Source organism: Diaphorina citri, unplaced genomic scaffold (genome assembly GCF_000475195.1).
Source record: "Diaphorina citri unplaced genomic scaffold, Diaci psyllid genome assembly version 1.1 scaffold601, whole genome shotgun sequence".
NCBI lineage: Eukaryota > Metazoa > Arthropoda > Insecta > Hemiptera > Psyllidae > Diaphorina > Diaphorina citri.
This window is the reverse complement of record NW_007378035.1, coordinates 50695-118194: the sequence shown is the minus strand read 5'-3', so window position 1 is coordinate 118194 and position 67500 is coordinate 50695. Positions and strand designations below refer to the sequence as shown.

At 38.7% G+C, this 67500-nt stretch overlaps 2 protein-coding genes across 2 annotated transcripts in view; one reads left to right on the top strand and one right to left on the bottom strand.

Annotated features, from left to right (window-relative positions):
• The window catches only part of LOC103510459, a 60522-nt gene extending 46254 nt beyond the window's left edge, over positions 1 to 14268 (bottom strand). The window contains exons 1-3 of the mRNA XM_008475123.2: positions 13798 to 14268; positions 13573 to 13715; positions 12582 to 13467 (exon numbers count right to left, since the gene is read on the bottom strand). Of these exons, the coding sequence (XP_008473345.2) occupies positions 12582 to 13437 (856 nt within the window). The 5' untranslated portion in view covers positions 13438 to 13467; positions 13573 to 13715; positions 13798 to 14268. The remainder of the gene's footprint in view (positions 1 to 12581; positions 13468 to 13572; positions 13716 to 13797) is intronic.
• Positions 14269 to 23318: 9050 nt separating this feature from the next.
• Positions 23319 to 65177, top strand: LOC103510458. Its single transcript, XM_026824494.1, has 3 exons — positions 23319 to 23745; positions 59770 to 59896; positions 65105 to 65177. The coding sequence occupies exons 1-3, from the start codon at positions 23361 to 23363 to the stop codon at positions 65136 to 65138; spliced, it is 546 nt and encodes a 181-aa protein (XP_026680295.1). The 5' UTR covers positions 23319 to 23360; the 3' UTR covers positions 65139 to 65177.
• Positions 65178 to 67500: the final 2323 nt, after the last annotated feature.

Below are 67500 nucleotides of genomic sequence, written 5' to 3'. Positions count from 1 at the left end.
CGTTAATTTTGGTCGCAAAAACTCTCTGTTGAGCAAAAGAAGTGAGAATTACATGTGTGTTTTAACCCAAAATTATCCGAGCATCAAATATTCGAAAATTAGAACAAACTTTTCATTATGGCTATTTTAAGGGCCCACGATGTCTCTTGTTTCTGCGCAGTTTTCGTCAAATAACGTTATAGAATTTAGTTAACGGGACGCTAATTGTTTGCAAAAACTCGCTAATAACAACAAGGTTTGTATTTATGGGTTTAATTGTTTAACACCGTCTGCCTTGTAAGCGCTAGGTCGCACATTCTCGCCAGCGATGAGCTTTATTATTATTATTATTATTATTAGAACAAACTTTTCATTATGGCTATTTTAAGGGCCCACGATGTCTCTTGTTTCTGCGCAGTTTTCGTCAAATAACGTTATAGAATTCAGTTAACGGGACGCTAATTGTTTGCAAAAACTCGCTAATAACAACAAGGTTTGTATTTATGGGTTTAATTGTTTAATACCGTCTGCCTTGTAAGCGCTAGGTCGCACATTCTCGTCAGCGATGAGCTTTATTATTATTTTTTTTTACCTTATCCTAAATAGGTAAGGTTCGTTCTCGGAACGGCTGGCTTTCTCCCACCCTGTACACCTACCTACACCGATAAGCAATATTAGGCTCATTATTAACAGTCCCATTCAGTATTCATATCAGCAATCAGCATATTCAATAAAATGGGCCCGGCATATTTAATAAACTGGCCCGGCTTATAATAAATCCTTTATTGGGCAGGTATCCCTGAACTGGGCACAGTCTCTAAAATTTTAAAATAAAATAAAATTATGGCAGAGTTAACTACCAACCTCAGTGGTGCAGTTGTTAACGCGTTGGACTTTGGATCTGCAGTTTGGTGGTTCGAGAAGGAATCTTTAATCGTGTTAAGCACACATGCTCGTCTCAAATATCGTTCCCCAATTATTACACCTAGATAAATTTTGTGACTTGACTAGGACTCGAACCACCAACCTCCAGATCGAAAGTCCAACGCGTTAACCCCTGCACCACTGAGGTTGATGACTTAGTTATTCACTGTATTGTTTTGTACAAAGCTTATGGTACCTGAGATCAGTCAATGTGATTTCTAAATATTGAGAAATCACATTGACTTAGTTATTCACCCTCTTAATTATTAGAAAACTCAAGAGACTTAAGGGACCTGTCTCAACAAAAGAGCACTTGACTAAAACTGGTCGCACGAAGTTGAGAGACAATGGCTTCCATTAACCTAACTATTTATTATTTAAACATTTCTAACTAATGACAATATCCCGAAACTAGTTGGAAAAAAGAAGTTACTCAAAAAAGTTCAACTCTGTGAGCGCATAAGGGCGCAATTACTGATGGCCGGGGTCCACAAGGCTTAAACTTTTTTTTAAAGAGGTTTGACAGAGGGAACTGTAACTGCTAGGGTCTTAATCGTCCTCAAATCGAAGAGAAGGAAGACAGGATAGGAGAAAGCCAGCCGTTCCGAGGACGAAATATAATACCTTTTCTTTCTTTTTCTTCGCCTTTTCCCGTGTACAGACGGGGTCGGCGTTTTTCGTCAGCCTCTCAATCAGCCCTAGCTAGGGTGATCGCTTTGGGCTGACATTTGGTTTTGGCTACAAATTTTACGAGTGGATGCCCTTCGCACTCAACCTTTGCTATTTCTTTAGCAAGGGAAATTCAGGCTGGTATTCTCCCGGTTTAAAGTCCCCCAGCCAGACTAAGCTGGTCTACTCCCTGTTTAATGTCCCCCAGCCAGACAAAGGACGAATATAATACCATCAGGATAAAATCCGCCCTGGGCGGGAATCGAACCCGCGGCCTGGCGCTTACAAGGCAGACGCGCTACCAACCAAGCTAACTAGCCATCAGTGAAAAATATTTGAAGCATGTTGCTGCAGTGATGCAATCAACGGTCAACATGAGAGAGGGCAGCAACAAAGATTTTGCATTGGATTGATATGATGCTCTTGAAGCATGATACAGTACTACATGTTGCCTTGTCATGCCGATACAGTACTACATGAAACATACTTCAAAACCATTTCAATCGACGCAGCATGCTTCAAAGAGTTTGCATTGGATTGATATGCTCTTGAAGTGTGCTACATGTTGCCTTGAAGCATATTTCATACTGTCTCAGTGTAATAGCGCCTTTCGAAGCTCTCCGAGATACAAAACTTAACAATAAATTATGTTTTGTTAATCATTTATAAATTAAGATAAAAGCTTTACTTTAGAGCGAAAAAAGCGGAAAAGATAAATTATGTTTTGTTAATCATTTATAAATTAAGATAAAAGCTTTACTTTAGAGCGAAAAAAGCGGAAAAGAAGAAGAAGAAGAAGAGTGGGGGGGAGAAGAAAAATCCGGCTCCAGCCCCTTCACTTTCCATCTTGCCCCTTCCATTCTTCATCGAGAATACAATGTGAAACAATAGAGAGAGAAAAAAGACTAAAGAATGAGAGACAAAAGAAAATATAATGATGCGAGAGAGAAGTGGCGGCACTTCAAAAAAGACTAAATATAGAGGGAAAAAAGAGAAAAATTTAGGGGAGGAAGAAAGAAAAGGGAAAATTAGGGGAGCAAGAGGCAGAGGGAGCAGGAAAAAGGGAAAAATTGGACAAAGTGAGGCAAAGGAGAGAGAGCGATAGTAATGATTTGGAGAAGGAATAGGGGGGTAGAAGAGTTGCCTTCTATTATTATTTTAGGAAAGTAAATTTTGCTGAAAGAGAAAAGAGTTACTCTTGTCGAAAGCAACTGAAAAATGATGCCGTAGAGAGAAAAATTTACCTAGCCGAATTGCGCAAGGTGGAGAAAAGGAAGGGAAATTTTAGCCTCTGAATAAGGTCGAGGTGATGGAGAAAAGAGGAATAAAAAATAAAAGGCAGCTTAATCTTCTTGTTTCAAAAAAGAGAAAAGCTCTCCCTTCGGAAAAAGTTCTTCGAGCCCGATGAAAATGGCAAAGGAAATAGACAGCAGTCAAAATGGGGATTCGAAATTATTCTAATCTAGAAAAAAAGTTACACTGAGACTCCTTTAGCTTTCAAAACTTCGAAATGTATTGCCAGTGCTTAATCTACTAAAGTAATAACCAAAAATACCCAGATGGAAAATTAATAGAAGCTAGAGACTTTCAAGTTTCAAGTCACACTCAGACTCACTCCGATGGCTTCTTAGGGACATGTGTGAGTCCCTTGCCGGTATAGCCCTAAATATCGGAACTTTTTTCCGGAATAACGGCCGAACCGTGCCTTCTGGAAACAGAGCCCAATGACATTTTTGATCTACATAATTTATCGAATCTCTGTGCCAAGTCCGACCAACTTTGGCTGAAATCTAAACGCCTGAGAATTGCGAACTCTTTTTGAGCTTTTTCAAAGATTGGGCGGTAAATAGCGGCCGAACCGTACATTTCTCGAGGTCCGGCCCGCGGACACTTTTGATCACTATAAAATATCGAAGGTGTCTGCAAAATTTGAGCGACCTGTGGCTAAAAGTAAAGTCGTGAGAAGCGCTAGTTCATTTTGAGCTTGTTCCCTGTATAGCCCTAAATAGCGGAATTTTGGTCCGGAATAACGGCGGAACTGTACCTACTGGAAAGAGGGCCCAAGGATATTTTTGATCTACAGAATTTATAGAATCTCTGTGCCAAGTTCGAGCGACTTTGGCTGAAATCTAAAGGCCTGCGAATTGCAAACTCTTTTTGAGCTTTTTCAAAGATTTGGCCTTAAATAGTGGCCGAACCGTACATTTCTCGAGGTCTGGTCCGCGGACACTTTTGATCATCATAAAATATCGAAGCTGTCTGCAAATTTTGAGCAACCTTTGGTTTGGTTAAAGGTAAAGTCCTGAGAAGCACTAGTTCCTTTTGAGCCTTTTCCCTGTATACTTGCCGACCATTTTCACGTCGACATTTAAAATTTCCTATTCCATTTGTCGTAGAAAAATTCTAATTCATTTTTGCATGAGACCGGATTCGAACCCATTAAATTCTGAGCCCGAACTAGAACCCCGTAAGGGCATTTTTTCTGAGCGAATTCCAAAGTTTACTTAAATAACCACTAGTTATTTTTGGTTTTTCTGATCTACTTTCGCGGTTCTTCTGTTTACAACCTACCCTTGAACACAATTACATATTACAAGAGTGGTTATTCCGATCTACTTTCGCATTTCTTCAGGGTTCAACCTACCCACTAGGTATTAACACAATTATTGCAAGAAGAATTCCTCGTTTCTTGGGGAAAAGTTTTAGCGCACTATTTCGAGTATTTCGCCGGCTTTGGTTATTATTCGGGGGGGTTCCTTTCTTCTTTGGTGAAACCGAGGAAATTGCGGAAAGATAATTTGAAAGTTGAGTCGAAAGTTTCAGACATATTTTAGGGGTGCAAAAGTTTGGCTTTATGTTCGAGAAATTTTGGGAGTTCGTGTGGGGCTTGAGGGTATTGTTGAGCTCGGTTGAAACCCTCGCGAAAAAACGGGCAACGTGGTGGTAAAGTCTGATGTGGAGTTATTAGTTGAAAAACTTCAATTTATTTGGACTCTTCATTGGTTATTAACTTATAACCATAACACAAATACAAGATACAACATGACACAACAATATCTACCTTATTATTTAACCAACATAGAAGAGAAATGAATTTGTTTAAAAATCCATGCTGAAGGGTAGCTTAACATTAGCATACTCATCAATTACATCATGTACCTAACATTTTTTACAAGAAATTCAACATGATATAAAATATTACAAGAAAATACAAAGGACTAAATTATTGCCTGGGGCAATATCTGCCATTCAATTCTGAAACGTTGCCTTTCAATTTCTCGTAATAAATTAGTGTTAGTGGACCCAGCACCTAAAGGGGAAGCGCGTATTATGTCTCTTTTCGTCCACTAGGGGCACACTACGGAATGGGCATTCTACGACACAGAGTCACTGACCCCTAAATTCTAATTTTGTAGAATTGTAAAAAATGTTCATCACTACCAAATTAGAAAGGCGGTGAAACACTCATCTTTCAGCTTTTAACTGTGGCAACTTTGTCAAATCCACCAATTTTTTTTCTCGTAGCTCGTAGTTCCAATGAAATGTACAACTTTCCAATGTATTATATAAAAAAGGCCCCTATATAGAATCCTCATCAAAGGCCCTATCGAACCCAAAAGAAAATTTCCCTCTCTACAATAGGTACCTTATTTGCACCCTCTTTCTATAATACCTTATTTCCTCCCTTTCCCTCTTCTCCCTATCGACAATTCCTCTTCACTTTTTCCCGTATTCCTGTCGAAAAGGTATTCAAGGAGCAAGGAGAGGATAGAAGGTGCACGGGACAAATTTCCCTCTCTACAATAGGTACCTTATTTGCACCCTCTTTCTATAATACCTTATTTCCTCCCTTTCCCTCTTCTCCCTATCGACAATACCCTCTTTACTTTTTCCCGTATTCCTGTCGAAAAGGTATTCAAGGAGAGGATAGAAGGTGCGCGGGACAAAGACATGTAATTGAAAATGGTTCCTTTGAGAAAAAATAGACTGGCAGGAAGGAAGAATTTTCCCTCACCTCACGGGACAAAGACATGTAATTAAAAATGGTTCCTTTGAGAAAAAATAGACTGGCAGGAAGGAAGAATTTTCCCTCACCTTTTTTTTTCATCAGCACCATTATTTCTGTCCCTTTATTTTCTCATTGATAATTAAAAGCTCCCTCCTATTTCTCTTTTTTCCCTCCCGTTCACACGTATCTTTCCCCTCCCGCATCTTTTTCCCTCCGAATTTTCCAATCTTCCCTTTCTCCTATCTTGATTGAACAAATCCTTTTGAGGGAATTCTCCCTTTTTTGTTTGTGCTCTACCCTATTGGGGGATTGGAAATGTGGTGATGAAAATTAGACAGATACGTACGATAAGAGAAATGAAAGAGGGGGGAAATGACATGAAAAAGAGGGATTTTCCTTGGTAATTATTTGTTTTATGGGATAGATTACTTTGTGTCTTCTGCTTTTCCTGACCGCAAGTGACTTTGCAATACTTTGTACCTATACCTATATTGAGTATGCCTTTAGCTCTAAAGCGTAAAGATAAGAGTATAACTTTGTAATTCTTTGTACGAAACAATTGACTTTACCTTGGTAATTATTTGTTTTATGGGATAGATTACTTTGTGTCTTCTGCTTTTCCTGACCGCAAGTGACTTTGCAATACTTTGTACCTACCTATATTGAGTATGCCTTTAGCTCTAAAGCGTAAAGATAAGAGTATAACTTTGTAATTCTTTGTACCTATTTTGTATGCTTTTAGCTCTAAAGCAGGGGTTCTTAACCTTTTAGAATTGGCGGACCACTATTGATAAACCAAAAATCTCGCGGACCACTTGAGATTATGTATATATGCAATCAATTGTACATTGTACACGCTATGTGACAATGGGTATGTATTAGCTTTAAAATTGAAGGATAAAACGATTTAACTAAAAGAAAAGAAAATTCAAATAATTTGCCACGGCAGTGCACCATCCAGTGCAACCACTAAAGTTGTGTAAATAAAGAAATTTGAAATTTGAATTCTTTGTACGCTCTTAGTGTGAGCGTATGACTTTGTAGTGTAGGGCTCAAAACTAAGGTATAACTTCGCAATACTTTGTAGGTATTTTGTATGCCTTTAGCTTTAGGGTCTATAAATAAAGTATAACTTTGTTTTGTAATTCTTTGTATGCTTTTAGAGTGAGAGTATGAATTTGTACTTTTGTAGATCTAAAAGGGTAAGATGTGCCTAAACCTCTATTTATTATTATTTTGTATTTCTTGGAGAAGCAAGTACATAGATAGCGGGAATTTGGCCCCCATTTTTTTCTTTCCTTTAGCTTTAGGGTCTATAAATAAAGTATAACTTTGTTTTGTAATTCTTTGTATGCTTTTAGAGTGAGAGTATGAATTTGTACTTTCGTAGATCTACAAGGGTAAGATGTGCCTAAACCTCTATTTATTATTATTTTCTATTTATTATTATCGGCCCCCATTTTTTTCTTTACGGCTTTTAAGTCTAATATCTGCCATGTTGTAATAAAAAGATACGCAAAGGAAAGGAAACGAATGTCTAATAAAAACCGAGTTTTTTTTTTCTTTTTCTTCTTCTTGTAAAACACTCGAAAAATTACCGCAGGAAGAAAATAACAATAACCGACCGAAAAAAAAGAGCAGAAAAACAGAAGCCCAAAAAATTCATAAAGGTTTGCACTGTTTTGCGTTATTTCATTCAATTTACCGAAATTTGTTTTTTCTTCACGGCTTTTAAGTCTAATATCTGCCATGTTGTAATAAAAAGATACGCAAAGGAAAGGAAACGAATGTCTAATAAAAACCGAGTTTTTTTTTTCTTTTTCTTCTTCTTGTAAAACACTCGAAAAATTACCGCAGGAAGAAAATAACAATAACCGACCGAAAAAAAAGAGCAGAAAAACAGAAGCCCAAAAAATTCATAAAGGTTTGCACTGTTTTGCGTTATTTCATTCAATTTACCGACAAAACCCTGGCGTTGCATCACATTAAAATTTGGGAAAATTTGCATAATTTTCTTTTTCCCACCACACCGTACCCCCGCCTCTCCAGAAAACCTTTGTTTCCCTCCGTTTCATCTCTTTGGAGGGGGGACGCCCTTTTCCCCCTCTAATTTTCTCCTTTTTTCCCCAACACATTTCTTCCTCTTTCCCCCCTGCCCCTTCTCGATATAATCCAGAAAACCTTTGTTTACTCCTTCATCCTTCCCATTCCTCATCCCACTCATTTTTCCCTCCCTCTTTCCCATCCCACCATACCCTCCTCTCCTTTACATAACCCAGAAAACCTTTGTTTACCCCTTGTCTCCTTCTTCTCTTCCTCCCCTCTCCTCTTTCTTCCCCTCTTCTCTTCTTTCTCCTCCTCTCTCTTCCTTCCCCTCTCCCTCGGTCTCCTCCTCCTCCTCCTTATCCTCTAGTTTTTGGAAAATATAATCCCTTTTCTTAATATTGGGAGCGTTAACTCCCTCCGCCTCGACTTCTTGTTAAAAAAAACACATAGTTATACATGGCCAGTGGTGGATGTGTGTTGAAAGATGGAAATATCCTTGGGACAATATTTCTGTCCCTTTGTTTAATATTATTCTCATTATCAATGAGAAAATAAAGGTACAGAAATAATTTAAATAAAGGGACAGAAGCAATGGAAATAAAGGGATAGAAATAATTTAAATAAAGGGACAGAAATAATTTAAATAAAGGGACATAAGCAATGGAAATAAAGGGACAGAAGCAATGGAAATAAAGGGACAGAAGCAATGGAAATAAAAGGACAGAAATAATTTCTCTTTCCCATCCCACCATACCCTCCTCTCCTTTACATAACCCAGAAAACCTTTGTTTACCCCTTGTCTCCTTCTTCTCTTCCTCCCCCTCTCCTCTTTCTTCCCCTCTTCTTTCTCCTCCTCTCTCTTCCTTCCCCCCGAGTATTTTTTCTGCCATGGTCGATGGTCTCGGCGAGGGTCAATGGTCCATGGTCGCCGCGCCGTTGTGATGGCCGCGTACTTGGGACTTACTTTGCTTTCTATGTCCGTGAAACGGATGACACTTACATGTCTTTTTTTGGAAGGATTGGGGAATAAATACCTTTGGACGCCCAGGAGTAATATCTGAGCATTCTGAGCTCTATCCATGTACTACCTGTATTGTTTGAGTTTACAGACAATTATGTGTTAATATAGTCCAGGCGCTGCTCTGAACTCTTGATGTCCGCGCGCCTCCCAACACGCTTGATTTTGTGTAGTGCGTAGGTACCTATTTAGTGATAATTTTGGAAGTAAAAATTTTGTGTCTGTGTGGAGCATTTTTTTTTTCATAATTTTCTCTATTTGGTGTCCCGGCCACACAAAGGGCTCTCCTATCGCCCCACCTATAGCTTCGCCACTGCTATACATTTCGTTAACTAGTTTAATTAAAAGCTCACTCGCAATTTATAGCATCTTTGGCGCGAAAATAATAAGGGGAGTTACGTTAATAAATGTTCATAGCTTACCCTCTCTCTCTCTCTCTCTTTCTCTTTCTTTCTCTCTCTTTCTCTCTCTCTCTCTCCCTCTTTCTCTCTCACTCTCCTCTTGTTTCTCTCTCCCTCTGTCTCGCCCTCAACCTCATTCTCTTTCGTTTCTCTCTCTGTCTCTTTTGCTCTCCTCCCTTTCTCTCTCTCTCTTTTCCTCTTTGTCTCCTTTTTCTCTCTCACGCTTCTCTCTGTCTCTCCTTCTCTAACTCTCTTCCTCTCTTTACTTTCTCTCTCTCCTTTTCCCTCTCTTTAAACCAGCAGCACGTGTTTCGTGTTTATTCAGACTGTCACCCATTCGTATACTAACCACGCCCCCCCACGCTTAACTTCAGTGATCCATTGGGACCTGGTGTATTCAACGTGCTATAGCTCCTTCCTCGATATATTTTTAGGGCGATAATACAGAGAGGCAACATGAATCATGTTGCAAGGACCCATACTTCAGGGCAACATGTAGCATTGTAGCATACTCCAAGACCATAAACGCCCCCCCACGCTTAACTTCAGTGATCCATTGGGACCTGGTGTATTCAACGTGCTATAGCTCCTTCCTCGATATATTTTTAGGGCGCTATTACAGAGAGGCAACATGAATCATGTTGCAAGGACCCATACTTCAGGGCAACATGTAGCATTGTAGCATACTTCAAGACCATTATCTCTCTCTCTCTCTCTCTCTCTCTCTCTCTCTCTCTCTCTCTCTCTCTCTCTCTCTCTCTCTCACTCAACCTCATTCCCTCCCTCTTTCTCTCTCACTCTCCTCTTGTTTCTCTCTCCCTCTGTCTCGCCCTCAATCTCATTCTCTTTCGTTTCTCTCTCTGTCTCTTTCGCTCTCCTCTCTTTCTCTCCTCCTTTTTCTCCTTTCTTCGAACTCTCTCTCCCATTTTTCCTCCTCTCTCTTCTCTGAGTCCCTCTCTCTCCCTCCCTCTCCTCTCTCTTTTCCATTTTCCCTCCTCCCCTTCTTTCTTTTTTCTATCTCACATTTACCTCACCCAGACTAAGTGGAGCGGAGAAAAACCAGCAGCACGTGTTTGTCCAGACTGTCACCCATTCGGATACTAACCACGCCCCCCCACGCTTAACTTCAGTGATCCATTGGGGCCTGGTGTATTCAACGTGCTATAGCTCCTTGCTCGATATATTTTTAAGGCGCTATTACAGAAAGGCAACATGAATCATGTTGCAAGGACCCATACTTCAGGGCAACATGTAGCATTGTAGCATACTCCAAGACCATATGAATCCAGTACAAAATTTTTGAAGCACGCTTCTTCTACTTCTATGCTGTATTACATACTGCCGCGTATGCCTTGTCGCGCACGCATTGAAGATGCATGCTCGATTCAGATACCTACTTCTACAATTCTACCTATTATACTCCAGTGCAACATGCTCCATGTTGCCTCAGTGTAATAGAACCTTATTACTTGCTCGATACATAGCACGCTTGAAAACCACAGACCACTCCATTTTCTTGACAATGTGGAGCTCTCAAGTGGATGATTTAGGAGCTGACATTATAATAGAGTGCGCCCAGGACTTGTCTCAGCCCAACCGGGCCCGGGGCTAGTGGTATTGGAAAAGAGTAGGGCCATCGGGTCCATACACAGAAAGCCCACTCTGAGGCTTAGGTGTAGGAACCACCGCCCCAAGGGATGAGTTAAGAGCCATCGGCTATAATAAACGTCCTATGTCACCCAGGGGCTAACTCGAATCTAACTTTTTTTTTTACAAAGAGTTTTAATGTTATTGTTTTAGGTTAAAAACAGAGTGGAGCGAATAGAATCGAATAGAGTATCGAGCAGGTAGAGGGAAGGGGCGACTTCAAACCGCATAGAGCTGAGAGCAGAAAGCTCTATGCTCTTTGCTCTTCCACACTGTTTCTAGTCAAACTTTCAAGGTTTTTAGTGACGGGGTTTCGCCCTCCATTTGGCGACAAGCTACCTACTCACAAAGTCCTTATCCAGCCTGAGTACTAGGCAGTTTTATCTAATTTAGGTGGTCGTATTTTATTTTCCTTTTTTGGGGGAAAGAGCTGCTGGTTCTAGGCACCCTTGAGGAGTCCAATGCAAAAGGGACCAGTCTCCCCCCTCCCGTATGCACGGCCCTAGATTGCGGTCATTAAAAATGGGGTCAATAAGAGCTAGAGAAAAAGGTCAAGAAGTGCTGGATATAATTTCCCAACTCTTCAATATTTTGTCGAAGGTATACTGTATTGTTGAGTTTACTGATATTTTTCATAATTTCATTGGTTCTCATATTGAGTGCAAACCACTTGAATACATTGTATTGTGGGAACGTACAGGCCAGAAGAAAAAGGACAAGGAGCAGATGAAGGAAGAGAAGATGGAGGAAAAAAAAAATTAAGCAGAAGAAGGAGGAGAAGAGGAAGAGAAGGTGAAGGAAGAGAAAGTAAAGGAGGGGGAAAGAGGAGAAAAGGAAGACGAAGAGGAGTATAGGACAGAAGAAAAAGGACAAGGAGCAGATGAAGGAAGAGAAGATGGAGGAAGAAAAGATAAAGCAGAAGAAGGAGGAGAAGGTGAAGGAAGAGAAAATAAAGGAGGAAAAAGAACGAGGAGAGGAAGGAGGAGGATAGAACAGAAGAAGGGAAGGAGAAAAAGGAGGAGAAGATGAATATTGAAAGAAATAAAAAAGCAGCGGGAACTATTCATACTATGCAATGACGTACTTGATATTGTTATGACAAATTTACAATGTAACAAACAAATAAATAAAGAAAGTAATATGTAGGAGAAAAAGGTCAAGAAGTGCTGGATATAATTTCCCAACTCTTCAATATTTTGTCGAAGGTATACTGTATTGTTGAGTTTACTGATATTACTGATATTTTTCATAATTTCATTGGTTCTCATATTGAGTGCAAACCACTTGAATACATTGTATTGTGGGAACGTACAGGCCAGAAGAAAAAGGACAAGGAGCAGATGAAGGAAGAGAAGATGGAGAAAGAAAAGATAAAGCAGAAGAAGGAGGAGAAGAGGAAGAGAAGGTGAAGGAAGAGAAAGTAAAGGAGGGGAAAGAGGAGAAAAGGACTATTCATACTATGCAATGACGTACTTGAAAAAAAGGAGGAGAAGATGAATATTGAAAGAAATAAAAAAGCAGCGGGAACTATTCATACTATGCAATGACGTACTTGATATTGTTATGTCAAATTTACAATGTAACAAACAAATAAATAATAGAAAGTAATATGTAATACTTGAATATCTATCAAAAGTATGCTACTGCTTTACAAGAAAATAGGTGGAATATTTATAGGATAGGTTAGGTACCTAGATAGTTTAGGTACAGGGAAATTCTGAAAGAGAGAAGACGATCCCCAAGGTATGTACCTATGTAGGTCCCTATTATGTAGCTGTTAAAATGATCAAATAAAAAAAAAGAGAAGAAAAAGACTAGTATTTCACTTACTAAATGATGAAATGAAGAAAGAGAAGAAACGAAGAATAGTACAATCAAGATAACTTACCAATTGTCGTCACAATGGACAAAGAGTAGAAAAATGTTTTCGCCAAGTTCCATTCAATTGCTATCTCATTGAATTCCAAGATGGCGGCGGCAGGGCTGTCCTCATTTTGCAAGCTCGGGTGGCTGTTTCCATACAATTTTATTTCTTTTGATAACTTTTTCACAATGTCGTATTGAAATTTGTTCATTTCTTTTTCCGCGAGTCGGGTCCAATTTTCCCTATAAAGAATGTTCAAGTTCACTGTTATGTCCCAAATGTTTTCCACCACTTTGTTCCGAATGTTCACATCCAAGAGTTTGTTCAGCACGGTATTGTTTATTTCGTTCTGCTTGTTACTATTGTTCGTTAGAATGCGATTGTTTTCGATGAGGAGAAAGATGAGGGAACCGAAAAATATGTAAATGATGAGCACGAGGAATAGGAACGAATTTTTGCACACGGTACGCACGAGTTTCTTCTTTTGTTCTTTGTATTTGATCTGACGCGTTTCATCGTCTGAATCGTCATCATCAGAATGACAGCAGAAGCAGCCTTGGTCCTCCTCATCAATCTCCTTGTTAATCTCATTGAGGTAATATTGTTGCAGGAGATTGTTCTCGTGTTGTTGCTGCTGCTGTTGCAAGCTTTGTATCTGCTGTGTTGGCAACACTGTTTGGATTTGTATGTTCTGTGTTTTCGGCAACACTGTGGCCGTGGCTGGGTTGGGTCGGAGTGTGCCATTGCCTTGGGGCACCAGCACGTTGTTGGGTGGAATGTTGGCAACATTTTCTCCCACATTGTTACTCTGTTGGTAATTTGGCAATGCTGGCAGAGTGAGGGGTAGGTTGACATCCGTGTTGTTGTCTAATGAACACATGCCGTTCAGATGAGCAATTAGGGAAATGTTCTGTTGGTAATTTGGCAATGCTGGCAGAGTGAGGGGTAGGTTGACATCCGTGTTGTTGTCTAATGAACACATGCCGTTCTGATGAGCTATTAGGGAAATGTTGATGATCTGTCACTACTATTATGTTGTCAAATTATTATAGGGGTTGTGAAATGAGAACAAACCATGTTGGGACATAAACTTTTTCCACTCTTGTTAAAATGTTTATTATGACTCGACCGTAGCTAGTTACATAATTATAAATGTACCTACTCAATGTAAACTTTTTCCACTCTTGTTAAAATGTTTATTATGACTCGACCGTAGCTAGTTACATAATTATAAATGTACCTACTCAATGTTTTTTTATTTTACTTATTTATTATTATTCATATTTTTGAAAGTTCAAGGGTCTGCATTCATATTTAAAATTTACATTTATTATTGTTGTATTCTTATTTTAATTTGATTACCTATTCAATTTTAATAATATCATGGCAGGGGATTGATTAATTATAATTAATCAAATTTATAGACATGGATTTTTTTTATTTTACAAATACTTAGTGCTATATTATCTGTCTGTATAAACAAAATTGAATATAATTATCCAATATTAGCTTACAGAACTGGGTCTTCATTCAAAATGTGGACGAAAAGAGTTGTTTTTATCATCCCCTAAATTAAATTCACCGTTGAAAATCAAACGTCCCCACTTGTCTGTGTGGCAATTTCAATTATAATTACATTTTATACTCGAATTCGCTAATATTGTTTTCGAAATGTTAATAACGAGGACTCTCCGGGGAAATTGTCTGCTAATAACTCGCCTTCGCCAGTCTCGTCTAATGTTCTCCGCTCTAATTACATCTGAAACAAATTAAAATGCAAAACAAATTTCGTGTTACAAAGGGAATTTGTAGTAAATTTTAGGAAAATATTCTATGTACATTCTAGGAAAACAGCATACACTGTATGTAAATAATAAATACACTGTAGGAGAATATAATATCGTTAATGAAGTCCGAGTTCAACGAACAGAATTAGAAGTATTTGACGCAAACTCGGCCCTGCCAGCCTAGTTAGTTTGGTTGTTAGCGCGTCTGCCTTGTAATCGCTAGGCCGCGGGTTCGATTCGGGGGCGGATTTTATCCTGAAGGGATAGAATAATGAAATAGGTAACTACAAAACTTATTACCTTTATATGATACAATGGATACACGTTCCGGTTTTGATCTTATCCGTGTGGAGCTCTCAAGTGGATGATTTAGGAGCTGACATTATAATAGAGTGCGCCCAGGACTGGTCTCAGCCCAACCGGGCCCGGGGCTAAGTGGTATTGGAAAAAAGTTGGGCCATCGGGTCCATACATAGAAAGCCCACTCTGAGGCTTAGGTGTAGGAACCACCGCCTCAAGGAATGAGTTAAGAGTTAAGAGCCATCGGCTATAATAAACGTCCTATGTCACACGGGGGCTAACTCGAATCTAACTTTTTTTTTACAAAAAGTTTTAAAGTTATTGTTTTAGGTTGAAAACAGAGTGGACGGATAAGAGAAAGCCAGCCGTTCCGAAAACGAAAATTATCCCGTTCCGAGAACGAACATTATCCCAAAAGCCCCTTTTTTGAAAGCAAGATTGTTCTGTAGCACGTTTCCAGACAGAAATGAGTTTGCTATCGATTTTACACTCGAAATTTCAAAACTTTATTTACGACTTTACAAAATGGTCGAAAGGAAAAAGTTGGATGATGAGCACGGACCTAATAAAACAACCACTAATGGGATACGAATGGGAGATTAGAGAAATTTTTAATGCCTCGAATTACTTTGTTTTACAGCCACGTTAAACCTTTATCAAACAAAATGTCCTTTGTACGGGATCAGCGTGGCATAAGAGTCATAACTTTGAGGTGCTGCCATTTTGAATCGGGATGGAATATGATGACAAAACTTTGTTTACAGTCACGGTAAACCTTTATGAAACAAAAGAATTACTTTGTTTAACAATGACTTTAAATCTGTATCAAACTCTCTGTCTGTCCGTCCGTCTGTCTGTCTCTCTGTCTGTCCGGCTCGGTCTTAGTCTGTCCATCTGTCTGTCCCGTTGATAGACCTGTTTGAAATAAAATATTTGAAGCAAAACAGTTCCATTTATGTCAGACGCACGGAGAACAACATTAATTTCTATATTGTCCTGCTGCTTTATTATCATTTATTTTTCCTTCTGTCGTAGGTAATTCTTATAGGGTGTTCCTAAAGCCAAATCCAGATAAAAATAGTCGAACGAGGTAAACTCCATGTTTTCTCGATGATTTTGCTAAATCAAATCAAAATTTAATTTATCTGTTTCTCTATAACTCTTGAATGCCCGGTCCCATTTTGTTGAATTAAGCACGGAGAACAACATTAATTTCTATATTGTCCTGCTGCTTTATTATCATTTATTTTTCCTTCTGTCGTAGGTAATTCTTATAGGGTGATCTTAAAGCCAAACCCAGATAAAAATAGTCGAACGAGGTAAACTCCATGTTTTCTCGATGATTTTGCAATATCAAAATTAAATCAAATCAAAATATAATTTATCTGTTTCTCTATAACTCTTGAATGCCCGGTCCTATTCTGTTGAATTAAGCCATAATTAAAGGAAAATCATAATTGTGTTAGACCGGCCATTCACTATCAGGTAGACCTGACAGGTCTACTGAGAGACTTATTATTGCTGCCTTACACCATCAGGTAGACCTTACAGGTTACAGGCACATCTGTTCAGGGCTACCTGTCAGCTCTACCTGATGGAGATTGGTCGGCCTTAGGCATATAGGAAATTTTAATTGTGTTAAGCATACTTAAACGCTTGTCACAAATATCGTTTCCCAATTATTACACCTAGTTAAATTTTATGGCTGTCTTAGACTCGAACCACTAACCTCCAGATTTGAAGTCCAACGCGTCAACCACTACACTACTGAGGTTGGTTAGGTATAATTAAATGCTTATACCAAAAATTTTCCCAGATTAATACATCGTGAAATTTATGACTTAACCTGGACCCAAACCACCAACCTCCAGCCTCCAGATCGGAAATTCACCACCGAGTTTGGTGACCTGTTTATCAAATTAGTAAGGTGGCAAAGGCCGGACAAATTGCGTCCAGAATGAGAACATGTCACTTGTATTGTGACAGCCCTGGACTAATGGGCTGACAGTATGAGGGAGAGAGAGAGAGAGAGGGAGAGTTCCGAAATCGAAGAGAGAAGAAAGACAGGATAAGAGAAAGCCAGCCGTTCCGAAAACGAAAATTATCCCGTTCCGAGAACGAACATTTTCCCAAAAGCCCCTTTTTTGTAAGCAAGATTGTTCTGTAGCACGTTTCCAGACAGAAATGAGTTTGCTATCGATTTTACACTCGAAATTTCAAAACTTTATTTACGACTTTACAAAATGGTCGAAAGGAAAAAGTTGGATGATGAGCAGATGAGCACGGACCTAATAAAACAACCACTAATGGGATACGAATGGGAGATTAGAGAAATTTTTAATGTCTCGAATTACTTTGTTTTACAGCCACATTTAACCTTTAACAAACAAAATAATTACTTTGTTTACAGTCACGGTAAACCTTTATGAAACAAAAGAATTACTTTGTTTAACAATGACTTTAAATCTGTATCAAACTCTCTGTCCGTCCGTCTGTCTGTCTCTCGGTCTGTCCGGCTCGGTCTTAGTCTGCCCATCTGTCTGTCCCGTTGATAGACCTGTTTGAAATAAAATATTTGAAGCAAAACAGTTCCATTTATGTCAGACGCACGGAGAACAACATTAATTTCTATATTGTCCGGCTGCTTTATTATCATTTATTTTTCCTTCTGTCGTAGGTAATTCTTATAGGGTGTTCTTAAAGCCAAATCCAGATAAAAATAGTCGAACGAGGTAAACTCCATGTTTTCTCGATGATTTTGCATTTTGCAAAAATCTAAATCAAATCAAAATTTAATTTATCTGTTTCTCTATAACTCTTGAATGCCCGCTCCTATTTTGTTGAATTAAGCCATAATTAAAGGAAAATCATAATAATTGTGTTCGACCGGCCATTCACTATCAGGTAGACCTGACAGGTTACAGGCACATCTGTTCAGGGGTACCTGTCAGGTCTACCTGATGGCGATTGGTCGGCCTTAGGCATATAGGAAATTTTAATTGTGTTAAGCATACTTAAACGCTTGTCACAAATATCGTTTCCCAATTATTACACCTAGTTAAATTTTATGACATGTCTTAGACTCGAACCACTAACCTCCAGATTCGAAGTCCAACGCGTTAACCACTACACTACTGAGGTTGGTTAGGTATAATTAAATGCTTATAACCAAAACTTTCCCAGATTAATACATCGTGAAATTTATGACTTAACATGGACTCGAACCACCAACCTCCAGATCGGAAATTCACCACCGAGTTTGGTGACACCCTGTTTATCAAATTAGTAAGGTGGCAAAGGCCGGACAAATTGCGTCCAGAATGAAAACATGTCACTTGTGTTGTGACAGCCCTGGACTAATGGGCTGACAGTATGAGGGAGAGAGAGAGAGAGAGGAGGGGTGAGAAGGGGGAAAGAGAGAAGAAAAAGAGAAAGATGGGTGGAAAAGAGAGGAACATAAAAAGAGAGTGTGAGACAGAAAGAGAAAGACAGGAAGAAACTCACTCTTTCTGATTGAGAAAAAGGGGGAGAAAATTTGAGGAAGAGAGAATAAAACGAATGAAAGAGAGAGAGAGGAGGGAGGGAGAGAGAGGTAGAGGGAGAGGGAGGGAGGTAGAGGTAGAGGGAGGGAGGTAGAGGTAGAGAGAGAGGGAGGGAGGTAGAGTTAGAGAGAGAGAGAGAGAGAGAGAGAGAGAGAGAGAGAACTGGACACATTTCTACTGGAATGATGAATTCTTTTAGTCCAATTCATCATTGGGCGGATTTCAGATTCATCAGATTGGATTCAGAGATTTTCCTGCGTCAAAATCTCTCCAACTCTTATCCTGTTTTCTCTTAAGCAGTGCAATAGTCCTAATCCTAAACTAAAATGGACGCGGCATACAAGGGATCAAGACAAGACAAGACAACAAGAGACCGCCTTAACATAATAATAATGTCCTGTTTTCACATAAGAGTCACAGTCAAAGGAATTTTAATTGTGTTAAGCATAAATGCTTGTCACAAATGTCGTTCCCCGCTTAATACACTACGCTAAATTTTATGACTTGACTTGGACTCGAACCACCAACCTCCAAATCCGAAGTCCACCGCGCTAACACCACTGAGGTTGGTCACTACACCACTAAGAGTCACGGTGAACTAAAAGTCAGTGGAAGAGAGAGCCATAATGAATAAGTAAATAACCACTATTATTGTTCCTGTGTGTTCTTTTAATTGATGTTATTATCTCTTCTCTTTCACATGATTTCCTTATGACTGTCTTATTAAATGTCCTTTATTTGATGTACTACCACCCTTTGCCATATTCTGCATCTCTTTTCTTCCTCCCCTCTTCTCCCTCTCTCTTTCTCTCTCATTTTCCTTCATTCTCCCTCACTTTTCTCTCTCCCTCGTTCTTTCATCTTCTCCTTGTTCTAAAACTTCTTCACCCTACTCTTCTTAAATTGTTTCTTATATCCTAGATTTTCTTGTTTCTATTTTTTAACACTTTTCTTCTTTTTAATTGCGCCCCTACTCTTCTTAAATTGTTTCTTATATCCTAGATTTTCTTGTTTCTATTTTTTAACACTTTTCTTCTTTTTAATTGCGCTTTTTTTTATACCGGTTTTCTTCTTTATTGTTTTTTTCTTCTCTCTTTTGTTTCCTCTTAATTAAACTGTTCATATTTTCCACTCCGTTAAAACTCGGAAATTTTCATTATTTTTTTCATGTCACAGATTGTGGTTTTTTTTCCCTCTCTACGCCTCTCTCTCTATCCCTCTCTCTTTAATTATTTATCTTTGAGAGGAGCTCACCTCTGTAAGGTTATAAGACTGATATGTTTATAGGTTCGTTCTCGGAACGGCTGCCTTTCTTCCATCCTGCTCTCTCTACAATTTCTGAGTTTTTTTTTTTTTTTTTTTTTTTTTTTTTTTTTTTTTCATGTCACAGATTGTGGTTTCTTTTTCCCTCTCTACGCCTCTCTCCCTCTCTCTTTAATTATTTATCTTTGAGAGGAGCTCACCTCTGTAAGTTTATAAGACTGATATGTTTATAGGTTCCTTCTCGGAACGGCTGCCTTTCTTCCATCCTGCCCTCTCTACAATTTCTGAGTTTCTCGATGATAAGACCTTTGCTGTTAATTTCTAGGAGTACTTTCTACTTTCTTGGTTTTAAATAATTAGGAAGTAAATGTTTTTCCTCCCTCTTTTATTTATGAAAAAAGTTTTTTTTTTTTTTTTTTTTTTCTTAGGGGGTTTTGTTTGGTAAAAAAAAGTGAACATTATGTAATAAATAAACATACCCACAATTAAAATTCACTTGACTTTTAATGGAGGTTTTAACTCGTCCTGTATTCAGTAGAGAGGACCGAGAGAGGAGAGAGAGAGAGCAGGAAAATGAAATAGAACAGAGAGAAAGAAAGAAAGGTTGAATTTTTAATTTTATTAGAAAACAGCGCAGTGTCCTCGACCGGTAGAGTGGGAAGAAAGAACAGAGTTAAAGAGAGAGGAAAAAACTTTGAGTAAATGTTAAATTGAAATGATGATTAGATAAAATTGCTAAATTAAAATTATATAAAAAAAAAAAAAAAAAAATCAAACGGTCAATATTTCATGTCTTGACAGATACAGTAGGGTACTTATGTTACAGAACACATGTGTTTTATTATGATCTTCACAAGATATGGAGTAACTAGTTTTCCGCCTCCAATCCTATCGTTCCCCATTTGTAAACACAATAAACCATAAGATAACAGCTACGCAGCATTCTGTGTAAATACGCTCTCGCTGGTTGGACGCAAAATGATTGTAATGGCGTTTTTTTTATGTGTTTTTATTATTATTATTATTACTTATTTTTAGTACTTTTCGATACATTAAATAACAATAATTAAAATGAGCCCTTTCGATCCACTAATGGAGAAGTTGACTCGGGATTTTTTTTGTTTTTTTTGTTTTTTTTGTTTAGCAAAACAATAGGGTATTATACGTAGATATTGGGGGACACCAACTGCCACCAACGTAAGTTTTTGTAGTGAATAGCGGCTGGGACGATGGACTTTGAATGTCGGTTTATGTTTCCGAGCCCAAGCCAAATCATGAAATTTAACACAGTTGTGTATATTATTTTTTATTTATGGTGCATCCAACGATTTTTTTTGTTCTCACCACTCGTATTTAAGACTTATTATAGTGAATTTACTAGTATACATACGGAAATATTGGCTGTATACTAAGTAGACTAACAACATTCTTTATTTTACTTAATACTAATAAATATTTAGCTTCTTCATTGTCTCTTCGATGCATATGACAGGACTGAGAGAGTAGACTCTTTCTGTTCTGGATCAATTGTTGGTTTTCGACCATCTGAAGGAAAGAGATAAGTGAGACTTTTGTTTAACGATATTTTCTGAACATAAAAAAAAGAGTAAAAAACCAATATTTGTGGCCAATAAAGTGTATACACGGAACGACACTTATAATTGAGTAGATGAACTGACAAGAGAGAGTCTAGTGATGAGATAGAGAGAGACGTGAGATGAGATTGGACCAAAAGTCATTCATTTGTAGCATCATTTGTCATACTGGAACTGTGTGCGTATTTTTTGTATTGATTTTTTACTTTAATGCTAGTTTCAATAACTGATTAACTACCTACTTCCGCACATTTAACAATAGAATAATTGCTTAGAAATGCCATCACTACAAGCTGAATGGGCCAGTTACAAGAACCTACAAAAAAAAAAAAACAAAAATACTACTTTTAAAAAAGATATCAGGTAATAAGCTTAGTATTAACTAGTGGTTGACCCGTCCTTTGTACGGGATCAGCGTGGCATAAGAGTCATAACTTTGAGGTGCTGCCATTTTGAATCGGGTTGGAATATGACAAATTGTATAGCCTATGTCACCCTCAGTACTCTTCTCAACAACCACAAAAAATTTCATCAAAATCGGTCAAGCCGTTTTTTTCGAGAAAAGAGAACAACAAAAGTTCCATCAGAGTAACAGCGCCGTAACAGACAGACATACATGTACATGATTCTGTGTATGCAATATGCAACAATTTAGTCGAATTTCGCGTTATTTTCATAGTATAACTTCTCGCTGTTTCTTATTTTCAAAAAATGTTATATCTTTTTTTACGTTTCTAATGAAAATTAAAAAGGTTCTCTACTTTTATTTATAAAGATAAGATTAAGATTTAATTGTAGGGATGGGATATTCGACTCTTTTTGAATATTCGATCGCGACTCTTCAAAGAATCGCGATTCTTTGAATTTAAGAATCGCGATTCACGATTCTTTTGAAATATTCGACTCTTATGAGTGCAATGTGTTCTATACTAACACGTTGCTGCAATATGTATGTCAGCAACCTTTTAGAAGTCATACAGTGACGTTAGAAAAATGAATGGAAATAAATTTAATAAATGCCGTTTCTTTGTGTTATTTTATAACAACTTTGGTGCTCACTGCAGTACTGTAGGATTTTCTAAATATATCTCAATAATCCAGCTTCCAATGTGTACCTACCATGCCGGCACAGGTCGCTATGAGGACTGTAACGGTGGTCTTATCGTTCCGAAATCGAAGAGAGAAGGAAGACAGGATAGGAGAAAGGCCAGCTGTTCGGAGAACGAACCTTACTAGTTTGGGACGAAGTCCCCCCCAGCTCTAAAACCGGACCTACGACCTTGCAAGGTAGACGCTCTATTCCCCAAGAGGTAGACGCTCGATTCCCCAAGAGGTAGACGCTCTAACTTAGTAAGCAATTCCATTTTGAAAGGCGAAATGGGCTAATTTATTCAATTTTAATAATTTCTCGTGTAACCTTCAAGAAGTAATTACAAATACATATGACCCAGAAACATTTAGAAACAAATAACTAAGACAGGGTATCTACAATCAAATCATTGGTAATTATTGCATGTGAGCTTTTTTCACAGGAAACAACAACAAACTTTAAGACGTTATAACAAAAGAAGAAGTAATAAAATTGTTGTTGAATGAATCAACAAACAAAGTACGAATACTTTCAACTCGACGATTTTTTGATTTAAATAGTTGGATTTTATTTAAATTTGATGTGTTTTATAATGTAGAATATAATATCCTCACAGACGGTCTGACATATGTACTTTGGTCTCAAGATTTTTCCGCCACACATGAATATCTAACAGATAAGGTCAAAACTAGGTCTGTCAGATGGTCTGAGCGTGATGCTGCTAGCATCTTGGGAGCCCTTTGGGGGCCTTGAAAATATGAAAAGGCACACCTACCACTCACGAGAAAAAAAATGAGCCATCAACCATCAAAATTTCTCTCGTTGCCTTAATTAATAGGAGAATTTGAATGGTGAAACAGAATTTTGAAAAAATGGCGCATAATCACTAACGGTCGATTAGTCTGACGAACCATATTGTTTGTGTTGGTGAAATCCACCAGTAGATTTTTCGTATAATATCTCTAGTAGCGCGGTCAAACTTTCTTGACTTGGCGGGGCGGAGCGCTACCGCGCTCCTTAATTGCATTTCTTTATCTATTTTTATACGTTGCCCAGAAAGTTGCATCGTGCGTTCGCCTCTGGATGCAGTTCATCACGCAAAGTTTGCCACACCAGAACTCCCACATACTCCGCACATACATGCACTATATGCACCTCTGTGGCCTCCTCTGCAGTTCATCACGCAAAGTTTGCCACACCAGAACTCCCACATACTCCGCACATACATGCACTATATGCACCTCTGTGGCCTCCTCTGCCTTCCCAACTTCTACCGCGATCCGCGAAAGAACTCCTGGCACCGCGTCTACTCTGGTGCAGTCCTGTCCCTTCTCGGCGTATATAGCGTTAGCATCACTGCCAGTCTGGTTCTCTTTGCCGTCAACGATTTGGGTGAATTCTGCGAGCGACTTTACGAAGTTCTTTGCGTGTATATTTGCCTCTTGGACTTGTTCTTCATGCGATGGAACATGGACAAGTATATGGACATTGTGGATATATTCGAGACTTTCGAGCGCTCGCATGCGAGCAACGCGATATTGACCCGTTTCCAGCGGACGCTGAAAAGGATACTTCGCGTTTTTTTCGTCGTCATTTTTGCTATGATCGCAGGTAAGATATGTTTATTCATTCCATTAGGTAGGTATCTATTTGGGAAACTATGTATTTTAGGTATTTTCAGTTATTAAAGAAGGGAGGCATTTTATTTTGCAATTGAGGGTGAATAAAGTCTTTGGTGTATTTCAGTCCTTTCCATTCAGTGCTTTTTTTACGATTTTTTTAAATTGATATTTATTAGATATGTATATAGTGGAGGCATTTTATTTTGCAATTGAGGGTGAATAAAGTCTTTGGTGTATTTCAGTCCTTTCCATTCAGTGCTTTTTTTACGATTTTTTTTTTAAATTGATATTTATTAGATATGTATATATCAAGATCTCTCCCCCAATTAGTAATCTCATCTTTTACACTTCCTCTTCCTAGCCGTTAACATAATCCCTTTGGTGCCCAAAAGCCAGAGCAGTCTGGACTGGGTGTCTCGAATCTACCGCTACAGCCACCCTCAGAACACGTTCGACATCCCGTTATACATCCCGCGCGCCGATCCAAGCGAACCGTGCCTGTACGCATGCGTGTACTGCGCGCTCATGTACGTGGCGTTCCTGTTCTACGTGATCATAGGCATGTCGCTCATGTACTTCCCGTGTTGCGCGTACATTGTGAAGTGTTACGAGGGGAGGAGAAGGAGGAAAGAGAGAGAGAGAGAGAGAGAGAGAGAGAGAGAGAGAGTGAGAGTTAAACCACATCTTTTTGAAAACTCCCAAGTTTTTTTATGGTCCGTGGGAACAAAGCATTCTTAAACAGCCAATAAGTCTTTACAAGAGTTGCAAGTACGTGTTAAAAGCAAGCGTGCACGCTGCACGACGTACGTGCATTACTAAAAACAATGAGACTGTTGTTTACGGGACGGAGAAAAAAATAAGAGGAAGAGAAGGAAAAAAAGAAGGAGGAAGAGGAGGAGTCGAAGAAGAAAAGGAAGAAGTATGAGGAGGAGCATAGTAGTAGGAGGAGGTAAAGAAGAAAAAGAAGAAGGAGGAGGAGAAGAAGAAGAATAAAAAGGAGTAGAAGTTGTAGGAGAAGGAGGAGGAGGAGGAGGATAAGAAGAAGAAGAGAAAGGAGTAGAAGAAAAAGGAGTAGACGTGGGAAGAGGAGAGGAAGAAAAAGAAGGAGGAGAAGAATTAGAAGAAGTAAGAAGAAACCTCAATGAAAAAGTAAACTTATTATTGTTGCAATTGCAACAGACGTAAAAAGGACAAAATGCAATAAAACTGACCATCGAAATTTTGACCCGATTACATTACTTTCCTTCCTATAGGATAAGGAAAGTAAAAAGGACAAAATGCAATTATTGCAACGTCCCTTCTTTTTTTTTTTTTTTTTTTTTTTTCATGTCACAGATTGTGGTTTCTTTTTCCCTCTGTACGCCTCTCTCTCTATCCCTCTCTCTTTAATTATTTATCTTTGAGAGGAGCTCACCTCTGTAAGTTTATAAGACTGATATGTTTATAGGTTCGTTCTCGGAACGGCTGCCTTTCTTCCATCCTGTCCTCTAAGACCTTTGTTGTTACTTTCTAGGAGGACTTTCTATTTTCTTTACTCTTCTTCTTCTTCCTTTTCTTTCTTTCTTATTTCCTCTTCTTCCTCTCTTCTTGCTATTTCTTTTCTTCCTTCCTTTTCGTTTTTCTTAGTTTGTTCTTTTTCTCGTTTTCCTTTCTATTCCTTCTTTCTTCTTCTTCTTCTTCTTCTTCCTCCTCCTCTTTTTTTGTTCCTTCTCCTTTCTTTTCCTTTTTTTTCTTTTCTCCTCTTTTTTATGTACTTCTTATTTCTTTTCCTTCTCACTTCTTGTAACTTGTTTTGTCTACTTTCTTCTTTTCTTTCTTCATTTTGATTTCGTTTCGTTAATCTCATGTGCTCTGTGCGACGTGATTGCCTCCCTTTTTCCTGTAAATGAAGCACAGGAAAGTGCTGTAAATAAACGACGTCCATTGTTGCATGATAATCAGCTGCTATCAACTTTCTATGCTATGCTCTTGAATTTATTAGAGTGCACATTTGCACATTACCCCCTTTCCGGGAAAACTTTAGTGATTGAATTAACGGGGGGAGTTTTTTTCAATATTTCCCCTTATAAACGACGTCCATTGTTGCATGATAATCAGCTGCTATCAACTTTCTATGCTATGCTCTTGAATTTATTAGAGTGCACATTTGCACAATACCCCCTTTCCGGGAAAACTTTAGTGATTGAATGAACGGGGGGAGTTTTTTTTCAATATTTTCCCCCCAGGGTTGAATGGTAGATATTATCCCAGGCAATAATTTCGCCTTTTGTTTGTAATTTCTTCTATTTGTGTACATTGATATAACGAATAAAGAGTCTAAATAAATAAATAAATGAAGTAGGTACGTCAACATCATTAAGATACCTCTAAAGTCTACTTAATGTCAAAATGCGCAGAAACGCTTGCGCACAAACAAACGAAGCGGGAGTCATGAGTTATGACGTCATCGCCTACGGGAGCATATGTCGTGACGTCAAACTTTACGATTTATCGGTATTATTTAAATCGATTTATCTCGGTATCTAGAAGTCGTAGAAGAAAAAGAAAAATTCCGTTGGTCCTCATTTTTCCTGCTCTATGACTTTGAAACATCACACAAGTAAGCGCAACTGATCTATTCATACAATACGGTATATATAAAGTACATCAAATTTAATAAAAGGCGGGATTATCAATCTCTGCCATCCAACCCAACCATGTACCACTCATAGGAGAGTGTACCACTATGTAGGAATAATGTAAGTATTACCGTATAAGTAGTCGTTTGTAGGTAATACCGTATGGTGGTAGGTCATAGGTATAATGTAGATAATACCGTTTAGTGGTATGTAGATGTAGGTCATACCAGATAGGTCATACAATACGGTATATATAAAGTACATCAAATTTAATAAAAGGCGGGATTATCAATCTCTGCCATCCAACCCAACCATGTACCACTTTTAGGAGAGTGTAGCACTATGTAGGAATAATGTAAGTATTACCGTATAAGTAGTCGTGTGTAGGTAATACCGTATGGTGGTAGGTCATAGGTATAAGGTAGATAATATCGTATAGTGGAATGTAGATGTAGGTCATACCCGATATTAGTGGTATGGGGTATGACCGATTGCATTCTCGCCCCAAAGTCCCAGGCGTTGCTTCCCTGCTTCCACGAATTCTCACATTTCTAAACCTCATTAAAAATTAACTCGCGGGGAATTGAAGTGTGAATAATCACGAGGCAAAAAAAAACTTAATTTTCCAACAGACAGACGGACGGGGGACTGTACTTTTTTCCATGTGAGCGAACTAAAATCATGAGATCGGTTGGGAAATACGGATTGAGGTCTCTGCAATGAGTGCAATGTGTTCTATACTAACACGTTGCTGCAATATGTATGTCAGCAACCTTTTAGAAGTCATACAGTGACGTAAGAAAAATGAATGGAAATAAATTTAATAAATGCCGTTTCTTTGTGTTATTTTATAACAACTTTGGTGCTCACTGCAGTACTGTAGGATTTTCTAAATATATCTCAATAATCCAGCTTCCAATGTGTACCTACCATGCCGGCACAGGTCGCTATGAGGACTGTAACGGTGGTCTTATCGTTCCGAAATCGAAGAGAAAAGGAAGACAGGATAGGAGAAAGCCAGCTGTTCGGAGAACGAACCTTACTAGTTTGGGACGAAGTCCCCCCCAGCTCTAAAACCGGACCTACGACCTTGCAAGGCAGACGCTCTATTCCCCAAGAGTTAGACACTCTAACTTAGCAAGCAATTCCATTTCGAAAGGCGAAATGGGCTAATTTATTCAATTTTAATAATTTCTCGTGTAACCTTCAAGAAGTAATTACAAATACATATGACCCAGAAACATTTAGAAACAAATAACTAAGACAAGGTATCTACAATCAAATCATTGGTAATTATTGCATGTGAGCTTTTTTCACAGGAAACAACAACAAACTTTAAGTTCGGGAAAAAAGTTTCAGAACAGACGTTATAACAAAAGAAGAAGTAATCAAATTGTTGTTGAATGAATCAACAAACACAGTACGAATACTTTCAACTCGACGATTTTTTTATAATTTCTCGTGTAACCTTCAAGAAGTAATTACAAATACATATGACCCAGAAACATTTAGAAACAAATAACTAAGACAGGGTATCTATATCTACAATCAAATCATTGGTAATTATTGCATGTGACCTTTTTTCACAGGAAACAACTTTAAGTTCGGGAAAAGTTCGGGAAAAAAGTTTCAGAACAGAAGTTATAACAAAAGAAGAAGTAATCAAATTGTTGTTGAATGAATCAACAAACAAAGTACGAATACTTTTAACTCGACGATTTTTTGATTTAAATAGTTGGATTTTATTTAAATTTGATGTGTTTTATAATGTAGAATAGAATATACTCACAGACGGTCTGACATACCTAGGTCTCAAGATTTTTCCGCCACACATGAATATCTGACAGATAAGGTCAGACCTAAGTCTGTCAGATGGTCTGAGCGTGATGCTGATTACGATTTTTTGATTTAAATAGTTGGATTTTATTTAAATTTGATGTGTTTTATAATGTAGAATAGAATATACTCACAGACGGTCTGACATACCTAGGTCTCAAGATTTTTCCGCCACACATGAATATCTGACAGATAAGGTCAGACCTAAGTCTGTCAGATGGTCTGAGCGTGATGTTGCTAGCATCTTGGGAGATAACCCTCTGAAACAAAATACCAATTTGGGCAAAACTTGAAAAGAAAAGGGTTTTGGGGGTTTTCCTTGCAGAGAAAACGTTTTACAAAGCTTTTAACCAATTTTTTTCATCATATTTTGTGCTAGCTTCCCCTTTTCATCTAATATTTTCTGCTAGTTAAAGTGCTTAGTTTATAAACTCCACTATATTAACTATGTGTAACTATTTAGCTATTGAAAACCTCTGGACTCTATCAAAGATGGATGGAAGAAATATTTTACCTGTGAAGATTGATTCATTGCCTGTATGCCTGTGTTCTAGGAATTAATATGGAAGCTGATGTGAGCAAAAATCGGTATGGTAAACTCAGACTCTATTATCAACTACTTACTCAGATGATTTCAGTGAGTAAAATGGTAAGTCCGTTGTATTGTAACACTTTCTTTTTCAAGTTTTTTCAAAAATTGTTTTTCAAGAGGTTTGATAGAGGGAACCGTAACTACTGAGGTCTTATTGTCCCGAAAACGAAGAGAGAAGTAAGACAGGATAGGAGAAAGCCAGCCGGTCTTAGAACGAACTTTATTGGGTGTGTAATGACATAAGTTATTTGAAAATCATATAATGCTGAAGTTTCTGAAGTGATCAAAAATTAAGACATACTATCATTGTGAAATTTAGTATTAAGACTATTGTGAAACTAATTATAAAAAAAAATAATAAATTCAAAATTACCTATGTGCAAATTGCATTTAAAATGGTAAGTCCGTTGTATTGTAACACTTTCTTTTTCAAGTTTTTTCAAAAATTGTTTTTCAAGAGGTTTGATAGAGGGAACTGTAACTACTGAGGTCTTATCGTCCCGAAAATGAAGAGAGAAGTAAGACAGGATAGGAGAAAGCCAGCCGGTCCTAGAACGAACTTTATTTGGTGTGTAATGACTAATGACATAAGTTATTTGAAAATCATATAATGCTGAAGTTTCTGAAGTGATCAAAAATTAAGACATACTATCAATGTGAAATTTAGTATTAAGACTATTGTGAAACTAATTATAAAAAAAAAATAATAAATTCAAAATTACCCATGTGCAAATTGCATTGAAACCGGTCTTAAAATAACGACTGAAGTGTTATCTAAAACTTTCTCGCTTGGAGTTCATAGGTCGTCGCGACAAATTTCAAGATCAGATTCAGAGCTCATTTGTGTGAGTAAATGTGAAAAAAATCCCCCAAAAACCAGTTTTTTTGGTTTTTTGGCTTTATAGTTTTCTGGACAAAATTTGCACCACAACTTTCGTGTTCCTGGTAAAAAGACCTTTAATTTGATATATAGGTCGACTAGTTTTGGATAAATCCTTCCATGGGGACAGAGTGACAGACGACACCGAAGCGAATACAATAGCCCGTCCCTTATACCTTTTGGTCGTCGCGGTCGCGACAAATTTCAAGATCAGAGCTCATTTGTGTGAGTAAATGTGAAAAAAATCCCCCAAAAACCAGTTTTTTTGGCTTTATAGTTTTCTGGACAAAATTTGCACCACAACTTTCGTGTTCCTGGTAAAAAGACCTTTAATTTGATATATAGGTCGACTAGGTTTGGATAAATCCTTCTATGGGGACAGAGTGACAGACGACACCGAAGCGAATACAATAGCCCGTCCCTTATACCTTTTTTTATCACTATCGTAATAATAAAGGAAGGACGGGCTAAAAAGAGATGTGAATTGTTCAATTACATACATATTATTTATTAGTAAGAAAAGGAGAAGGGCCAAGATAGAGCAAGGGGGGAGAGAGCGGACAAAAAATTAATATAATGAAAAAGAGAGAAGGAAAGAGAGAGAGGAGAGAGAGAGAAAGAAAGAGAGTCGACATCCCGTTATACATCCCGCGCGCCGATCCAAGCGAACCGTGCCTGTACGCATGCGTGTACTGCGCGCTCATGTACGTGGCGTTTGAACATCCTAAGCGCTCTTCAATTCGGTGATATGTATATGTCAAAAGAACATCCTGAGACCCCAAGTGCTCTTCAATTTGATGATAAATTTGGAACATCCTAAGCGCTCTTCAATTCGGTGATATGTATATGTCAAAAGAACATCCTGAGACCCCAAGTGCTCTTCAATTTGATGATAAACTTGAAAAGAACATCCTAAGCAATCTTCAATTTGACGATACACGTAAAAAGAACATCCTAAGCAAAGAGAACATGCTGGTGGTTAGTATAATGGATTTTACATATGTAGGTTGGTGGTTCAAATCCAAATATGTATTGAAGGTGGACCGTCATTTGTGACAAGCATTCGTGGTCAACACAACAGTTATTCCTAAGGCCAGCCACTCACCATCAGGTGTACCTGTTAGGTAGTGGCTGGCCTAAGGACTCTTCAATTCCTCTTCTAATTTATTAGAGACCATCTAAAGCTCAGACAGTCATTAGCTACGTAACAGCGCTAACTGTTTTTAAGACCATTAGCTTCACCACAAATAACGACTTAGAAATTCTATGTTAGAATACGTCATATATAATGACATAGAAATTCTATGATAAAATACGTCATATTGGTACGTAGGGATTTAGATTAGATGGTTTTTACTGGAAACCACATCTTTTTTATGTTTATTTTTTCAAAATGAAATGCAAAAAATGCAATGGGAAAAAAGAACTTTCCGGAAAACTTGTGGAGAAGAAATCCACTTTCTGATGCTGACGGAAAATCACATTATTTTTTCCTCTTCTAACTGTATAATAAGTATACGAAAAAAGAAAAAAAAAATCAACTAAAGTTGGCAAACTTTATTTTTCGAACTGTAGGAAAAAGAACGAAATAGAATCGCTTTTCGTATTAGTTCTTTTTTGCTTTAAAAAAGTTGGACATAAAAAATGAATTACTCCTGAATGCAACAGTGCATTTCAAAACTCGAATGAAACCTGAGGGAAGAGGGGGATAAGGGGGAGGAGGAGGAAGAAGAGGGGAGAGGAGAAATATTCTCGTTCGAAAATAAATTACGTTACTACGAAACTTATTAAATGAGTAAAAATATGAGAGGGATGTCGAAACACATTAATTACCTACATTATTATTATTATTAGATATTATTATTACTATTTATTATTATTCCCCCTCTAAATTATTTTTCCTTGTACCATTCCATTTTCATTATTTGAATTGGCTGTCTGCACCATGGTGCAGACAGACACATGATATGTACTTACATTTTTTTTATATTATTATTATTTTTTAGCTCATTATATTTTTCCCCCAGCACTGCCGAAATTGATTAATTCCCAATCAGAAAATGTGAATGACCTCATTAATAAATAAATATTTATATGTTTTACATACACTATTAAAAAAGTAAAGTGCGAAACGGCATTTGTGACAAGTACTAAAGTATGCTCAACACAATCAAAAATCAAAATTCTTTTGAATATTCTTTAACCAAAATTATTTTGAATATTCTTTTAACAAAATTCATATGGATATTCACTAACCGCAACACAATCAAAATTCTTTTGAATATTCTTTAACCAAAATTATTTTGAATATTCTTTTAACAAAATTCATATGGATATTCACTAACCAAAATTCTTTTGAATATTCTTTAACTAAAAGTCTTTTTAATATTCTTTGACCAAAATTCTTTAGAATAATCTTTAACCAAAAGAGGACCCCGTATAAAGGAAAATGTTTTCAAAGATTAAAACTTTCAACTTTTTTTATATGATACTTTTTATTCCCCTTTAAAGGATTTTTGCGCGAGCAACTTCAAAGCCTATGAAAATACTTAAAAAATAAATTCCCTAGATCTAATATCTTCTCCTTTTAGCCTTTTTATTAAAATATCCAAAGGGAGGAAACGAAATATATTATGGCATTTTCTGAAAATGAAAAGAAATGAAGAAGGAGGAGGAGAAAGAAAAGAAGAACAGAAAAGGAGGAGGCGGAAGAGGAGGAGAAGAAGATTAAGGAAAAGAAGAAAAAGAGGAGTCTCCTTTTAGCCTTTTTATTAAAATATCCAAAGGGAGGAAACGAAATATATTATGGCATTTTCTGAAAATGAAAAGAAATGAAGAAGAAGGAGGAGAAAGAAAAGAAGAACAGAAAAGGAGGAGGCGGAAGAGGAGGAGAAGAAGATTAAGGAAAAGAAGAAAAAGCAATATCTTCTCCTTTTAGCCTTTTTATTAAAATATCCAAAGGGAGGAAACGAAATATATTATGGCATTTTCTGAAAATGAAAAGAAATGGAGAAGAAGGAGGAGAAAGAAAAGAAGAACAGAAAAGGAGGAGGCGGAAGAGGAGGAGAAGAAGATTAAGGAAAAGAAGAAAAATAGGAGAAGAAGAAGAAAAATTATGGCATTTTCTGGAGATCAGGGAAAAAGAAGGAGACGAAAAGGAGAAGAAGAAGAAAAATTATGGCATTTTCTGGAGATCAGGGAAAAAGAAGAAGACGAAAATAGAGATTATGAAAATACACCACCAAAGGGAAAACTGGGTAATCATCAACAGATAAAGTTAATTGATCGGAAAAGTGGAGTTCAGAAATTTTCGTCTCATTACATTTTAGTCCGACCAATTTGGGCAAAACTTGAAAAGAAAAGGGTTTTGGGGGTTTTCCTTGCAGAGAAAACGTTTTACAAAGCTTTTAACCAATTTTTTCATCTATATTTTGTGCTAGTTTCCCCTTTTCATCTAATATTTTCTGCTAGTTAAAGTGTTTAGTTTATAAACTCCACTATATTAACTATGTGTAACTATTTAGCTATTGAAAACCTCTGGACTCTATCAAAGATGGAAAAACGGACGGGGGAAGTAATTTCTTGATCAAACAAAGTGAGGCAAATAAATAAACAAACAAATTAAAAAAAAAAAAAAATCAAAAATTCTAGTAATGAGAAAAGTAGGGTAGGTATGTTGAACGTTTGTTTCAAAATTTTCCAGTTCTCAGGAGAAAAGTTACTCAGGTAGTAAAGAAAATGAAAAAACAGAATTAAAAAGAAGAAGGAGAAGAATTAAAAAGTAAAGAGAAGAAGAAAATGAAGAAGGGAAAAACAAAATTGTTCCTACATAGAATGAGTTACCGCCGCACCGGAATGTAGGAAAATTGCTGAGACTGGGGAACACTTAAATTGTAGAATAACGATTTAGCCTCTCAAATTCTTGATTGTGCCAAAGAGAAAATGGAGTAAGCTAAATTTCCCTTCCTTTCGCTATATTCTTCCATCTCTCTCTCTCTCTCTCTCTTTCTCCCCCTCTCTCTCTTTCTCACTCTCTCTCACCCTGTCTCTTTCTTTGTCCCTCCCTCTATCTTCCTTTCCCTCCTCCTCTTCCTTTCTCTTCCCTTCTATTTCTCTCCCTCCCTATTCTCTCATTTTCCCTTTCTCTTTGTATCTTTCCCTTCCTCTCTTTTTCTTCCTCCCCGAAAAAAAAGGCCACACATAAAAGGATTCGCAAAAGTTGGGAAAATCTTAAATGCTCCTCCCGAAAGCCTTTTCCCCCTTTTTGTTATTTCTGAGTAATCTGAGTGTTCCCCTTCTTCCTTCCTCTTCTCTTCATTCCACGAGGTTCTAAACAGGATTAGGCAAATTACAAAGCTAAAAGAAAAAGAAGAAGAACAAGAAGAAGGAGGAGGAGGAGGAGGCAAGAAGAAAGAAAAGAAGTGATATTACCTACCTACGCTTATTTTGTAAAATGAAAACAGTTTAAGCTTTTAAGAGGTAAGCACTTCCGTTTTGACTTAAATGTAGGTATTTTGTATATATATTTTTTTTTTCTTTCAATGAAAAAATGAAAATAAAAGAAAATTACACATTATTATTGTAATAAACAAATGAGGGCCTTGGGGGGAGGGGCCCTTATGGACCCTTTAAAAAAAAATTGTTCGGTTATAACTCCCAAACGGTCTGCAGGTCTGATTTTGATGAAATTTGGAAAACATGTTAATTTTTAGCAAGAGTCGAGGCTGTGGTACATGAGCCTTCTATTCATTAGCATGGTTTGTTTATTTTCTCTTGGGTCGGGGCTAGGTTGGGAAGTCAGGGCTCGGCTATGGACGCCTACTAACCCCATGAAAACTCTCTCCTAACTTTGTACCCTTCTAATAACTTCTCATAACCAGCTACAAACACTGACACTGACTGCTTGTTAGTTCAGGTTCTGAAAGGTATACAAGGCAAAACTCAACTTGAGTAGGGGAAACTTTGGCGAAACTTTCTCGCCCCTCTCCCACCTCCCCTCTTTCCCTTTCCTCTCTCTCCTCCTTTCCGCCTCCTCCTCTTCCTGTATTCCTGTTCAAAGTGACATTAGGTTAGGTACACAAAGAAGGCAACTTTGTGAAAATTTATAACAATATTTTTACTGATGAAACCAGGGTGAGAAGGAAAAATAAGGGATTTTGTACCTCCCCATTTCATTTTCTTCGAGGTCATTCACATTTTCCGACAGTATGCCGATTTAAAATTGGGTATTATAGCACTCCTACAAGAAAATTTTAATGAAAAATAGAAAGTAAAAAAAAGAAAGGAAAAAAAAGTGCAGACTGAAATGGGCGAAGAGCGAACCATAACCACTTAAGCTGTGTCCACACATGGTCGACGCCGTTGATCGACGAGGTAAATCCATGTTGTCGAGGCAGTGTACGGTCTCAGTCTACATCGATCGACGGCGTCGACCATGTGTGAACCCAGCACCTCCGGGTTGATACTCTTAACCACTCGCTCACAAGATTCGTAGAAGCTCCCATCCTTTAGGACTGTTTGCCCCTACACCTAAGCCGCGGAGTGAGCTTTTTGTGTATGAAATGTAATAGTAAATGCGTAGGAGCTACCATCCTTTAGGGCTGTTTGCCCTTACACCTAAGCCGCGGAGTGAGCTTTTTGTGTATGAAATGTAATAGTAAATGCGTAGAAGCTACCATCCTTTAGGGCTGTTTGCCCTTACACCTAAGCCGCGGAGTGGGCTTTTTGTGTATGAAATGTAATAGTAAATGCGTAGGAGCTACCATCCTTTAGGACTGTTTGCCCTTACACCTAAGCCTCGGAGTGAGCTTTTTATGGTTGATACTCTTAACCACTCGCTCACAAGATTCGTAGAAGCTCACATCCTTTAGTACTGTTTGCCCTTACACCTAAGCCGCGGAGTGGGCTTTTTGTTGTTGATACTCTTAACCACTCGCTCACAAGATTCGTAGAAGCTCACATCCTTTAGTACTGTTTGCCCTTACACCTAAGCCGCGGAGTGGCCTTTTTGTGTATGACACGTACGCGAAGGTGGACACACGTTGATGAGACCATCCTGTATAAATGCCTCCTGCTTTCTCATACACTGGTGGAGTGCTTGTGTAATGTGTTGCCAAAACTTTCCAGTGAACATAGTTTTCGGGTTGTAAAAATATTTACACTGCTCTGAAACAACATAGGTACATAATACGATGTGTTGCCAAAACTTTCCAGTGAACATAGTTTTCGGGTTGTAAAAATATTTACACTGCTCTGAAACAACATAGGTACATAATACGAGACGGAAAAAAGCATTAGTTTTTCCTCTTTCCTACATACTTCTTCTCTTCGAACTCCTAACATAATACGAAACGGAAAAAAGCATTAGTTTTTCCTCTTTCCTACATACTTCTTCTCTTCGAACTCCTGACATAATACGAAACGGAAAAAAGCATTAGTTTTTCCTCTTTCCTACATACTTCTTCTCTTCGAACTCCTGCTTCTCTTCCTCTTCCTTCTTCCTTTTCTTTTTCTTCTTCTCCTCCTTCTCCTTCCCTCCCTTTTCTTCTCTTTCTCGTTTTCATTTTTCTCTTGCTCCTGCTCTTCTTCTTCTTCTTCTTTTTCTCCTACTCCTTTCTCTTGCTCTTCTTCTCCTTCCGCTTCTTTTTCTTCTCCTCTTTTTTCTTCCTATTCCTTCTGTTTCTCCTTCATCATCTTCTACTCCCTTTTTCTTTCTCCTCCTTCTCCTTCCCTTCCTTTTCTTCTCTTTCTCGTTTTCATTTTTCTCTTGCTCCTGCTCTTCTTCTTCTCCTTTTTCTCCTTCTCCTTCCGCTTCTTTTTCTTCTCCTCTTTTTTCTTCCTATTCCTTCTGTTTCTCCTTCATCATCTTCTACTCCCTTTTTCTTCTCTCTCCTCCTTCTCCTTCCCTTCCTTTTCTTCTCTTTCTCGTTTTCATTTTTCTCTTGCTCCTGCTCTTCTTCTTCTCCTTTTTCTCCTACTCCTTCCTCTTGCTCTTCTTCTCCTTCTTCTCCTTCCGCTTCTTTTTCTTCCTTTTTCTTCTCCTCCTCCTCTCTCCCGTTACCCATTTGTTTCTGCTCATCCTAGTTATGCGAGAAAGAGATTTGACAGATGGAAAATTCAGAGAAGAATTTTTTTCCTCTGTTTGGAGGAGCTTTCAAACTTGCTGTCGAATGCTGACAGATCATGACTGTCTGCAGATTGCAAACTTTGGTGTTTTCTAAAAAAAAAAAAATGGAGAGAAAGGGAGAGGGGTAAAGGAAGGAGAGAGAAAAGTTGGAAGCTCTCAACATTTATTTTATTGTCACTCAGTGGTGTAGTGGTTAAAAGCGATCGACTTCGGATCGGGAGGTTGTTGGTTCGAGTCCAAGTTCAGTTATAAAATGGATTGCAAACCTTTGGTGTTTTTAAAAAAAAAAAAAAAAAAATGGAGAGAAAGGAAGAGAGGTAAAGGAAGGAGAGAGAAAAGTTGGAAGCTCTCAACATTTATATTATTGTCACTCAGTGGTGTAGTGGTTAAAAGCGATCGACTTCGGATCCGGAGGTTGTTGGTTCGAGTCTAAGTTCAGTTATAAAATACACTTGAAACCCTAATAGTCATTATTCAATCAGTAAGAATTTTCATCAATTTGTGTTATTAAGATATTCTTTTTGTGGTCTAAAAAAAAAAAAAAATAAAAATAAATGGAAGCTCTTCCTCTTCCTTCTATAAATGCCTCCTGCTTTCTCATACACTGGTGGAGTACTTGTGTAATGTGTTGCCAAAACTTTCCAGTGAACATAGTTTTCGGGTTAGAAGAACAACAACAACAAGAACAACAAGAAAAAAAAGCAAAGCTTGGTTAGAATGTTTAGCTGGTAAGAAAGAGGATTTCATAACGTTAACTTGTGAAATACCAAATACCTACCTCCATAATTATTATAATGTAGGTGTACAACTGTACATAGGTATGAAAGTTATTAACCCAAATAGGATAGAAATGAAAAGTAGAAGTCGAAAATTAAGGAAAGTAAAAGGAGGAGGAGAAAGCAGAGAGGGAGAGAAAGAAAGAAAGGAGGAGGAGGAGGAGAAAGCAGAAAGGGAGAGAAAGAAAGGAGGAGGAGAAAGCAGAGAGGGAGAGAAAGAAAGGAGGAGGAGGAGAAAGCAGAGAGGGAGAGAAAGAAAGGAGGAGGAGAAAGCAGAGAGGGAGAGAAAGAAAGGAGGAGGAGAAGAAAGAAGAAGAAGAAGAAGAAGAAGAAGAAGAAGAAGAAGAAGAAGAAGAAGAAGAAGAAGAATTATAAAAGGTAGGCAGGAGTAACAATAATAGTTGTCACAAACAACTCTTTGAACTTTTTCATTAGAACGGCAATTAAAAATTGAATTTTCGACCTTTTAAGGTTACTTTTTCGGAATTTTGCACCCAGATTTGGATTTTTCACAACTATTTAGGTAGGAATCGACCTGGTATTAATAATATTTTCCCATTTGCAACTCCTTCATTATTATTATTATTAAACATCTACACTAGTGAATCTAGTGATTTTCATTTCAAACTTTCGTGGATGGAGAGACTAAAAAAAAGGAAGGAGAATGATGAATGGCGATGATGGAGCAATGAAGAGGGAGGAGGGGAATGAGGAAAGAGAGAGTAAAAAGAAACGAGAATGGAAAAGGAGAGAGAGGAGGGGGGGAAGGAGAAGGAAAGAGGAATTAGGGAGCTTCAGATTTGGATTTTTCACAACTTTTTACGTAGGAATCGACCTTTTATTCATAATTTTTACCCAACTGCAACTGCTCCATTGTCCTCACGAGGCCGAGTGCACCCCGAACTCCAAGCACGGAGCCCAAAAAACTGCGACCCCCGCCGGGAATCGAACCCGGGCCTCCTGCGTGCAAGCCAAATGTGATACCCACTCGGCCAAGGAGGTTGCTTGGCCCACCACTCACTTGTGAAATCTGACGTCACAACTCTTCGAACTTTTTCATTAGAACGGCAATTAAAAATTAAATTTTCGACCTTTTAAAGTTACTTTTTTTAATTTTGACCTCAGATTTGGATTTTTGACAACTTTTTACGTAGGAATCGATCTTTTGTTATTAATAATATTTTCCCCATTGCAACTCCTTCATTGTGTAAAAATAAAATTTAAATAAATAAATGGATAGAGTAGGTAGGTACCCTAGGTTCCTCAAGAAGCTCACGTCTAGAAAAGTACAAAATATCAGAAATGTGAACTCAGTTCTAATATTCGTTCGGCTAGATATGAACAGTATGAACAATACACCTCATTGGGTTATGGGTTTATATTGCTACGAATTACGCCCCTATTTAGAATCTCATCACGTGCCTAGTCGAATTTGTAGCATGTTTGCATACATGATAGCATGGTACGTTATCCTACGTAGATACGCTTTATATATTTTACGTAGGTTCAAAAGACACATTCGGATATACCAGGGGTGCCCAACCGGTCGATCGCGGACTGATTTCAAGTCGATCGCGGCAAAAAATCATGATAAAGGAACATAATGTTAAAAATAACAAGGGAGAAAAAAATCGCCAGAAGTTCATTTTCAATTAGTTTTATGGACTTTGTAAGTGGCATTTAAAAAAGAACTTTCGGCAGATCAGTCTCACATTAGGTAAGTCGATCGCAAGACTGTATTGAAAATTTAAGTCGATCTTCCTCTAAAAAGGTTGGGCACCCCTGGGATATACCTACTTGCTGAAAGAACCAGTGGAGGTGGTCTTAGAACGGGTGGGCCATTTAAACCTTCAACATTTGAAAACCTCATAACTTTCTTATTGGTCATCAGATCGGCTTGTAAATACCCTCGTTCGAAGCATTAGCGTATGGAAATTTTGCACCATGGTACACACAACAACGAGCTGTTATAATGCAGCTTTACATTCAAAATAAGTTCTCAATTGTGAAAAAGATACAAGCAGCAGAGCCCAAATGGCATACGAATCATGTGATATACATAGTTATATACATACATAACTATGTATTACTATGTTACTGTGATATATATAGTCTGTTAGCAGTTTGTAATGTTGGGAACATGTTATTGGCCATATGTTTGGAATTAGCGCGACCCTATTGGTCCATGTTTATCGGTCCAAGACCAGACATAAAGTGCTAAGCTGGGCTTGGTACGAAATTCATTTGCCTTTAAACAGAAGGTTTATTGAATTTCTGTTACATTAATTTTAACTTGAGCCAGCCTAGTTAGCTTGGAAAGTAGCGCGTCTGCCTTGTAAGCGCTAGGAGGTGGATTTGATTCCCGCCCGGGGCGGAATTTATCCTATACAGATGAGGTTCGTTCTCGGAACGGCTGGCTTTTTTATATCCTGTCTTCCCTCTCTCTTCGATTTCGGGCTTTCAGGACAATCGGAACGATAATTCGGATACCTACACGTTTTCAATACAAATCCACGTAAATTACTGCCTTTGATAATGATAAGTTTTCGCGTCTTGTCGTGTTGTTGCCGTCACATCAGGGGTTCCATTTATGTCCATTTGTTTTTCGCTCGGAGCGAAAGGTCTTGCAATTCGATATTCCACATTTTGCCATGAAAAATGCTCTTTCTAATAATCGACTAATGAATCCAAGTCTTTTTTTCATACTACACTCGACAGCAAAAATTTCGGTATGGTTTACATTTTTTTTTCATGTGGAGTTTGGATAGAGGGTACTCTAACTGCTGAGGTCGTATCATCCCGAAAGTGGAGAGAGAAGGAAAGGAACACAGGATAGGAGAAAGCTAGCCTATGAGAGAACGAAACTTCTCTGTTAAGGATAAAATTAGCCCGGGGCGGGAATCGAGCCCGCAACCTAGTTACGCGACTGTGTTACCAATTAAAAGCTTACGTTACTGTCTTCAAAATAGAATAGAATAGAATATACCTTGTTTATCCTGCTCGAATGAGACTAAAAAGTCCCTTTACCCCAGCAGTCTAAACAAAGTCTCGTGTATTTTATGGGTTTACCATGGTACAATACATAATTTTTTATACCGTTACCGTTAAGACCTTGTTTATCCTGCTCGAATGAGACTAAAAAGTCCCTTTACCCCAGCAGTCTAAACAAGGTCTCGTGTATTTTATGGGTTTACCATGGTACAATACATATTTTTTTATACCGTTACCGTTAATATACCGTTTTTGATTTTCTAGTTGGTCCCATTTTAAAGGAAATTTTTATTGATATTGTAAAAAGATCCAAAGCCAATATCTTCCGGAATTTTTGCACGTGAATGTATCTAGATTCTAGTTAATCTAATACTAATGTTTACTCACATCTGCCTGAAGGTTGCAGGAAATTTTAATATGGAAGATTAATGTATTTTCTTTTGTGGCCGTGCGCCGTGGTCAGAATAATGTGTTTTCTTTCATTAGAACATAGACGCGGTCAGTATACTGGGTTTGCAATCGGAAGGATCGCTGTTCGAGTACCGGCTCTGAGGAATTTTTAACGGAGGAAATAGTGTGGATGGGTGTCATAAAAAAAGGAAGTTGTTTTTTGGGACCCTTACGGAGGAGCCCTTTTTCACCACGTCGGGGTCACCACTTTGGTTACCCTTTTTTAATAGTGAAAATAAAACGGAAAGCTTGAGGAAAAACTTGGTAGCTTCGCGGAGCGAAATAGGGGGGCGCGGACGGGGAAATATGGAAAAATATTGGAAAAATCAATCATTTTTGTACCTCTGTTTTCTTCCCATAACCAAATTTATTATTATTATTATTATTATTATCATTACTACTATTGCTATTAATAATTTTGAGTTTGGCATTGGTTGGCAATTTGCCTTCGGTTTGGCTCTCCGTTATTTCGACGAAGATTGAATATGGGGGAACCGGGTGTTGTTTTTAAATGTTTCGGAAACAAATTGATTGCTTTGCCGTTCACTTTTAACGCGAAAATAAACAAACGGTGTTATTGTTTGGGTTATTTGTTTTGATTGGTGCGGGTAATATGGTTGTTATTAGGTTATTATTTATCATTGTTCGTGTACTTCTTGTTGTATATTTCTGTTTGTTCTATTCTTGTTGTTCTTGCCCTAATGGTTTGTGTGTTGTTCTTCCATTTGTGTGTGTGTTTTCTAGTATTTTTCTCTTGTTGATGATGTCTATTGTTGCATCTTGAATGTTTCCCACTGTATTGACTCGGGCATTATTGATTGCTTGTGTTTTTCTTTGATGCTCTGGAGTACTTTCTCTTCCTCTCTGAATACCTTCTCTTCTTCTATTCTTTCTTCCTCTCCTCTCAGTACCTTTTCTATTCTCTTCTCCTCTGAATACCTATTCTATTATCTCTTGCTTCCCTCCTACCTGAGTTTTTCTCTTTTTCTTTGTACTCTTTCGTTTCTCTCCCTCCCTCCCTGTCTTTCGCTTTTCCTTTTTCGTCCTCTATTTCTTCCTCTTCTCCTCTCTTTTTCACGCCTGTTCTCTCTGCCTTTATCTCCCTTTGTGTTTCTCTTCATCCCCTCTCTATATCTCTTTCTATTTGTCTTTTTGTAGCTCTCACTCCCTCTCTCTCTCTCCTGAGCAACAAGTAAGTAATGAAAATGAAATGCATTTTCATTGCTTATGTTTGTTACATATGTATTCTTGTTGTATCCTTTTCTATGGAGATAACTAGGTAACTAGTTGTTCTTTTCTATGCACCTTGATCACCTTTTTTATATTTTCAAGAGCTCATTATGTGTGTAAGTTTTACATTGCTTCTCGGTTTAATCTTAGGACTGGCTGATTGCTTCCTTAATATCGTTTTGTCTGCATATTGTAGTGTAGTCGTAGACCGATTTACATATCAAAGACTTTGTAAGGTGCTGATCAAGGTTTCCAGCAAAATCCTGGATACGGCCCTGCAAGTCTGCATACGCTTTCGACTTTCTACGTATTTACAAGCGTACCTTCTCGTTTAGTCTAATATGAATTAATGAATAACAGAGGAGTGTCCAAACTTATGGCCCAAAGGGGAAAGAATATGAGGGGCACTTCGGTCCAATTTTTTGGCCATTTAGAAGGTCCGTGATTTGATTCCCAACTGAGATTAAAAAAAAACACCATCATTGTGTAGATATTACCTTGGTTTTATTATCAATCAGCTGAATTTATAGGTATGTAGGTACTTACATCTTACATATTATAATTTCGTACATATTATGAGGTACGAAATTAATAGGTGCCTCTTATTAGGCAGGTAGTAGGTATACCAACCTATACAAACCTGAACAATTTTTCGATAAGTGTGTGCTAAAGTTTGGAAACAAAATATTGATGAAATTGAAAGAGACGAAACTTTGATGTGAAGCTAAATTTCAGAGCCTTTTGCTTCGGGCCACACATTTCGAAAGTGCGGGCCACAAAACGCGGAGGACCTCAACCCACAGGTTGGACAACCCTGACTTAATGGGAAAGAAATTTCCAGTTAAGCTCTCATGAAATCACTTAATGCATGAGTACTTTCTGAATTCCCTTTTCACCTTTCTCTCTTTTTCCCTCCCTTTTCTCACTCTTTCCTTTCTCCTTCCCTTTATCACTCTCTCTCTCTCTTTCTCCCTCCCTTTTTCACTTTCCCTTTCTTTCCCCTCTCTCAACTTAACTCAACTCAACATCTCTTTTTCTTCAGTCCCTCCTTGTTTTCCTTCCTACATGTACATCGTAGGTACATACATAAATTCATATTTTTTCATCCTTTATGAGTATGTTCTTAACCATTTTCCCATACCATTATGTAGGTATTAGCTAACAATTTGCTGACTGTGGGTTATGGGATAGGTAATAGGTACAATGGTATACATAGTAAGTACACATGTACATAATTATGTATACCTAGTACATACCTATGTACCTACTCTCCATCTAAAAGCTGAAACTGAAATTGGGTAGGTACTCCATTTTCTCGTGTTTGACTATCATGACTATATAGTAGATAGCTACCTATATAGTAAAAAAAAGAACATTCAAACGTTTCGCAGTGGAAAATGTGAAATTGAATTTCGGTCCGTCCCTCGGGACGTAGACCAGCACTACCAGCAGCTGTATCCCCGTTCATTGAAATCCTAATTCGTTTATCGTCGACAAATTTGTCAAGCTTCATACTAGCAGGGATTTTGTGAAAGTTCTAGAACATTCAAACGTTTCGCAGTGGAAAATGTGAAATTGAATTTCGGTCCGTCCCTCGGGACGTAGACCAGCACTACCAGCAGCTGTATTCCCGTTCATTGAAATCCTAATTCGTTTATCATCGACAAATTTGTCAAGCTTCATACTAGCAGGGATTTTGTGAAAGTTCTGTGAAGTTTCATAGAGATTTACCGTCACTAGAGATGGGGTGGGGTTCTAGTCACTAGAGACGGGGGTAACCTACATTTGGTGCGCCTGCCCGTCTCCTCAAATTGACATTAGCCTGAGGCTGGGAAAAGCGCGAAGTACGCGATTGTCCAGACGGCCATTTGAAAAAAAAAAAAAAAAAAAAAAAAAAAAAAAACCTCTGAAGGCTCCTCTCACCCCTTCTCTGGAAGAAAACCTCTTTTGAGGCCGAGAACCCGTGGGTTCAGGCCTAACTTTGGGAAAGTCTAAAAACTTGACTAGAAGGGGAAACATAAACCAACAGTAGTATTAGGTAAAAAGGTTAAGGGAAGAAAAAGAAGAAATTTAGAAAAAAAAAAAAAAAAAAAAAAAATGGTTCAAAGCAAGAGCGTCTGCCTTGTAAGCACTAGGTTGCGGGTTCGATTTCCGCCCGGGGCGGATTTTATTCTCAGTGGATAAGTTTGTTCTCGGAACGGCTGGCTTTCTCCTATCCTGTCTCCCTTCCCTCTTTCGGGACGTAAGGTCTTATCCTAGCAGTCACAGTTCGTTCCCTCTATGAAACCTCTTGGAAAAAGCTAAGCATAAATGCTTGTCACAAATGTCGTTTCCCACTTATTATACTACGCTAAATTTTCCGACTTGACTTGGACTCGAACCACCAACCTCCAGATTCAAAGTCCACCGTGCCAAGCACTGCACCACTGCACTGAGGTTGGTGAAAGATAAAATAAAAATACGATTCTTGTTTTACTTTTCCATTTGGAAGCTACCTAAGTTGTGACATTTGTAACACCGCGGGACAGACAGTATTTTCACGAGGACCGAAAGGACAGTCAAAATGTTTGCATACAAAGGATAAAAAACCAGCAAACGTGGTTCCGATTGTAATGAAAGGGAAAATTGTATGAAAAGCATGTAGGTAGGTAGAGGTTGCGGGCTCGATTTCCGCCCGTGGCGGATTTTATTCTGAGTGGATAAGTTTGTTCTCGGAACGGCTGGCTCTCTCCTATCCTGCTTCCTTCTCTCTTTCGGGACGTAAGGTCTTATCCTAGCAGTCACAGTTCGTTCCCTCTATGAAACCTCTTGGAAAAAGGCATAAATGCTTGTCACAAATGTCGTTTCCCGATTTCCGCCCGTGGCGGATTTTATTCTGAGTGGATAAGTTTGTTCTCGGAACGGCTGGCTCTCTCCTATCCTGCTTCTTTCTCTCTTTTGGGACGCAAGGTCTTATCCTAGCAGTCACAGTTCGTTCCCTCTATGAAACCTCTTGGAAAGAGGCAAGCATAAATGCTTGTCACAAATGTCGTTTCCCGCTTATTATACTACGCTAAATTATTTTCTGACTTGACTTGGACTCGAACCACCAACCTCCAGATTCAAAGTCCACCGTGCCAAGCACTGCACCACTGAGGTTGGTGAAAAATAAAATAAAAATACGATTCTTGTTTTACTTTTCCATTTGGAAGCTAAATTGTGACATTTGTCACACCGCGGATTAGGGACAGACAGTATTTTCACGAGGACCGAAAGGACAGTCAAAACGTTTGCATACAAAGGATAAAAAACTTCAGCAAACGTGGTTCCGATTGTAATGAAAGGGAAAATTGTATGAAAAGTATGTAGGTTAGGTAGGTAGAGGTAGGTGAATCTCTCTCTCCCTCCCTCCCTCCATCAGAGAGACTCTTTTTCTTTCCTTTTCTACCTCCTCCTCTTCCTCTCTCTCTCTCTCTTTCTCTCTTCCTCTCTTTCTTTCACTGCCTCCCTCTTTCTCTCCCTCTCTCATCTAAAGAAAAACGTTTGCATACAAAGGATAAAAAACTTCAGCAAACGTGGTTCCGATTGTAATGAAAGGGAAAATTGTATGAAAAGTATGTAGGTAGGTAGAGGTAGGTGAATCTCTCCCTCCCTCCATCCCCCTCTTTCGACAGGAGAGGTCCTGTCGAAAGAGGGGGAACAGAGAGACTCTTTTTCTTTCCTTTTCTACCTCTTCCTCTCTCTCTTTCCTTCTTCCTCTCTTTCTTTCACTGCTTCCCCTGCCTCCCTCTTTCTCTCCCTCTCTCATCTAAAGAGGAATAGATACTCCTCTACTCTTTATTTTTGTTCCTCTTTCTCTCTTTCCTCACCTCTTCTTTTAAACTCTCCATTTCTCTTTCCTTCAAATTCCTCCGTCCTACCTCCATTCCTTTTATGTCCTCTTCCTCGTTCTCTCTCTCTCTGCCTCCCTATCTTTTGAGGGAAGAGGGAAGGAATAAAGGCGCTCTCTCTCTCTCCTCCGTTCTACCTCCATTTCCTTTTATTTCCGCTTCCTCCTTCTCTCTCTCTCTCTCTCTCTCTGCCTCCCTATCTTTTGAGGGGAGAGGGAAGGAATAGAGGCGCGCTCTCTCTCTCCTCCGTCCTACCTCTTTCCTTTTCTTTGTCTTCCTCTTTCTCTCTTTCCTCACCTCTTCTTTTAAACTCTCTATTTCTCTTTCCCTCCAATTCCTCCGTCCTACCTCCATTTCTTTTTATTTCCTCTTCCTCCTTCTCTCTCTCTCTCTGCCTCCCTATCTTTTGAGGGAAGAGGGAGGGAATAGAGGCTCTCTCCTCTCTCTTTCTTCCTCTTTATCTCTCTCTCTCCTCCGTCCTACCTCTTTCCTTTCATTTCTCTCCCTCGTTCTCTCTCTCTAAAGTAGTTTGTATGAAATGTCATACATATTAATTATATTGTAATATCTTTCTCCCAGTAAGCAGGTAGGTAGGGCGCCTACAATGGTAAATAGTATTATACTAGGTAGGGTACATATTATACTTAAACTGTAAAGGCAAAACAAAGCAGTTTGCCAGAACTAAAGCATTTCATATCCTACAGAAACGGTGACATTTGAGAATAATCTAAATGTCTAAATCTAATCATTAATTATTTGTGGCGAAGCTGAGAGCACCTTAGCAGTGCTGTGTAGTGATATTTGAATACAAAAGAAAAGAAAGCGTCAGCCTAGTTAGCTTGGTTGGTAGCGCGTCTGCCTTGTAAGCATTAGACCGCGCCGGTTCGATTCCCGCCCGGGCGGATTTTATCCTGATGGAATAGGGTTCGTACCTCGGAACGGTTGGCTTTCTCCTATCCTGTCTTCCTTCCCAATTATTTGTGGCGAAGCTGAGAGCCTTACAATATCACCTTAGCAGTGCTGTGTCGTGAGGTTTGAGTGAATACAAAATAGAAAAGAAAGCGTCAGCCTAGTTAGCTTGGTTGGTAGCGCGTCTGCCTTACAAGGCAGAGTTGGGGGATATTAGAGAAAGAAAATGTGCTGATCAGGGGTGATTTTAAAATACGCGGGAGAGCCAGCCTAGTTAGCTTAGTTGGTAGTGCGTCTGCCTTGTAAGCGCTAGGCCGCCGATTCGATTCCCGCCCGGGCGGATTTTATCCTGAATGGATAAGGTTCGTACCTCGGAACGGCTGACTTTTTCTTATCCTGTCTTCCTTCCCAATTTCGGGACGATAAGATCCTAGCAGTTACAGTTCCCACTATCAAACCCCTTAAAATAATGAAAAAAAAAGAATCACCTTAAGAATAATGTGTCGTAACTGTCGTGAGATTTGAATGAATACAAAATAAAAGAAAGTTAACATTTTGACTTAGCATACCCTGTTGCCAAGTTACCGTGTGATGTAGTGAAACGTACAATATTTCATCGCGCTCACAACATACATTCATAATAGCATTAGAAAGCAGATAGGAGACAAGAGGGGGAGACGGAACTTAGTCAGTTGTACCTAAAACCTAATTATTTAAATGATAAAAAAAAGTAGCCTCCGTGGCCGAATGAATATCACACTAGGTTTGCACTCCGGAGGTCCCGGGTTCGATTCCCGGCGGGGTCGAAGTTTTTTTCGGTTCTATGATTGGAGTTCGGGGTTCACTCAGACTCGTGAGGACAATTGAGTAGCTACTTCAATCGAGTAGCGACCAGTGGCGACATTAGGTACCAGTATAAAATGATGACCCGAGTAAATGAGAATTATTAAATAAAGGAGGCACGTAGTCATGCTGTGATACCCACAAAAGTTGTGGAGAAGCTCTCTGCTTTACCACAAAGAATGGAACAGTTGCGCTTACTTGGGTGATGTTTCAAAGTCATAGAGCAGGAAAAATGAGGACCAACGGAATTTTTCTTTTTCTTCTACGACTTCTAGATACCGAGATAAATCGATTTTTAAAATACCGGTAAATCGTGAAGTTTGACGTCACGGCATACACTCCCGTAGGCGATGACGTCATAATTCATGACTCCCGCTTCGTTTGTTTGTGCGCAAGCGTTTCTGCGCATTTTGACGTGAAATCTGACGTCACAACTCTTTGAACTTTTTCATTAGAACGGCAATTAAAAATTGAATTTTCGACCTTTTAAGGTCACTTTTTCGGAATTTTGCACCCAGATTTGGATTTTTCACAACTATTTAGGTAGGAATCGACCTGGTATTAATAATATTTTCCCATTTGCAACTCCTTCATTATTATTATTATTAAACATCTACACTAGTGAATCTAGTGATTTTCATTTTAAACTTTCGTGGATGGAGAGACTAAAAAAAAAGGAAGGAGAATGATGAATGGCGATGATGGAGCAATGAAGAGGGAGGAGGGGAATGAGGAAAGAGAGAGTAAAAAGAAACGAGAATGGAAAAGGAGAGAGAGGAGGGGGGGAAGGAGAAGGAAAGAGATTGCCTTTTGGAGCATATTATTTTTGTTTTACAATTTTGGGATGGAATTTTCATTTTATTTCCCAAATTCATGCAATATTTACAAACATCGTCATGAAAGAGAGAGAGAGAGAGAGAGAGAGAGAGAGAGAGAGAGAAAGAGAGAGAGAGAGAGAGAGAGAGAGAGAGAGAGAGAGAGAGAGGAAGAGGAAGACAGGGAGAGGGAAGACAGGGAAGAGAGAGAGAGAGAGAGAGAGATAGAGAACGCTGTACAACATCATAAGATTAAGACTTTTGTAAAAGAGAGCGAGAAGAGGAGAGAGAATACCCAGGAGCAGGTTGGAGAGAGAGAGAGAGAGAGAGGGAGAGAGACTTTTTCTGGAAGACAGGGAAGAGAGGGAGAGAGAGAAAGACAGGGAGAGGGAAGACAGGGAAGAGAGGGAGAGAGAGAGATAGAGGACGCTGTACAACATCATAAGATTAAGACTTTTGTAAAAGCGAGAAGAGGAGAGAGAATACCCAGGAGCAGGTAGAGAGAGAGATAGAGAACGCTGTACAACATCATAAGATTAAGACTTTTGTAAAAGCGAGAAGAGGAGAGAGAATACCCAGGAGCAGGTTGGAGAGAGAGAGAGAGAGAGAGAGAGAGAGGGAGAGAGAGAGACTTTTTCTTTACATCTCCTTCTCTTCTTATTTATTTCTCTTCCACATATAATATATTCTTTCGCATAGGTATTCACACTCTTCTCCCTCCCTTCCCTTCTCCTCTCTTTTCTTTTCTTCCTCTCTTTAACTCGTTTCTAGGTATCCCTCTCTCCTCTATCTCTTTAATTTCATTCTCCCTTCTTTCTCTCTCTCTTCTCTTCACTTCACCTTTCTCTCCTCTCTCTCTCTTCTCTTCACTTCACCTTTCTCCCTCTTCTCTCTTAATTTCATTCTCCCTTCTTTCTCTCTCTCTTCTCTTCACTTCACCTTTCTCTCCTCTCTCTCTCTTCTCTTCACTTCACCTTTCTCTCTTCTCTCTCTCTCTTTCCTCTGTCTCTATTTTTTCTCTTCCCCTCTTTTTCTCAATATTATTTCCATCATAAATTTCAGCGTCTCTGTGGGATTAGATTTGGTATTTTGGTCCGAAAATTTTGTCGATGATTTTTGCCCGATAAGAAGTAAATATAATTATATGTAAGTAAATAAATAAATAGTTAAATAAATAAATAATCAATGTTAATAAAGCAGCCTCAGGGGGGAAGATGTTTCTCTTAGCTTCTTCGTCATGTCGTGTCGCCATCTTGTTTATTTATTTATTTTTCATTAGGGATTTTGATTGAAGGCCAGGGTTTTTTGGATTTTTTCCTCTTTTTCGATATTTTTGGGACTGGGCTGGTGTTCTGAAAACAAATTTCTTTGTTCTATTTTGCAAATTATTAACAGCACAGCAAATATTAGGGCTAAGCAGCCTCAGGGGGGAAGATGTTTCTCTTAGCTTCTTTGTCACGTCGCGTCGCCATCTTGTTTATTTATTTATTTTTCATTAGGGATTTTGATTGAAGGCCAGGTTTTTGGATTTTTTCCTCTTTTTCGATATTTTTGGGACTGGGCTGGTGTTCTGAAAACAAATTTGCTTTGATCTCTTTTGCAAATTATTAACAGCACAGCAAATATTAGCTATATTATTTATTATGCAAGGGGTTTAAAGATTTTTTCTTTTGTAATATTACATCATAAGTATCAAGAGTATCATACCAAGTGCAAAATTGGAAAGTGCAGGATGGGGAAGTGAAACAGGGGGAGAAAAACAAGACAAAAAAAAAAATAAAAAATAGACAAATGATAAGAAGAAAAGGAGGAAGAGGAAATGAAAATGAGAACAAGAGGAAAGGGAGAAGGAAAGATGGTGGAAGTAAGACCGTTGCATATCTTAAAGTTCCAGTCCACTTGACTAATCCTGAAATATTTAAGTTTTATAAAATAAATAATACATACCTAATATGTATACATATGCAAGAAAAAGGAGAAGAAGAAGAAGAAGAAATTTTCGTCCCGAAAGCGAAGAGAGAAGGAAGACAGGATAGGAGAAAGCCAGCAGCCATTCAGGATAAAATGGGATCAATCCCGGCTGACGCATGGAATTTCGGATTTGGTAGTATGTAGGTAGGTACTTGTCTGTGTGCTGTTCTTACGTGTTGGGGTTTAGTTTACATTTTTGACCCTCCGGGGCCCCTTTTCCGAGTTAGATCAACGGTACAGTTCACTGAACTACTAGAAAAAAATCCCTTTGTCACCTGAATCCTCAGAGTGAGATTTATGTAAAGGAAACTGTTATGTAGAGTTGTGTGGGGTTTAGTAGTGTCTGTGTTTACGATCAGTGCTTCTCAAAGTTGTTGCCATCGCCGCACACTTTTCAAGAGTCCAATCTGCGGCACCCTCCCCCCCAGCATATGTGTGTTGTAAGTTAAATGTCCTTTTAATAGCGCCTCAGACCTTTTTGCCCTAATTTGACCAGCGATCTTTCTTTGTCTCATCAGTTTTGTGACCTTCTAAGGAAAAATGCCCAATCTCGCGGCACACTAGATTGCCGCGGCACACAGTTTGAAAAGCACTGGTTTGCGTGGTGGGGTTTACATTTGTTACGGTGGTTTCGCATGTTGTATTATTCCTCGTGTTAAACTGTCCACTTTGTTCCCTGTTTCGTGCTCTGTCAGTTTTCCGTAAACTCGGAAAGGAGTGGTTAAATTTGGGTGTCCGTTGACTGAGGTCCACATTTGATATCTGTGCAGATACAAGTTGTGTTATTCAATGTTGGAACACTCTAATGAATATCAATAAAAAAATAAGTTGTGGTGTGTATCATTTTTCAAAATTTAAAACATAGGAAATACCTGGTTGAGCTCTTTAATCTCACCTGCTAAACATATTTTGAAAGTAATTTCACAATGGTGATGGTGTTGGTCAATTGGTAGCCTCCTTTTTTAATGTGGGTCTCATATAGCACTTAGTACTATTAGAAATAGCGGAATTTTGGCCCTGAATAACGGCCGAACCTTATCTCCTGAAATCAGAGCCCAGGGAATCTCCGTGTAAAGTTTGAGCGACCTGTAGCTAAAGGTAAACTCCTGAGAACCGCTAACTCCTTTTGAGCTTTGGACGAAAATAGCGGAAGTTGAAATAGTGTTCCCTGCGCTTCGTTTATCGGGCACTCTTGCCAGCCAGGTTGTACAGGCCTGAGCTAACATGCAAAAAGTGTTACGCTTTTATCTTGTGACTAATGTGACTTTCATGCGAAAAAAAAAGTTAAAAAAAAAAAAAACGAAGAAGGAGAGAAATAAAAAGAATGAGACCTAAGGGAAAAGAGAGGAGAGAGAAAACGAAGAAGGGGAAGGAGGAGGAGTAGAAGAAGGGGAAGGAGGAGAAGGAGGAGGAGGAGAATAAGGGGAAGGAGGAGGAGGAGGAGATGAATGAAGAGGAGGAGAAGAAGAATTTAGGTCTGCTCTTATCCAACTGAAATTTGCATCTCTCTTATATTTTTTTCCTTCTTCTCTTCCTTCTCCTTTCTCTTTCACTCCTGTCTGCAAATCCTTCTTTCTCATTTTTTTTACTCCACACAAGCTGAAGGAAAGAATCCTCCCCTCGCCTTCCCCTCTCTCTCTCTCTCTTTTCTCTTTGCAATTAATGTTTAGAGTTTTAGACGGAGAGAGGGTTTAGGGAAGTACCCCAATCTCTTTCTCCTCTCCCTCTTCTGTTTCCCCTTCTCTTTCTTCCTCTCCTATCTTCCCCCTCTTTTCCCTCCTCTTCCACCCCTCTTCACCCTCCGTCTCTCTCCCACTCCTTTTTTCTCTCCTGCCTCTTTTTCTCCCTCTTCCATCCTCTATTTTCTCTTCCCTCCCTCTCCCTTTTCTTCTTTTCCTTTTTTACCTATCTTTCCTTTTTCCCTCTACCCTCTCTTCCCCTCCCTCTGTGTGTGTGTATCTCTTTCTCTCTCTCTCCCCCCTTCTTCTCCCTCCCACTCTCTCTCCCCCTCTGTCTCCCCCCTCCTTGTTTTATCCTCCATCAGCTGCTAAATATTCAAGACAGCTTTGAGCAAAGGCTTAAAGGTTTCTGTACCCGTGCGACTCTGTGTCGGGGATAAGACAGGGGTTCTCAGAAAAACATCAGTCTTGTGAGGATTCTCAGAAAATATCAGCCTTGTGGAGGATCTTAGAAAACATCAGCCTTGTGGAGGTTCTTAGAAAATATCAGCCTTGTGGTGGTTCTCAGATGTTATAGGCATAGGAAGACAGCTTTGAGCAAAGGCTTAAAGGTTTCTGTACCCGTGCGACTCTGTGTCGGGGATAAGACAGGGGTTCTCAGAAAAACATCAGCCTTGTGAGGATTCTCAGAAAATATCAGCCTTGTGGAGGTTCTTAGAAAATATCAGCCTTGTGGTGGTTCTCAGATGTTATAGGCATAGATTCTCGGAAAATCTCAGCCTTCGGGGTTCTCAGATGTTATAGGCTTAAGGGTTCTCAGAAAATATCAGCCTTTTGGGAGTTCTCAGAAAATGACAGCCTTCGGGGTTCTCAGGTGTTATAGGCTTAGGGGTTTTCGGAACACATCAGCCTTGTGTTGTTCTCAGAAAATATCAGCCTTGTAGAGGGTCTCAGAAAATATCAGCCTTGTGGGGGTCCTCAGAACCCATCAGCCTTGTGATTCTCAGAAAACATCAGCCTTGTGGGGATTCTCAGAAAACATCTGCCTTGAGGAGGTTCTCAGAAAACATCAGCCTTGTGGGGATTCTCAGAAAACATCTGCCTTGAGGAGGTTCTCAGATCAGCCTTGGTGTTGTTCTCAGAAAATATCAGCCTTGTAGAGGGTCTCTAAAAATATCAGCCTTGTGGGGGTCCTCAGAACCCATGAGCCTTGTGATTCTCAGAAAACATCAGCCTTGTGGAGATTCTCAGAAAACATCTGCCTTGAGGAGGTTCTCAGAAAATATCGGTCTCAGAAAATATCAGCCTTGTGGGGGTCCTCAGAACCCATCAGCCTTGTGATTCTCAGAAAACATCAGCCTTGTGGGGATTCTCATAAAACATCTGCCTTGAGGAGGTTCTCAAAAAATATCAGCTTTGTGGGGGTTCTCAGAACACAGGGGGTTTGGGAACCACTGAATGACAGAGCGTTCCATTTTCTTCGCAAGGGAGGAGGAGGGGAGGGAAGGAAAGAGGGAGGGAGAGAAAGAGATACAAAAAAGCGACCTAAAAAAATGTATATAGGAACTCAGTTTTTTGCCTCTTTCAATTTTTCCCTCGATAGAAAAGGCTCTCTTTTTTACCGAGAAATTGAGGGATAGATAGAGAGGTACACACAGACATAAACAACAGAAGGAAACATGTAGCAGAGGATATAACTCGAAGAAGAATGCAGACAGAATAAGACAATGTGAAAATAAACTTCATTACGAAAATGATATTAAATTAATATAATTAAGAAGACAGGGTGTCTCGAATAAACTTGAAACCCCAGAATTTCTCCGTCTAATGATCCAAACTTTTTTTTTTAGGTTTGATAGAAGGAACTCTAACTGCTATCGTACCGAAATTGAAGAGAGAAGGAAGACAGGATAGGAGAAAGCCAGCCCTTCCAAGAACGAACATTATCAGTTCAGGGATAAAACCGCCCCGGTTGGAAATCGAACCCGGCCTAGCGCTTACAAGGCAGACACTCTACCAACCAAACTAACTAGGCTGGCCAGAAAAATTGACTAAAATGTATTTTTTTTAGTATTTCCCCTTCTTTTACATTTGTGTGGCTTTCCGATATTAAGGCCTTTACTCAATTGTTGGTTGGAAATCGAACCCGGCCTAGCGCTTACAAGGCAGACACTCTACCAACCAAACTAACTAGGCTGGCCAGAAAAATTGACTAAAATATTTTTTGAGTATTTCCCCTTCTTTTACATTTGTGTGGCTTTCCGATATTAAGGCCTTTACTGAATTGTCTCTTGTGTTCTTTGGACTCGCAGGCCCGGGCCTGTTGGGGCCTCTAAATCCGCCCCTGTTTATCTCAAAAACACACAGGGTTTCATTAGCAAAAACGTCAAACCCCAAGCGCATTATCAAGACAAGATAGAAAACCATTATCACAATTATCACCCTTATTCCATTGTTCAAACAAAACAACACAAATACAACAAGAAAAGTAACGAAGAACAAATGAATCGAGAAATAATTAAGATGAAAATACAAAGATAACAAAAGTTGAAATTGTAAAGGGACAACAAGAAAAGTAACGAAGAACAAATGAATCGAGAAATAATTAAGATGAAAATACAAAGATAACAAAAGTTGAAATTGTAAAGGGACCTGGAAATATCTGGAAGAGAGATTGTCGAATTCAATTTGAAATGTTCAATAGCCATCGCTTTCAGACATAAAGACTAGAGTTTTTTATTTACGTTCGTGATTATTTTAACAATTTTGCTGGCTGTACAGATTTTCCCCTAAAGGCCCGTACGTGTTCCCACTTATGAGTTTAATTCGATTTTTTTCCGAATGTCCTGTAGACAATGTAATTTAAATAGAGTGTTCCCACAACACACGACACAATTTTTTTCCCGACCGAAACAAAATGTATGATAAATGAATAAGAAATAATTATAATAAAAAATCCGGAAAGTCTCAGACTCACAAAATGGCTGCCATTATTATAGTTCAACAAATAAATAATACATGCTTTCAGACATAAAGACTAGAGTTTTTTATTTACGTTCGTGATTATTTTAACAATTTTGCTGGCTGTACAGATTTTCCCCTAAAGGCCGTACGTGTTCCCACTTAGGAGTTTAATCCGATTTTTTTCAGAATGTCCTGTAGGCCTGTAGGCAATGTAATTTAAATAGAGTGTTCCCACAACACACGACACAATTTTTTTCCCGACCGAAACAAAATGTATGATAAATAAATAAGAAATAATTATAATAAAAATCCGGAAAGTCTCAGACTCACAAAATGGCTGCCATTATTATAGTTCAACAAATAAATAATACATCCAAAACTATCATAGGCAGATTTACCAAAGAAAAGTTTCGTCCTAGGCATATATTTCACTGAAGGAAAGGGGGAGCTAGGGTCATAAATTTTTGGAAACCTAAAGTAAGTATAGGGAAAAAGATAACAAAGTTTGTCCCAAGTTGCAATTTATCAGAGGAAGGAAAATGGCCTCTCTAGAATAATATAAGAGAGACGGCATTCTTTAACTCAATAGGGGAGCTAGGGTCATAAATTTTTGGAAACCTAAAGTAAGTATAGGGAAAAAGATAACAAAGTTTGTCCCAAGTTGCAATTTATCAGAGAAAGGAAAATGGCCTCTCTAGAATAATATAAGAGAGACGGCATTCTTTAACTCAATTCTCCGAAGGTCTCATTTCCATAGGAAAAGACAGGATTTTTATGATATACCGCAAGTTGGGGCATCACGGTCCTTAAAGGGTAACACTGTCCACCATTTTTCAAGGGCAAATTGGGGAGTAAGAATAAAATAGAGGGGAAAATGGCCTGTCTCAAATATTAGGGGAGACTGTTCTTTACTCCTCTCCGGTCTCATTTTGATTTTTATTTTTTACTATTATATACCGCAAGTTGGGGCATACCACTGTCCTTTAGATCTAATATTTAGTAAACAAATAAGTAATCTTTTTTTCTTCGCCTTTTCCCGTGTATAGACGGAATCGGCGTTTTTCGTCAGCCTCTCAATCGGCCCTAACTAGGGTGATTGCTTTGGGCTGACGTTTGGTTTTAGACATTAATAAATAATAATAATAAAAAATCTTGAATTTACAGGTCGTGATCGTGGCATGTCCATCCCGCAGTGTGTCCCTTATCAGATGATTGAGAAGAGTCCTATGGCGTTGCTGAATACAGCCTCAAAATCTGCATCTTATTCCTGCTTCCTGCAGAAATCAGGTAGGTAAGTATAGGTATTTACTCTTTTTATTTCAAGGTGTTAGGTCAACACGATAACAAGAAGATAGCCTGTTTCCCGAAAAGCATTTGTCGTATGAAATCTTCTATTGTATAAAATCCGTCGTATAAAATCAATAGTTCGGGATTCAATAATTTCCGAAGAAAAATATTGTGTGAATTTGATTTTTAGAAAAAATCTGTGGCCAAAAACACTCACCTATGAGGGTACCACTTTGGAATTTACTTTTTATTACCTTTATGTAATTCGTACAAAATAACGTAGGTATCTGTGGCATACAATACCTCTTAGCCTATTCGATATCCTTCCCCCCCCCCTCCTCCCCTCCCGTTCCCCCTCACTTGTGTCACTTGTTACAAACTGGCCCTAATACTGACCTGTAGGTCCACAGAGCGGTATCCTACCCACTTGTACGGCCTCCTCTTACTTCCCTAGAATCTCTCCCTCTTCCCTCCCTTAATCTCCTCTTTCCTTCCGTAATCTCTTTTCCCTTCTTGAATTATATCCAAACCTCCTCCTTCCCTCCCTAATCTCTTTTCCGCTTCCTTGAATTGATATGCCAAATCTCCTTCCGCTTCCTTTAATTCTCCTCAACCTTTCCCTCTCTTTCTTCTACCTCTCTATATTTCTCCTCTTTCCTTCTCTCTCTCTCTTCTTCTCTTCTCTTTCCCTCTCCGTTTCCTCATGTTTTTGTCGGACTTTTCCTCGCCCTTCTCCTCTTTTTCCTCCTCTTCCCTCTCCTTCTTTCTCCCTCTTTCCCTCTCCTTTCCTCCTCCTTTCCCTCTTCTATCTTCTCTCCTCTTGCCCTCTCCTCTTTCTCATCCTCTTCCCTCTCCTCTTTCTCCTCCTTTCCCTTCTCCTCTTTCTCCTCCTCTTCCTCTACTCTTCCTCTCCTCTTCTCTCTCTGTCCCTCTTCTCTTCCTTCTCCTCTTGCCTCTCCTCTTCCTCTCCCTTCCCCTCTCCTTTCACCTCCCCTCCTCTTTCACCTCCTGATTTTCATATCAAATTCTCTCATTGCGGATTCTACAATGCGTATCGGCTTCAAAAGGGTATGGCTTAGCTATGCAAAGTTGATGTGTTTCAACCTCGTACTAAAGCTAGGTGTTGTTGTTTCTTGTTGTAGCGGCTTATGAGGCCTTTCGCCGAATGCGTGTTTGCAGAGTAAAGAAAGACCATCTTTTTGTTATCTGCCATTTACCCGGGGGCTTGATGGCCCTCATAGCCTGTTTATTTGGCTCTGTCACTGAACCGCAGTCAACCATCGTGAGGACTTATGCTTATTCTTTAAAAGCAGGGAGAAAAGAACTCTTGAAACTATCAGCGAGACTAGGATGGTTTAGGGGTAGCTGTTCTCCTCCTGTTTATGGTGCAGCCAGCTCACGTAACAGGAGATAGAAGCTAGGTGCTTAGATATTGGTCGCTTCCAAAAACAAACACTTGTAGAAGACACACGACCATCACGGTTATAAAAGCATTAGTTAAAGTTTTCTCATAATGTTGGTATTTTTTTTTTTTTTTTTTTTTTTTTTTTTTTTTTTTTTTTTTTTTTTGTTTTTTTTTTTTTTTTTTTTTTTTTTTTGTTTTTTTTTTTGTTTGTTTTTTTTTTTTTTTTTATTTTTTTTTCTTTTTTTTTTTTTTTTTTTTTTTTTTTTTTTTTTTTTTTTTTTTTTTTTTTTTTTTTTTTTTTTTTTTTTTTTTTTCGGTAATTTCGCTTCAGGACAGCTACACTACGTAACACGTCTACGATGGTATTGTAGCTGTCCTGACACGAAAATTCCTACGTATTTATGGAACTTCGAACTACATCTTTCTGACTCACATGAGGCTCACATAGATGCTGACCTGACGGTCGTGTGTTTGATAATCACCTTTAGGTGTCTTTGTATTTTATTATCTATTAGTAGTATTACTAATTACTATTTCATTACTTCTTTAAAACTCTTCTTCTCTCTTTTTTGGAATTTTTTTTTTTTTTTTTTTTTTTTTTTTTAAATTGTCTCTCAACAAACAAAGGAGGCCCTTTAACATTTCACAAACAATTAAACAAATAAATAGGCACAAGGATATTAAAAAAAGAACAGTAAAAGTCACACGACGTATAGCAATTAAAACGACAGACAAGTATGAGAGGTGAGCGAAAACGGTGATTTGCCTCGTAAAATAAAGACAAAAAGATTGGAAGAAGAAGAAGAATATGAAGAGAAAAAAGAGGAGGAGTAGGAAGAAAATACGACATGGAATAATGATGAAGAAGAAGAAGAAGAAGAGGAGGAGGAGGAGAAGTCAGAAGATACGACATGGAAGAAATAATTGAGAAGAAGACGGAGGAGGAGGAGGAAAGAGTGAAGAAAGAGAACATAAAAAGGGTAATTTCTTCAGGAAAGCATCAAATTTGGTATGAACCATCAGAAGGACACGACATTAGTCGACGAAGAAGAAGAAGAAGGGAGAAGGAAAAGAAGAAGATCACAACGAATAAGATGGAAGCAGTAGAAAAGAGAACTAGAAGAGGAGGATTGAACGACAAAGTGTTGTAAAAAATAAAATATAGTCGGGGAAAAGTTAGAAACAATGAAAGATAAAAATCTGGTGTGAACATCACACGACTTTCCTTTTCCTATTGAATGATGCTTGTTTGAGTGTTCTTTTACCCTAACTTTTACAATATACTCTAACCCAGTGTTTCCCAACCTGGGCGATATCGCCCCCTTGGGGGCGATGAAGCCTTAGGGGGCGATATGGGGGGCGATCAATAAAAGGAGCGATAAAGGGGGCGATGACTATCTAGGGGCAAAAATGTAAGTAGGTACCTACTTAGTTATTTTAGTCTTAAAAAATAAATCCGAAGAGGAGAGAGAGATTTAGTTTTTATTATTTAGAGATTTTGTTTATTTAGAGAGGTTTAGTTTTTATCTTTCTAATCACAGAAGTTGAGTCCATATATAAATATAAGGTGGTACGTCAAAATCTCTGAAAATTTCAAGTGGTACGTGTTTACTAAAAGGTTGAGAACCCCTGCTTTAGATATAATATTTAGTAAACAAATCGGCGTTTTTCGTCAGCCTCTCAATCGGCCCTAACTAGGGTGATTGCTTTGGGCTGACGTTTGGTTTTAGACATAAATAAATAAATAATAATAATAAATCTTGAATTTACAGGTCTCAATCGTGGCATGTCCATCCCGCAGTGTGTCCCTTATCAGATGATTGAGAAGAGTCCTATGGCGTTGCTGAATACAGCCTCAAAATCTGCATCTTATTCCTGCTTCCTGCAGAAAACAGGTAGGTAAATATAGGTATTTACTCTTTTTATTTCAAGGTGCTAGGTCAACACGATAACACAAGAAGATAGAAGAAAAAGAAAAATTCCGTTGGTCCTCATTTTTCCTACTCTATGACTTTGAAACATCACCCAAGTAAGCGCAACTGATCTATTGATGTCCGGTGTTACGCCAAGAGAACCGAGGGGTGTCAGATACTCAAAAGTTTGGGAACCCCTCCTCTTTTGTATTTACAAGCGCTCGGTCCCGTGCAATATTAATGAACCGTGCTGTGAGAACATCGAGGATGACAGGTTCAAAGCTATTCCAAGTGTAGCTATGACCAATCTACATAGTGCTTAACATCGGAAGCCAGGGAATGAAGAGAAGGAAAAGAAATAGAGAGAACGAGGGAGTGTAAAGGAGTTTGAGGAGGAGTAAGGATACAAAGAGAGAGGAAGAGAAATAGAACGTTGGAAGGAATGGAAAGCGAAGAAGGAAGAGACAGGAGATGAGATTGAGGAGGAGAAAGGATAAGAGAGGAAAAAGAAGAAGGGAGAGAAAAGGGGAAAGAGAAGGGAGACAAACAGGGAGGAAGAGAAGTAGAACCTCTGAAGGAATGGAAAGCGAAGAAGGAGGAAAAGGGATAAGAGAAGGGGAAAAAGAAGAAGGAAGAAAAGGGAAGGAGAAGTAGAAAATCAGAGATGATGAGTTCAAAGGAGGATGGATGAGAACATCGGGGATGACAGGTTCAAAGCTATTCCAAGTGTAGCTATGACCAATCTACATAGTGCTTAACATCGGAAGCCAGGGGATATGAGGAGCAGGAAAAGAAATAGAGAGAATGAGGGAGTCTAAAGGAGGATGAGGAGGAGGAAGGATACAAAGAGAGAGGAAGAGAAGTAGAACCTCTGAAGGAATGGAAAGCGAAGAAGGAGGAAAAGGGATAAGAGAAGGGGAACAAGAAGAAGGAAGAAAAGGGAAGGAGAAGTAGAAAATCAGAGATGATGAGTTCAAAGGAGGATGGAAAAGGAAGAAGAGGAAGAGAAGAAGGGGTAGAAATAGAGAGAAGGGAAGAGGAAGAAAAAGTACTCTAAAGTTTGGGAACCCCTCCTCTTTTGTATTTACAAGCGCTCGGTCCCGTGCAATATTAATGAACCGTGCTGTGAGAACATCGGGGATGACAGGTTCAAAGCTATTCCAAGTGTAGCTATGACCAATCTACATAGTGCTTAACATCGGAAGCCAGGGGATGAAGAGAAGGGAAAGAAAGGAACAGAGAGGAGAAGGAAAAGAAATAGAGAGAACGAGGGAGTCTAAAGGAGGATGAGGAGGAGAAAAGATACAAAGAGAGAGGAAGAGAAGTAGAACGTCGGAAGGAATGGAAAGCAAAGAAGGAAGAGATAGTAGATGAGGAGATTGAGGAGGGGAAAGGATAAGAGAGGAAAAAGAAGAAGGGAGAGAAAAGAAGGGATACAAACAGAGAGGAAGAGAAGTAGAACCTCTGAAGGAATGGAAAGCGAAGAAGGAGGAAAAGGGATAAGAGAAGGGGAACAAGAAGAAGGAAGAAAAGGGAAGGAGAAGTAGAAAATCAGAGATGATGAGTTCAAAGGAGGATGAATATAAAGGATGGAAAAGGAAGAAGAGGAAGAGAAGAAGGGATAGAAATAGAGAGAAGGGAAGAGGAAGAAAAACGGAAAGAGAAGGAGAAGAAGCAAAACAAGAAGGAAAAAAGGGAACAGAAAATACAGAAATATGAAGGGAAAGTAGTATAAAAGAAGAGAAGACGTGGAAAAGGAAGAGAAAGAGAAGAAGGAAGAAAAGGGAAGGAGAAGTAGAAAATCAGAGATGATGAGTTCAAAGGAGGATGAATATAAAGGATGGAAAAGGAAGAAGGGGAAGAGAAGAAGGGATAGAAATAGAGAGAAGGGAAGAGGAAGAAAAAGGGAAAGAGAAGGAGAAGAAGCAAAACAAGGAGGAAAAAAGGGAACAGAAAATACAGAAATATGAAGGGAAAGTAGTATAAAAGAAGAGAAGACGTGGAAATGGAAGAGAAAGAAAAAATAGAACATCGGAAGGGATGAAAAGAGGGGTAGGAAGAGAAGGGAAAAGAGAAGAAGTAGAAAGAGAGGAAGAGCAGAAGCAGTCGTGTTAACTCATGAGGAGGATGAGGTGCAGAAATATGAAGAGAAAGCAGAAGGGAAGGAGAAGAAGAGGAAGCGAGCAGGAGCGGCCGTGTGAAAGTAGTATAAAAGAAGAGAAGACGTGGAAAAGGAAGAGAAAGAAAAAATAGAACATCGGAAGGGATGAAAAGAGGGGTAGGAAGAGGAGGGAAAAGAGAAGAAGTAGAAAGAGAGGAAGAGCAGAAGCAGTCGTGTTAACTCATGAGGAGGATGAGGTGCAGAAATATGAAGATGTAGCAGAAGGGAAGGAGGAGAAGAGGAAGCGAGCAGGAGCGGCCGTGTTAACTCATATTTTTGGGCTAGGGTTATTCGGCCGAATGAAATGTCAGGGGGGCTGTACAGAATATTGTGCAATGAATTTTACACAAACTCCCCATATACAACATGTACGGGGGTCCTCTTTTTCCTTCCGTCTAGAAAAAAATAAATAAAATATATGGCGAAAACATCACACCGTTTCCTATTCGCTACATCAAGAGCGTATTTATTGTTAAAAATTCAATCTAAATCATGAATTAAATCCTGACTTATGAATTATTCTGGTGAAGCTGAGAGGCTCTTCACAATTTATGTGGATCTCATAACTTTTTTTTTTTAGAAGAAGTAGAAGATTGCTAGAGGAAACTGTAACATGTAACAACGGAGATCTTATCGTCCCGAAATCGAAGAGAGAAGAAAGACAGGATAGGAGAAAGCCAGCCGTTCCAAGAACGAATCTTATCTGTTGAGGGTAAAGTTCGCCCCGGGTGGGAATCAAACCTAGCGCTTGTTGTGTATGATGGTGGTTTCGAACCAGTGTATTTCGGTTTTCCAATATCCTCTTCACAATTTTATGTGGATCTCATAACTTTTTTTTTTTAGAAGAAGTAGAAGATTGCTAGAGGAAACTGTAACATGTAACAACGGATAATAGATTGAAGATTCTGTAACTTTGTGAAGGTCCATCTTGACTAGGTAGGTTGAAATGACAAACATATACTTCTTCACTATTTGTGAAATGACAAACACAAATAGTGAAGAAGTATATGTATTATGTTTGTCATTTCAACCTACCTAGACTGTAACAACGGAGGTCTTATCGTCCCGAAATCGAAGAGAGAAGAAAGACAGGACAGGAGAACGCCAGCCGTGCCGAGAACGAATCTTATCTGTTGAGGGTAAAGTTCGCCCCGGGTGGGAATCAAACCTAGCGCTTAAAATACAGGTGCCCTCCCGTCCAAGCCAACTACGTGGGCTATGCGTAGGTTTACTATTGAGGGTAATAGAAAGTAAAAAGAGAGGGACATGGGAGAGAAGAGGAGTGCGATAATAATATTGAGAGAAGGGGGCAAAAAATCAGAAAAAAAATAACACAATATTTACGACTTTGAAATTTCGAGAAAATTGGATTTTTCTCGAATTATATCCAAATCTCCTTCCCTTCCTTTAATTCTCCTCAAACCATTTCTCCCTCTCTTTCCTTCTACCTCTCTATATTTCTCCCTCTCTTTCCTTCTCTCTCTCTCTTTCCTTCTCCTTCTCTTTCCCTCTCCCGTTCCTCATGTTTTTGTCGGACTTTTCTCCTCCCTCTCCTCTTTTTCCTCCTCTTCCCTCTCCTCTTTCTCCTCCTCTTCCCTCTCCTCTTCCTCCTCCTCTTCCCTCTCCTCTTTCTCATCCTCTTCCCTCTCCTCTTTCTCCTCCTCTTCCCTCTCCTCTTTCTCCTCCTCTTCCCTCTCCTCTTTCTCCTCCTCTTCCCTCTCCTCTTCCTCCTCCTCTTCCTCCTCCTCTTCCCTCTTCTCTTCCTCCTCCTCTTCCCTCTCCTCTTCCTCCTCCTCTTCCCTCTCCTCCTCCCTCTCCTCTTTCAACCTCTATTTCATCTCAAATTCTCTCTTGGATCTACAATGCGTATCGGCTGTCAAAAGGATGGCTAGCTATGCAAGTTTGATGTGTTTCAACCTCGTACATAAAGCTAGGTTGTTGTTGTTCTTCTCTCTCTCTCTCTCTCTCTCTGACTCTAATATTGTATTTTTACTTTCTGTTGCATTATGCATGGGGGACCTATACTGTGTGATGTAAAACTGAAATTATTAACATTGGGTTATTTTTTTTTTTAAATTTGAGCAATAACATTCGTAGAACATACGCAAAAAGAATATCTTTTTGGGACTTAGCGCCATTTCGACCGCTCTTTACGACTTAAAGGTGTGTCCACACATAGTGGACCGGCTATCAATCGATGCCGGCTGAACCGTCCACATTTCCTCGACAACATAATTATATTCACCTCTTAGAATCGTAGATCGATATCGAATGATTGGCCACACCTTAACAGTTAGAAATGTCCTAGCCGTTCTGTCGAGGAAAATTTGAATTTTATTTAAATTGTGTGAAATATCTTCGAAAAAAGTAAGAGAAGGAAAAGTAAGATGGAGGGAGGGGGCTATCAATCGATGCCGGCTGAACCGTCCACATTTCCTCGACAACATAATTATATTCACCTCTTAGAATCGTAGATCGATATCGAATGACAGCCGGTCGACCATGTTTGGCCACACCTTAACAGTTAGAAATATCCTAAACAAATTGAATAGGTAAAGGAAAACCGTGCGATGTTCTCGCCAGATATTTCTTTTTTCTCTCTTCATGATATTATTATGTTATTCTACATAACCCTTATATTGAATTTATGAAGTGAGCGAGTGGGAATGTGTGAACACAAATCCGGAAAGGGTGGAATTATATCCAAATCTCCTTCCCTTCCTTTAATTCTCCTCAAACCATTTCTCCCTCTCTTTCCTTCTACCTCTCTATATTTCTCCCTGTCTTTCCTTCTCCCTCTCTTTCCTTCTCTCTCTCTCTTTCTCTTCTCCGTTCCTCATGTTTTTGTCGGACTTTTCTCCTCCCTCTCCTCTTTTGGAAACAAGGGAGTGAGGAAAAAATTCCTACCGCTTTGGGAGAGGTTCTTTCGTGAGATTGAGATGTTTGTATTGCGACCTCTTTCTTTGCCATCTCATCTGACCCGGCCTGACAAGTTGGAAATTTTGATAATATTTTACTATTCTTTCTTTCCAGGAGATTTGTGGTTTGCTTCCCTGTAGCGACATGAAAAATTTGTGGCGTTTCGAGGTGGAAATTTTTGTAAATTATTTGCTTAAACAAATTACCTTTAGGTACTATACCTATTCTTTCTTCCAGTCCTGAAAACGCACCTCAAGAGGAATTTGGCTAGATTTCAAGGAGCTAGACCGGGTTCTGAGATATTTGCAAACAAATTTAACTAATTTAAATTGAGAATTACGTATTATCTACTTCACCCTCTTTAGGGGCAAAAACCTAAGATGTTAGTCCCCTCTTAAAATAAAAACAATTTCTTTGTGTTATTATGTCACAACTTTGGTGCTCACTGCAGCATTGTAGGATTTTTCCCAATAAGTATCTCAATAATTCTAACAACCAATGTTTACCTACCATGCTGGCACCGGTCGCTATGCGCATTTATATGTCATAGCTACTCATTTTCCTCACGAGGCTGAGTGGGCCCCGCAACAGCCAGTCACGGAATCAATCATTTGCATGATACAAATTTCTTGACCCCGCCGGGAATCGAACCCGGGTCTCCCGCGTGCAAGGCGAGTGCAGTGACCACTACGCCCTGGGAGCTGACTGAGAGATCCAAATTACCACGCGCAACGTTGTTTTTGCTGTACTTCAGTGATCCATAGGAATAGGAAATTGGTTCATTTAACGTGCTGTCAATGTCGCCTGTCCTTGAATTTTAAAACGGGCTTAAATATAAATCATCACGTGTTTTCCTAGAACGCCGTTGGCTTGGCTGCTTGGTTAGATTAATGACAGCTGAAGGTGAATGAAAGGTAAATACTGTATCACAAAAATAACATGATGAAACAAAGTAACAACCAGACTGACTGACAAGTCTATTTTCAGTTTAACGTAGGCGTCGCGTCTCTCAGACAAAGGGTGAAAACTTGAAAACGTATGTAGGTAGCTCTAGTTCATTTTCTCTTCGAATCTTTTTTCCAAGCACTAAACAAGTACTAAATTTCATTTCCAAGTACTAAATTTCATTTCCAAGTACTATCTGCCTCGCTCTATAAGTCTTTCTCAATGCTCAATGTGTCACATGACTGAGTTTTAGTTTCAGAAACAAAGGATACCTACCTTTTCCTAACTCGGTGCAGCTTTTAGAAAAGCGATTAAACTTTCAAGTGTCTAGAAGCCATATGCTGAAACTTTCACAATATATCCCCTCTCTATACCTTTCCTCTAGACTCAGACATGTAAGTATTTACTTACCTATTGCCTGGAGTTTCAGAAAAGTATAATACATATATTATGTACTTCTATTTCTATGTATAAAAATACATGAGTAAAAACACGGGGCATGTTGCAAAAGTAGTTTTTTGTATCTGCCATACACCGGGGTGATGGTCTCTAGCCATGTTTATTTGGCTCGTCCTGAACCGCAGTCAACCATCGTGAGGACTTATGCTTATTCTTTAAAAGCAGGGAGAAAGAACTCTTTGAAACTATCAGCGAGCTAGGCTGGTTAGGGTTAGCTGTTCTCCTCCCTGTTTATAGTCCCACAGCCAGCTCACAGTAAACAGAGATAAAGCTAGGTGCTAGATATTGGTCGCTTCAAAAACAAATCGACTTGTAGAAACACACGACCATCACGTCTAAAAGATCTAGTTCAAAGTTTTCTCATAATGTTGTAGGTAATTTCGTTCAGGACAGCTACACTACTAACACGTCACGATGGTATTGTAGCTGTCCTGAACGAAATTACCTACAATATTATGGAAAAACTTCGAACTACATCTTTCTGACTCCACATGAGCTCACATAGTGTGACCTGACGGTCGTGTGTTTAGATATACCTTTAGGTGTCTTTTATTTTATTATTATTAGTAGTATTACTAATTACTATTTCATTACTTCTGTAAATGCTTCCCTGTAGCGACATGAAAAATTTGTGGCGTTTCGAGGTGGAAATTTTTGTAAATTATTTGCTTAAACAAATTACCTTTAGGTAATATATTCTTGCTTCCAGTCCCAGTAGCTGAAAACGCACCTCAAGAGGAATTTGGCTAGATTGCAAGGAGCTAGACCGGGTTTTGAGACATTTGCAAACACATTTAACTAATTTAAATCGAGAATTACATATTATCTACTTCACCCTCTTTAGGGGTACAAAAACCCAAGATGTTAGTCCCCTCTTAAAATAAATGTTCACATAACCCTCTTTTTCTTGCATTATGATTATCATCATTATTATTCACGATGAGGGGTGAGGGGGAGGGAGGGGGGACACTTCAAAAATAAAATTTATAAAATTTCCAATTAAGAAGATAAAAGAAGATGCTGAAGACTTGAAAAAATTAAAAACTTCTTTGCTTGAAAATGTCAACAGAATTTTTTTTTAGAAAAAAAGATAATAATAATAATAA

Excerpts from the sequence above, each read along its gene's own strand:
- LOC103510458 (XM_026824494.1), top strand. The coding sequence starts at position 23,361 with ATGCACTATATGCACCTCTGTGGCCTCCTCTGCCTTCCCAACTTCTAC. Across the intron at positions 23,746-59,769 it reads CATTTTTGCTATGATCGCAG|GTCTCAATCGTGGCATGTCC; the intron begins GTAAGATATGTT and ends TTGAATTTACAG. Across the intron at positions 59,897-65,104 it reads TTCCTGCAGAAAACAGGTAG|GAGATTTGTGGTTTGCTTCC; the intron begins GTAAATATAGGT and ends CTTTCTTTCCAG.